Here is a 60,948-nt window from a genome sequence, read left to right on the forward strand (position 1 = left end):
GTCACTACACACGGCGGACCGTAAGTACCCTCTCGTATCCGAGACCAGGGTGTAACAAGCATCCTTCAGAGGTGAAACCCACGATGATATTCTCGAGTAGCAGAAGAGAAGCCCCTCAGAATGCTGCTTTACACATTTTTAACTTTTGGGGGGACTTTATTTATTTTGATTGTGATAAAATAAACAAGGAATTTACCATTTTAGTCATTTTTAAGCGTACTTTAAAAAAATTATACAAAGTCACACACGAGTTTTAAATCAGATTCTGGGGAATGGCACAGGAGATGGAAGAGACGTGCTGCGAGCTGAACCGCCACCACGATCTCCATTTTGTCGGGACGAGGCGGTCCCCGCAGCCTCCGGGGAGATCGGCCGTCCCAGGGGCGCAGCCAGGGCCTCCCACCAGGGTCCGGTCGCCCCGCTCCGGCCGAGCCTCCGAGGGGAGGACCCAGTCCCGGCGCCGGGTCTCGGCCCAGGGTTCCGAAGGCCGAGGCTTCAACCCTCCGGACAACTGGAAACTGCAGCGGAGGGGACGGCCGCGGCCCCGGGCTCCTGCGCCACTTGCATTGTTGTGTCTTCCCGAGGCGCGCGCAGTCGCCGGCTCCTCCAGGACGCGCGCCCCCGCGTGGCCGCGCCGCGCGCCCCCGCGGCAGCTCGTCCGAGGCCGAGACGGACAGAGGCCGCCCCGCGGCGCGCGCCCGCCGCCCCCACCTCCTCCCGCGGGCCCGCGCAGGCGCGCTCCGCCGCGGCCTCCCCTCCCCCAGGCCGCCCGGCGCGGGGGGCGGAGCCGGCGCGGGCTCGGCGGGCCCGGCCCCGGGATTAGTTGCTTTCGGAGCGGAGGAGGGAGCCCGGCCGCCGCGAGCGCCGAGGAGACAAAGCCGCGTCGGGGGCCCGGCCGGGGAGGGCCCGGGCTCGGTGGCGCCCCAGCCGCGGGGAGGGCTCTGCGCACCGGCGCGCCGCCGCCGCCCCGCAACAGGTCCGCCGCGCCCCCCGGGGCGCCTGCGCTCGGCTCCGGGCCGCGGCCGGCCACCCGCGTCGATGCGCTTCGGGTCCAAAATGATGCCGGTGAGCGGGCGGCGGGCGGGCGCGCCGGGGCCGGGGCGGGGGCCCGGAAGTGTGCGGGGGCGCGGGCGGGGGGCTGCGGCGCGCCCCGTGCCGTCCCGAGCGGGGCCCGGGGACCTGCGGCCGCGGCGCGAGCCTCGGGGCAGCGGCCGCGGCTCCATCCTCCGGCTCCGCGCCCCGCTCCCGGAGAGGGGGCGCCCGGGGGCGCGGGGAGACCCTCCCCGGGAGGCGCGGTCCCACCCACGGCTCCAGAGTTCGTGGGGCGGCGGGTGGGGCAGCCGCTCAAACTTTTCTGTTCCTCCCGGGCTGGGTCCTGACTTTGTACAGTTCTTGAAGGTCAGGAGCGGGGGAACCGGGACTTGTTATTTGCTTTGTCTTTTTTTTTTTTTTTTTTTTAACTTTTCGTGGTACATATTGCAAAGCGTACTCTTGCTTTGTTTTTATTTGAATTTCCATCTGGATATCTGCGGTAGTGGCCAAGCTGCTCGCTTTCTGGAAACGGGGTTTAGTAAATGCAGCCTCAAGAGTTTTGGATCGCAGGAAAACGTACGTGCCTGGCTCCCCCTCTTTGCCAGAGCTTGGTTAGCAAGACCTTTGAGAAGATTAGTGAGTCCTTTCTGGGCTCCGCGGGCTTTTGACATGGCCACCAGGCCACAGGTGAACAGCAGGTTGGAGACGTGTTTGAACTGCCCCTTTCCTTCCACGTTCGCGGAATCCGGAGGGTTGCAGTGGCTTTTGCAGACTTAGCGTGTTTCCTCGAAGAAGTTGTGCTTGCACCTCTCCCGCAGAAGGGGGATGGTTTTGCAGTCATCCGATGTTTTGTTATGGTTTCATGTGTTCCAACAAAGAAACAACTTTTCTTTTACTTTTATACAAACTGCGGAATGGAGTGACGGCAGATTTTTGTTTCTTTGCAGCCACAGATGCAGAGTGTAATATCCTGTCCCCTGGCCCCCTACTTGTATGTGTGCGGGGGGCTCCTAAACTTACACATACTGGGCAAACGTAATTTACTGGAATTGATCACTAAGTTTAGATGGTTTACAATGTTTTGTCCTGCCAGGATTCAAGGAATTAGAAAGTGTTAATAGCATTATGCATCCCGTTTTAGTTTAATACCTGGTGATGAAGCTTTGTTTGTGATGTGAATGCCCAATATTAAAATACAAACAATGGATAAGGGTGAAGGATTTTGCTGTTAAAGTTTTTATTCCTTGGATTTACATTTCTTTGGCTTGAAATAACTTTTGCAGGTTGTCTGGGAAGTTTTCCTAAAAATAGGAGACAAGACAACAAGTGTTGGTTGTTGCAATATGATTTTTCCCTTAAAGAGAGTTTTATGACAAGGTATCCTTTGGGCTTTCTTAACACTTAACATTTTCCTTCTCCCAACTACGTACCAGATCGTTAGAATTTACAAAAAGTTGTGTAGCTCTGGAGACTATATTTAGTTTAGCAGTGTGGTTCTTCTGATTGCCTTTTGAATGTCAGAGTAGAATCTTAACAGAGAGACAGTGTGGTGTGGTGGCACGTGCACCAGCTTTGTATTTGTTTAGCTACTACCTTTGTGATAATAGGCTTTTTTTCTTTTTAAATGATTTGTCCCTCAGTTTCATCATCTGTGAAATGGGGATGATAATAGTACTTAGCTCTTAGGATGGTTGTGAGGATCAGAGTTTGTGTTTATGAAACAGTTAGTACAGTGCCCAGCTTAGAATAGTGGCTGGGTAAGAGTTTTTCGTCCTGAATTTGCAATATTGGTTAAACTGGAGATTCGTATCCTTGCGACACATAAAAATATGAAGGATTTTATTTGGTAACCTCTTGTTATATGTCTTTATTCTGTAATATTTTGAGTACTTGAAAATAAGACTATTTTCTTAAATATATTGCTCATCTTTAGCTTTTAATATGGGTTTTTATTCCAGCATTGAGTAAGGCTTTGAATTTATTACTTGGAAAAATTCTAACCAATTTATCAGGAAAAGCATTATGCTTAATATGAAAAAATGGACGGTCTCAGAATGTAGACAGTTGCCTTGATGTGCTTTTTTGTTGTGGTGGTAAAATGCACCTAACATAAAAATGACCATTTTAACCATTTTTAAATGGTTAATGCCACAGAACTGTGGCATTAAGAGTACACTTCTTGATTTGCTTTTAAAGGCGTTCTCCCGATAACAGCTTGCTATTTAGACTGCATTATGTTAAAAATGTGCAAATAAATTGTGTTCGTGTGTTTTCTCACCAAGTGGTAGAGAAGCAAGTGATTTTCTTTCATGTGGAACATGAAGTGATAATTGGACCCAAAACCAGAAGGGGAAGATGCATTTTCATAGGCTAACTAAAAATAAGTAGACAAGTGCTGAGGATCGCAGTGGAGTTAATGGTAGGGTTCTGCAGACATGAGTGTAATAATTATACTCGGTTTCAGATACCTGCCGTAGTGAGTAGCTCTGGTTGTATGATATTCCCACAGCTTGTTGAGGAGAAACTGATTAATGTTTCATGTTTGACACATTATTTTTCTTTATTAAAGAAAGGGTCATTTGCAGCTTTGAGAGTATGGCTTTTTAATGAGCCACTCTCGTGTTTGATTATCAGATAAAGGGAAAGAATTATTCAAAGCAAAATTTCTCAGCTATTTAAAATTATATCAGATATCTTTTTCCATTATTTTCATTTTGTGAAGTGTTCTCTTCAAACGAAACTATTTTTATGAAAGAACTTAGCAAACTCTAAAAGCATTCACTGTTCTTTTACATGTAGTTGTTATAAAAATTTCTGTTTGTACCTGCTACTGAAACGGTAAATTAAAAAAACCTGCACACAAGACCACACACGGTATTCCGGAGTGCCACATGGAAGGCGGAGGACTTGAATTTGTCTGTCTCTCAGTCATAGATGGCATTTACGTCCAGCTGCGATGGAGATGTTCTATATCTGTGCTGTCCAGTATGGTAACCCCCAACCGCCTGAAGCTGCTGCACTTAAATGTGGCTAATGGGAGACTAAGAAACTGAATAAAAAAAAAATTTCCTTAATTTTAATTATATCTAGATAGCCACAAGTACCTGGTGGCCCCTGTATTGACGGTGCAGTTTGACAAAGTAGCACAAAGAATAACTTCAATTTGAATCCCGTATTTGCAGCTCTGCGGTTATATTGATACTTTAAATGAGATAGTAATGGCCAATTTATCCCCAGTGGCTTGGAGAATGGGTTTTCCGATTATTTAATTTAGCCTTCTGCTTAAACGAATTTCATCACATGGCCCTAATACAGATAATATTTTCGAGCAAATAATAGCTTATTTTAAAAAGCTCAGTTGAACTAATCATGATTTAAGTTGTGAATTTATGGCATTTTATCTTTCAGCACTGTGGAGGCATCATAATTATTTTCTAATTATACCATGATGCTGTAAAGTAATATCTGATTGTTTGAGCTTCTTGTTTTGCGAGTGTAGGACAAAAAAGTGGGTTCTTGCAGTATCTCCTTTAGAAGTTACCTTCTAAAGGGAACTGTGTGCAGCGTCTGCAGCTCACAGACCAATAGCCTAACTCCTGCTTAAATACTTGTATTATTTTCATGTAAAAGCCTGGTTTTATTTGTACATATTTTCCAAGTTGAATTCGTGTTTTGAAATTCAGAATCCTTCATGTTATAGCTTTGGAACATAGTATTTATATCATTAGACTATGTGCTGAAAGAATTCTTTTTTGTTATGGAGTAGTGATATAGCAAGTTCGTTTAGGTTTTATTCTAGAATAAAGTTTAAGGTAGGTTCTCTATAGAATTCTCAGACTGTTAATCAAATCGTCTATTTTTAAAAATGTGCCAAATATCTCACATTTTATGTGCTGTAGTGAGGTGTGTTGCCTTGTGACTTATGCTGTGTTAATTAAAAGCTGGAAAGCATTGAAAAATTTCTGTATTTTTACCTGTTTCAGAAACAGATTTAGACTTTATAAAGAAACTTAGCACAAGCATACACCTGCTTATATATACATATATGTTGTTATTTTTTTCTTTTTTTGCTGAGGAAGATTCACCCTGAGCTAATATTTGTGCCAGTCTTCCTCCACTTTGTATGTGGGTCGCCGCCACAGCATGGCTGACGAGTGGTGTGGGTCCCAACCCGGACTGCCGAAGCAGAGTCCATGCAACCTGAACCACTCGGCCACAGGGCCGGCCCCGACACCTGCTTCTATTTTAAAAATTAACTTAAAGAGAATTTCTTTTTCTGGAAGGGACACGGAGGGTCATTTATTCCTACACTGCTTCTGGGAAGAACTGTTTTCTCTCCCTCTTTGTGTCCCCTGCTCCCCAAGAGCAGACAGTGAGAACAATAAAACAAAACCTCTCTTTTCTGGGGCTTTCAAGGAATACTGTAGATATTTATCCCTTGGTAATCTACCATAATGTGTGGCATGCCTTAAGAAGTCTTTCTAACGCTGATTTAACACCGAGCCCTTCTTGAAGCTCCTGTGTTGCCCGACTTCCCTTCAGCTCAGGTGGGGTGACTGCACACCGGTACATGTTGGTGTGATTTGCCGTCGTATGTTATAAACCTCTCACCAGCCTTCTCTACCAACAAGTATTGCAAAGAGTAAGAAAAGTGGCATATAAGAATGTAGGAATCCGGAGTGCCCTTTTCAGCTCATGCCACTTACCCAAGTCAAACATTATTTCAACACTTGTTTTTTGATGGTGTGCTAGGTACTGTGCGAAACATTTTTCTTTAATCAGGTGTAATTGAGAAAAGAAAATACAGATGACAGACTGTGTATGAAATGTGTACTTACGTTGGAGTGGTGGGTGAGACGTTAAGACTTTGCATCTTATTGGGGAGAGCCAAGGAGTAGTTTAGTCATCACAAGACCCTTTAGGAGCACCGAGTATTCAGTGGGCAGGGATTCTTAAAACACTTTGCATACTGTCTTATCAAAAGAAAACCATCCATCAAAGAAATGCAAATTCTAAACATAATTAGATCATGTGCTGGAAAACTAGCTTCACAGACTCAGCAACCAACGGTGGTCATTTTTAGCTTTTTTCTACATAAAATTTATCTGAAAACCAATGATTTATTTGGATGATAATAGAACCAGATTTTCATTGAAAATGTTCATTTGGCCAGTGTACTCAATTTCTGCTTTTGAAATGCACACTTCAGTTGTTTTTCCAGAAACAAATTTATAACTTAGTACTACTTTATGTAAATTTCAAACATTTCAACTAAAAGTCCCTAAGGCACAAGTTAAAGAGAGTAGTAGAAATCTGTAATGAGTAACTATTATAGAATACGAGTTTAAACTGCTACTGATAATAATAAAAAATGGTTAAGTCAGTTTACTGATCTTCCACGGTGGAATGAACAATTTTTCTGGAAACCAGTGAAATTGAAAGCCCTGTGCTCTGATTTCCCACGCCAGAAGGTAAAGGAGCTTCTGGTGAGAACCCTTTCTGTGCCTAACACTGTGCCAGTGATTTAAGTTGGTCATCCCATCTAGTCCTGTTATGACCCTGGGAAGTGGGTTTTCCCCTTCTCATTCACAGATCAGGATTTGAAACTCCAAGGGTTTCAGTAATTTACTCCTGGTCACTCAGCAGAAATGAGAAATGAGCCAGATCCGCCTGTAAACGTGCTGTGTTTGAGACAGCAATGCCTAGATTAGAATATTTTTGTATACCTGACGGGACAAACAGTGGTCATGATGTTCTTTTGGCTAATGCTAACTTCAAATATTGCTTTTCAGAGTGTAGCTATAATTATTTGTGAGGGAGAAGAAAGAAAACAGACGACATCTCATACTTAAATCCGGACCGGATGAGAAGATTGGTAAATAGTTCTCTTACCAAGTTTTGAATGATATGGAGGTGACCTGACCCCGTGCAAAGGAAGCATCTCAGTGACTGTTATTTTTCTTCTGCCTCTAATACTTCCCATCGGGATCTCAGCTCTTCCGCATCTGCAGGGAAAGAGAAGGAGTGGTGGTGATTACCTTGTGTATGAGGGATGTTGAATAATCTTTCTTTAGATGGTATCTTTAAATAGGGCTTGACGGTGAGGATGTAGGAAGGAAAGGACCAGAAGTGGAATAGGCTTGTGGGGAGACGTGGAGGACAGGGAATCATACAGCGTTCGCTTTGAGATTGCCATCGTCCTCCTTCAGCCGTTTCCGGTGGCTGGAATGGCGCAGCCGTGACTTGAAGGAACGCCTGCTGCTGGTGGGATGTCGAGACGCGGGCAGAGTGACAGCGTCTCTTCTTGCTTCTTCAGGGTTGGCTGTGTAGTAAGGAATAGTGATTCAGTTTAATCAGATGAATTTATCGGAAATAAACTAGGGACTGATTTTGAATGAAATCACGTTAAATCATTGCTCTTCATTCTTCCTCGTTAACCTGTTGATTGTTTTTTGATGGCCTTTTGGGGACGTCTGTTCAACAGATATTTGGTGAACCTCACAATATTCCAGGCACTGTTCTAAGTGACATGGATATGGGAAGGAATAAGACAGTTCTCAGGGAGCTTCCCTTTCATGGAGTTTAGTGGGGGGTTTGGGTGGGGGAGATGGAAAATATAAAAGAAAAACTTGAGAGTTAAGTAGGATTTTTTTTGTGTGTGAAGAAGATCAGCTCTGAGCTAACATCCCTGCCAATCCTCCTCTTTTTGCCGAGGAAGACTGGCCCTGAGCTAACATCTGTGCCCATCTTCCTCTACTTTATGCGGGACGCCGCCACAGCATGGCCTGACAAGCGGTGCGTGGGTGCGAGCCCAGGATCTGAACCCTGGCCGCCAGCAGTGGAGCGTGTGCACTTAACCACTACGCCACGGGGCTGGCCCCATAAGTAGGATTTAAATAGCATAATGTGACTTCTGTCGCTGCTTTAGATTGGATGGTCAGGGAAGCGACAGTTCAGCAGAGACCTGAATGACCAGGAGGAGCAGGTCTTGTGCAGCTTTGCTAGTGGAGCATTCAAGTAGGCAGAATCCTAGGGACTGGTGCCCAGGCCTGCAGGAAGCAGTGGAGGCAGTGAGGCTGGAGCTTCGGGGCCAGGGGCGGAGTGGCAAGAGCTGAGGTCAAGAGAGTTGCAGCCTGTAGGCTTTCGTGGTCGGGCCGAGTGTGTAGGTGGCCTGGGGAGGGATGTGGTCGCCGTTGGAAGGGTTTTAAGCAGTAAAAGTGACATCATCTGACTGATTGGGACAGATCACTCTTGCTGTGTGGAGAATGGATTGTGGAGTGAAAGAGCTGGGAAGGGTGGGAAGAGGAAAGACTTAGAACACCCACTGTAGGAAGGTCCACAGGAAGCCACCTACAATGAAGAAAAGCGTTACCCTATCACACCCAGGGCCCAGCTGATTGTACAAACTGGTTGTGAACTCAGTCAACACACACTGTCACTCACTCTAGACATTCAGAAGCCCCAGGGATGAGAGAAGAAACAATAATGCCTACCCAGGGTCGGGAATAAGACCAAGACAGGGATGGGGGAAGATTGCTCCCATATCCACAAGCTCCTTCCTGTGGGACTACAAGAGAAACGAGACTTTTTATATCCCGAGAGAGCTCTGAAGAGCTTGCAAGAAAGCCTTCTTGTCGCTGTGGTTCTTTAAAACTGAGTCGGGCAAACAGGTTTCTTAAGGAAGCCATAACCATAAAATGCTTTACGACAGCCTTGCTTTTGACTGCGTAACCATTCCACCTTGGAAGCTTCTGACGTTTTCACTGAAAAGTTCCTTGACCAGTTTTTTTTTTTTTATTGGTGGTATCTTCATTTTATTGACAAGAGGTAGAAAGTAGCTGGCAATCTAGGAAATTCAAGTCAGAGCTGACTTTAATTCTAGAAAGAGTCTCCTTGTGTCGATGTTTTTCTGCACCACCACAAGATCGAGATGATAACTGCAAGTTTGTGATATGTAGGTAATCTTTTAATAATCTGTTGATTTCCTGAAAAGGGGGCTATTTTGGATAATACTTTGATTTTAAAGGTAGATAGGATCTTCCTTGGGTAGGTTTTGCTTGTTGCTTTCAGTACCAGGAGAACTGGGCGTTACCCACAGTCCTCTGTTCTTCCATTTTGTCCCATAATGGTTTCATCACTGTGTGGTGGTCCCTCCTCTCTAGTCCTTGAGTTCCCCTTCTGTATACCCTTCTCTTGCCTGGACTATTGGAATCCTCTCCTTATTTGTCTTCTTACCTTCACAGTCATGCCCTGCATGATGTTTCAGTCAACAATGGACCACATATATGACAGTGGTCCCGTAAGGTTAGGACCATATAGCCTAGGTGTGTAGTAAGCTGCACCATCTCGGTTTGTGTAAGTACACTCTATGATGTTTGCACAACGAAGAAATTGCCAACGATGCATTTCTCAGAACGTGTCCCCGTTGTTAAGCGACGCATGACTGTACTGTTGTCTGTCTCTTTGATCTGTTCAACACACTGCTTCCTTGGTGGTTTTTCTGAAACAGAAATCTGCCTCTTCCCTCTCCACAATGCTTCAAGACTGCCTTCTATTGCTTACAGCATACAATATAAACTCCTTAGCCAGATATGAAGTGTCTTTATTACCTTACCCAGTAGATTTCAGCCTTTTTGCGTCAACAGTACACTTCTGTTCCAGAATGTTTAGCCTCACAGTGGAAGTGATCTGAAGACTCAAGACTGACCAAGGCAGATTTAAAACCCAGCACTGACTGGGAAAGAAGGGTAAGTGCTTTGTACGGGGGCGGAAGAGCATCCATGCGCCCCACTGCTCGCTTGGCCTTCCATTGGGCTTGTGCTGCAATTTGGGAAGATCTGCTTACTGCCTCCTACCAGCGCTCAAGGAAATCTGCATTAGGACTGTCTGTGGGCCTTGAGGTTACGTTTTCCTGCAGCTCACAGCAGGTTGTACCCTGGTGTGGATTGCTGTCCGCGACCCGCTCTGCACCATCTCACTTTCCATAACTGTGTGTGTGTGTGTGTGTGTGTGTGTGTGTGTGTGTGTGTGTGTGTGTGTGTGAGAAACACGTTTCATACCTCGAGAGTTTCTGCAGCGCATCTGTGGCTCCTGGGTCAAGACCTGCCCTGTCCCCTCCTCTTGTCCAGCCTTGCCCCACCCCCACGTGTCAGCAGCTCCGGGATTGTAGTGAGACAGCTTGCCGGATTTTCTCACGCCCTGTGCCTTTACGTGTCATGTTTTTCTGCCTGGATGGTCCTCTTCCTGCTTGTCTTACCCCTCAGTTTTCAGGTCAGTAGTACTCCTTGAATGGAAGTGGTTTTTTCCTGTTCTCACTGGACAGTCTCTGTCCCTCCACGAGGAAGTTCTCACATTGTGTGGGAGCTGTTTCCCGTGCCCTGCATTTTCTGTGTGCTCTCGGAGGGCGTGGACCATGCCTTTTATCTTTGTGTTTCTAGCACTTAACATGGTGTTTAACACACTGTAGGGATTTAATAAATGTCATTTGGGTGAATGAATGTTCTTATTTTTGATTTTCTTTCGTGAGGGTGGTTCTCACCCATTTAAATTTATGTCCCTTGTTGGCTTTTGAGCTTCCTTAAAGATTTTCACAGAGGTGAAATCTTTGAAAATGGAGAGACACTTCCATGGCGAAGTGTGAGGTAGAAAGGGAAGACCTGGAAGCAAGGATTGGTTGTACTCATGGCATCATGGATGGATCTTAAAGATAGAGTGCTTAGTGGATAAAAGTAAAAGAACAAAATATGTAACACTCCCTTTATATAAAATAAGACACATGCCGACAAAGCAGCAGTGCTCAGTTTAGAGGAAAGCATACCCACGTTGAACGTGCAGGATGGTTGGAGTGGGGGTGGGGAATTAACTATATGAATATATTTTTTTACTTCTCTTACTTGTTCATGACAGATATTGAAAGCAGAGTAGCCTAAAGTGGGTTGCTTTGGAGGATGTATTCAAAATTTGAAATCTTATCTAAATCAAGCTGCAGGTATAGTGGAAGAGGAGAGAAAAGATTTCCTACGTTATCCTAAAATAAGCGGAATGCTTTGTTGTCTCCATCTGAGACCTTGTCTGGCTTTGTGAAGGCTCACTTTGAAGTTACACCACGTGTTCATGTATAAACCTTTCTTGAAGCCTGATGATGTGAACATTCTGTGTCATGTTCTAGTCTCCTGTTAACTTTCTGTGGAATTTTGAATCTCTGAACCTGGGATCAGGTTAGTTGAATAAATGTGTGTTGCAGGTTGCTATGTATAAGATGCTGAGATAGCAGTTTTTAGGGAGGAGAAAAACTGGGAGGAAGCATTTAAGGACCAAAATCTCTGTCATAAAGGAATTTATAGACCAGTAAGATAAGACAGAGATACACACAACTACAGTGTGAGCGATTGTTAGATAAGCAAAGAGAACCTTTGCTTCTGGCCGGAGAGGGGTGTATGTGTGTGTGTGTGTGGGGATTGGAGGCCGGTTTATGGTCTTTGAATTATTCTAGAAGGATAGGGATGACTTTGACGCTAAGGGACAGGGTGTAGGGAATAGGCGAGCTACTCTACGGAGGGGAGTGAGGAAAAGTGTGGGTTTTAGGTTGCTCATTTCGTGATTAGAGGCTGTTAACTGTGGAGCAGATAAAGTAAGTTTTGGGTCTTAATATTTCTTTTTTTTTTTTTTTAAGAATTTTATTTATTTATTTTTTCCCCCCAAAGCCCCAGTAGATAGTTGTATGTCGTAGTTGCACATCCTTCTAGTTGCTGTACGTGGGACGCGGCCTCAGCATGGCCGGAGAAGCGGTGCATCGGTGCGCGCCCAGGATCCGAACCCGGACCGCCAGTAGTGGAGCGCGAGCACTTAACCGCTAAGCCACGGGGCCGGCCCTGGGTCTTAATGTTTCTTATAATTGAATGGAAATTCCCTGAAATTCAACATATGTAAAGATAAGTACCAGTGTATCTGAATCTTTGATGTTTTGATATTGTTACTGGGTTAACTATTGGCATTATAATAGTTAATATATAATGGACAGGTTAATGTGCACTGCTATTAACCATTGGTGAAACAGCTAATGCTGTGCACTATTTACAACAAATTGCTTGGAAACCTAGCTTCATGTTATATCCCTGCTTATGACCCTCTAATGCAGTGGTTCACAAACTCTGGTGGGATTTCTGGGCCCCACCCCAGGGGAGTGATTCAGGAGTTTGTGCGAGGGGTTGAGACTTTCTATCTCTGATAAGTTCCCGGATAATGCCGATGCAGCTGGTCTGGGGACCACCCTTTGAGAACCACTCTGGTGACTTTTCCCTTCTTCTGGAGCCTGCACTCCTTATGCTTGACCCCCAAGGCCTTGCCTGAGTGAGCCCCTGTCTGCCTCTCTGCCCTCATTCACACGGGCGTATATTCTTGATACACTGGCCTTCTTTCTGGTCATGGAGCAGACCAATCTCATTCCCATCTCAGGGCCTCTGCATGGAATGTCTTCCCCCAGGTGTTTCAGGTGGCTGGCTCCTTCAGCCGCAGTTTAGGTGCGCCTCCCCAGAGACGCTTTCTCTAACCGCGATTATTAGCCTCCTCGCCTCATCACCTCCATCATTCTCTGTCACATCACTTTATAGATCATGCTCATTTGTTTATCAATCTCTTCTCCCTGCCCAAAGGAATGCAAGCTTTCCATCACTGTATTCCCTGTGCCTAGACTGTGCTTGCCCTGTGGGTGCTCAGTAAATTCTGATGGATGAATGAATGAAAGATGTTGAAGTCAACAAGGGCTTGGGGTTGAGAGGAAGAGAGAACCAGGAGCTTCCTTAGACTGACTGATGTTGGTAGAGTCTCCCTCCTCTGAGTCTCAGGGGAGGTGACTGTTACCTGGTTACATATATGAAGTGACTGTGTAATCAGACATTTAAGAACAGCATGCAATTTTCTGAGAAAACACTATTTTTCGGTATGTAATGAATTTTTCCCTTAATTAAAGTAACCACTTCATGTTTGCTGTATCATTTTTTTCCAGAATAGCAATTATCTCAGAAAATGATTGTGTACTGTCGATGATGCTGAATGAAAGGCTAGGATATTCCATGCAGGATGAACTTTTTTAACAGTACTGTTCAAATTAGTATTGAGACTTCACGTGGTGTTGATTTCTAAATTCTACTCACTTGCTATAGTAGCCAAAGGAGTAATTTATGATGTAAAAAAAAAATGCATTGAATATGATTTTATGATTTTGTTTTAGATAACTCAGATTTGGCTGCTAGAAACTGATGGACTGATTTCAAAATATGCCATGGTAAAAAGCAGCGCACTTAGTTTAGAAGTAGGTTTAAGTATCGTTGACCCTTAATAGAACATTGGTAGACGTAACTCACGGTAATTGATGAGGATTTTACAAAGCACTTGAATGGCCTCAAGAGTAAACTCTAGGCAGGAGAAACAGCTCAGAAGTCATAATAGGGCTCTGTAGGCAGAGATCCTCCGATAATTGTAGTAAGGTTGGACCGATCGTCGGGGAGGCTGGAGAGTGTCTGTCTGAGGGACAGGACTCAAAGTGAAACCTTGCGGGTTGCCCGCTGAGATACTGGAGATGTGGAAGGGTGGTCCAGGCTGGGTGCCTGAGCAGCACGGTTACTGCAGAAGGACGGCGGGCCAGCCCACAGCTAGGGTGGGGCACGTCCGAGTCAGGGAGCTATGCTGACCCGTGTTCTTGGTTTGCAGTCCCTGCCAGCTTAGTGACCACTGGCGTGGACAACCAGGTCTGTGAGGAGCAGGAGGTGGAAAATCCCAGGAGACTGGAATGGTGTGCATCTCATTTCTAAACCCCTTCCAGTGTTGGGAGCCATGGGCTTACGGGGGCTGAATGGCTGTGTGTGTTTGAGAGGTTGAATGAAGCTTTGGTTGATGTTACTATTTCTTAATTAAATTCCCTTTCTATATCGTAGTATTGAGAGAGGTGTTTTTCTTGACTAGGTTATAGGAAGCCTGGTAGCAGTATCATCTTCCAGAAGGTTATCTGGGGCCTTCTTTCATGAGGGGTACAGCACAATATAAAAGTAAGGTCGTAGTTTACGTCTCTCTCCACAGAGGAATTGTGAAACACAAAACCATCCAGACTTGTCTCTGATCTCGCTACGAGCATTATTACCTGGCTGTCCCCATGGTGAGTTTCCTGGGAGTTGTAAGATTTGGGGAGGATATGTCACTCTTTGTATTTACAGGTTGTTCATTTTTCTCTAAAAGATTTGTTTTTTCCCTCATATCCTTTTTTCTCTTGGGTAAACCTAAGGGATTAGAGTTTTTATAAATCAGAACTCCAAAGGTGTTATTGCAAAGCTTAATTTCCTTTCTGTGACAGGGAACATCTTATACTCTTGTTGGTTCCTTTTTCCTTTCTGTGGAACTTCACATGGTTTTTTATCAAAGAAATAAACGTGAGCCTCTGACGCAAAGTAAATTTCTTGTGAATGCCCTAGCCAGTTTTTTTGTATTTCCTCTTGGAAAAGTCTTCCAAATTTTAATCTGAAATAATTCCCCTGAAAATGAATTTTTCTTATGTTAATAGCATAACATTATGGTTACAGTGAATACATGTCCTGTAAAAATGGAACTCTTAAAAATAAATCTATGACCCATTCTTTTTAGATGAAAATGGTCTGTGACTTTGGGTTTTTGGAAGGGCAAGTCTTCATTTGGACATGCCTTGGGTGTGAATTACTGTACAGAGTGTGGGAAGGTTGCCTGGCACAACTTAATATAAATAGTTTTATCTTTCGCTGAGTCTTCTTTCTCATCGCATTGATCACTTTAAGAAGCAGAAAGAAATAATAATCGCATTTACCGTTTTTAAGGAAGTATTTTCACATTCTTTTATCACCGTTTATATTATATGGTGTACTTTTAAACGGTAACTTATTGTAAAAATCTTAACGTTGAGATTGAAAACACTTAAAAGTGCCGTCTATACCTGCTCTCCTCATACCACTAATTTCATTTGTGTATTCCATACAAGTCACTTCATACATACATATATTTTAAATGGTTATAATCTACAACTTAATATTAATTCTGTTTTGTAACTTTTTTTTTTTTGGTGAGGAAGATTGGCCCGAGCTAACATGTGTTGCCGATATTCCTCTTTTTGCTTGAGGAAGATTGTCTCTGAGCTAACATCTGTGCCAGTCTTCCTCTATTTTGTATGTGGGATGCCGCCACAGCATGGCTTGATGAGCAGTGTGTAGGTCCGCACCCGGGATCTGAACCCTCGAACCCTAAGCTGCCGAAGTGGAGCGCTAGAACTTAACCACTATGCCACTGGGCTGGCCCCTGTGTTGTAACTTTATCTTACCATTTTTCTAATACTATACTCATAGTAGTTGGTGGCTGGGTCATAGTCCTTCCAGCAAATGTATTTTAACTTTCTTTTCCACGTTGGTGGACATTTAGTTTTTCCATCTTTCTGTTTATAGATATAACACTGTAGTGAAAATCTTCAGGCATTTAGAGTTTTTCTTCATTTCAGTTATTACTTTGAGATAAATTCCCAGAAGTAGGGTCACGAGGTATACATAATCTTACTGCTTTTGAAACATGACTCATTTCGCTTTCCAGATGGGATTTTTAACAAGTTATAGTACCCCCTTCATGTCTTTGAGTGAATCACTCCCCTACCGTCTCATCTCTGTTGGATCTTATCTTTCAGTTGAAGATGAATGTAATAGTTGTAAGTGGTACCTCAGCTTTTTAGTTTACCTTTATTTCCCCCAGGTTTTACCATTTGTATTGTCGTATGTGATCTCTCTGTTATATCCTCTGCTCTTTAATGCACTTTAGAGTTTATGCTATCGTTTGTTGAAAACTCTAATCTCTTCTTTTGGTGGCTCATACTGTAAAAAACTGAAGTTCCTGGTTTACAAATTGGAAAGAAGTTAACATTTTAATGTCTTTATGCCGCTGAGAAGGGCTGATCAGGTTTTGACATCTTCTACCAGAGGAGGAAAAGCCATCTGCTCTGTTGCTAGACCTGGTGAGCGTTTTCAGATGCCCCCACGGTTCCTTGTCCTCATGGTATACAGGTGCATGTATAAAGGCTGTTGTGTTGTTTTGATCTGATTATCGCTGCACTCTCTGTGATGAAAATAATTACCTCAGAAATTCCCAGGAACACATGAGTCAGTGAGAATAATCAAGTTTCTCACAGTGGCCTCCCAGGGGACTTAAGTCCAGGGAAGCCCATTTTGCTTCCGTATATGGGAAAGAAGCTAATGAAGTCATCTCTATTTTCTTGAGAATATGGTGTTCTAAAAAATACAGAGTGTCAGGAAATGATGGCATTTTGGGAGTAAGGTTACTATAGATTATTTTTTATTATTTTTCTTATGCTTTCCATTAATTTATGCCTCTTTGCCGAAATCTCGGTCTGTCTCGGATCACATTCATTTTTTTATTTCTGAATTTCTGTTTTACCTACAGTCTCATTTATGTAATTTAGTACTAAATTGTTCTCTAGTTTTTCCATGAGTAAATTTTATCTCCCTTAAGAAGTTTTTATCTCTCTCACATAGTAAGCGTGTAGTAGGCTTTTTAAATTGTGATATAATTCACATACCATAAAATTCACCCTGTACAGTGTACATTAAATGGCTTTTAGTATATTCACAAGGTTATATAACTATTACCACTAGTTCCAGAACATTTTCATCACCCCAGAAAGAAACCCCATACTCTTTAGTTACTCCCAGTTCTGGTGCCCCCCCAGCCCATAGCAACTCTTAAATCGACTTCTTGTCTCTGTGGATTTGAATATTCTGGACAGTTCCTTTTGTGTCCGTCATCTGTCACTTAGCATAATGTTTTCAAGGTTCATCCATGTTGTAGCATGCATCAGTACTTCATTCCTTTTTGTGGCTGAATAATATTCCATTCTAATATAGTGGACTTTTAAGATATATTTCTCAATTGCTTGTTTTTAATGGCCCCTGACTAAAGTTGAGGCAGCATAGCAACCCCAGAAAAACACTATCAGACAGGGCTGGCCCCATGGCTTAGCGGTTAAGTGCTCGCGCTCCGCTGCTGGCGGCCTGGGTTCGGATCCTGGGCGCGCACAGACGCACTGCTTCTCCGGCCATGCTGAGGCCATGTCCCACATACAGCAACTAGAAGGATATGCAGCTATGACATACAACTATCTACTGGGGCTTTGGGGGAAAAAATAAATAAATAAAATTATTAAAAAAAAAAAAAGCACTATCAGACAGATATTTGCCTTACATATCTCACAGCAAGGATCCAGGGAAGTGGTAATGTGTGTGAATAAAAATGGTACCTTATTTTTATCTTATTAATTTCATCATTGATTCCTTAAAAAAATCAATTTTGTTATACAAGTGGTACATAATCATTCTAGAAAATTTAAGCATAGATAATCTCCCAGAAATTCACTTCGTAGTCTTACCACCAAGGCATAGCCACTGTTAATTTGGTGACTATAGTTCTAGGCTTTTTTCTATGTATGTATTACATGTGCGTATAGACATATTTTCCATTTGTATAATAGGCTGTGGCGAATACTGTTTTGTAACAAAACAATACACGAGGGACGCGTTCTGAAAGTTTTGTGTGTGCTTTTTCTTCCTAAAATGTTTTGGTATTAGATGCTAGAAACTTCTAAGAGGGAACAGCTTCATTTTTTGTCATTAAAGCTCATGAATTCTAGGCCAGAATTGTTGTTTTCTGAGGGACTTAGTTGGTCAGGCAGGCTAAAATGTCTTTCTGAGGTAAATTTTTCAACACGCTGATCAAACCGCTTCATCTAAACGAAATAAAGCAAAAACAGCTTCATCTTGTTTTCGTTTTATTTTTCAGCGAATTAGGTTACATTTTTGAAGAATTCTTTGATGATTTTGGAGCACAGTAGATTTATGAAACACGGATAAAGAAGGTGTGTGCCTCCTTTTTCTCAGGTTAACGTGATAACTAGTTTAGCTAGTCCTCTCCTGTGACCCTCTTCCCTGGTTTTTTTGTTCCTCTTCCAAGTAAAGTAAGAAGGGATATTTATTGAGAAAATGCCTGTTTCACTTCCTCTGTAAAATTTTAGATTGTTATAAATTATCACACTAAAGCCCATTATTGTGGCCAGATTATAATTTAAAAGGTTTTAAATTATTAGTGATATATAAGTGTAAGTGATACTTAACCTTTATAACTTGGGGACATACTTAATGTCTGTAAATTTAAAGAGTGGATGAAGTGAATTTAAAAAGCTTATTTCAAAATGTGTGATGCCTTTATTTTGTTCTAATCATAATTTTCTAGAAGGGAAAAGTCGCAGTGACAGATACTGTAGCCCATGGTAGCAGTTGGGACCGATGGGTGGCCCTTCTCCACCCACCCCCTTCTGTGGTTTGGGCAGGTCAGACACTCCCTCCCTCAGTCAGACGTGAAGGGTCATACAGTCATAGCCTAAAGCCACCTCTTCTGGCCATGTTGTTGCCACTGTGCTGTGGTGTCCAATTAAGAAATCATCAGACTCAGTCAGTTATCTTTGTAATTTCAGAAGTAAAATAATCACAACAACAAAGAAGTGAGTGAAGATGGGACTGTGACAGTTTGGCCATGCGGAGTGTGAAGCGTTAGTGGGTTCTCCAGATGGCGATCCCCACTGGGCAGTGAACACTGGTCTAGGGAACAGGTGGTGGTGAGAGAGAAAGAGTCAGTATTATCAACACCATTTTCTGTCTACTGGATCATTCTTATCCATTAAAACCTTCTGAAATACTGCCATGTTGAAATAAAAACAAAACACCCCTTTCGCTCTATGTCTTCTTCCATCGGTGGCTCCATTTCCTCTGCGTTGTCTTAAAGCGAAACACCTTGGAAGAGTTTTCTGTACTGTCTCTGTCCATCCCTCAGGTTCTCTAGTCTGTTCCAACCAGGCCTTCATCCTCGTTACTCAGAGCTTGTCGAGGCCACCAACAACCCCCATCGTGCCAGATCTGGGGATCACTTCTCAGCCCTCACTTCCGAGACCTCTAAGCTTCATTTGACTTAGTAGAAACACTTTCTTTACTTGGTTTCTGACACAGCGCTCATCTGGGTTTCTTTCTATTTTTTTATTGGTGGATCTTTCTCAGTCCTTTGCTGGATCCTTGTACTCTCTGGGACCTCTTGATGTGGTTTGACTCGCTTGAGGCACGGTCCTCGGCTTCTTTTCTGTCTCTGGCTGTCCCTGGCTGATCTAGGACATCCAGTCTTATGGCTTTTAGTGCCTGCATTTGCTCTTCTCTTACTTTTATCATCCCAGTCAGACTTGTGTATTAAGTGGCTTCTTCACATCTCCAGTTTAACATGGAGGCCTCTGTCCTGTGGACCCTTCTCCAATCTGTTCCTCCTTCCCCATCTCAGTAAGTTGCACCACTGTTTGCCCAGTTACTTAGACAACAAATCCGGCTTCACTCTTATTTTTTTTCTACTTTCACATCCTGCGTCCTAGCAAGCAAGTCTTGTTGGCTCTACCTTCAAAATATAACCCAAATCCAGCCGTTTTCCACCACTTTTGCTGTTACCTGCAGTCTGTGTTGCCATCATGTCTCATTTTATATGCTATGTGTCCTCTTAATTGGTCTTTCATGACTGTTCCTGTCATGTAGTAGCCAGAGTGATTTTTTAATTTTTTTTTAATTTTTTTTTTTGTGTGTGAGGAAGATCAGCCCTGAGCTAACATCTGATGCCAATCCTCCTCTTTTTTTTGCTGAGGAAGACTGGCCCTGGGCTAACATCCGTGCCCATCTTCCTCTACTTTATATGGGACGCCACCGCAGCATGGCTTGACAAGCGGTGCGTCAGTGCGTGCCCGGGATCCTGTGGAGCGAGCGCACTTAACCACTGCGCCACTGGGATGGCCCCGAGAGTGATTTTTTTAAAATGACATAAATCACTTTGCTACCCTGTTTAGAATCCTCCAATGACCTATTTTCTTTAAAAAAAAAATTGAGCTATGATTCACGTACCACCATTTTGAAATATGCAATTCAGTGGTTTTTAGTAGATCCATCAGGTTGTGCAAACATCACCGCTAATTCTAGAAGATTTTCGTCACCCCAGAAAGAAGCCATGTACCCATTCCATTAGCAGTTACTTCCCCAGCCCCTGGCAACCACTGATCTACTTTCTGTCTCTAATGATTTGCCTCCAGTGGCCTCTTAGATTAAAATCCAAATTCCTTGCTCTGGCCTGAGAACAGTGGTTCTTGGCTTGTGGTTTCCGGACGAGGAGTATCAGCATCATGTGGCAGCATGTTAGAAATGCAAAATCTCAGTCTCCATCCCAGATCTACCGAGTCAGAAATTCTGAGGGTGGGGCCTAACAGTCTGATTAACAACCCTTTGTCCACGCCAGAGTTGGAGGACCAGTGGCTCTAAAGTCCTGAGGCATGATCTGGCCTCTTCGAATTAATCTGTAATCCTTTCCCCTTGCTCCCTCTACAGTGACCTTCCTCTTCCATGAATGTGCCACACTTGATCCCTGCTCAAGGCCTTCACATTTGCTGTTCCCTCTGCTTGGCATATGCTTCTCCTAGACCCTGCTGGCCTTGTGCTCTCATTCTGTGTAGATTCTTGCTTAAGAGCCCTGTCTAACCACGGAGATGCTGAAGTCGTTGAGTTTGGGTGTGGAGAGGAGGCCTGATGTCCTGAGCATCGTTTGCTTGTCCCTCCAGATTCACTCTCCACCTTTCTCCACCCTGCCTTGTGGCCCAGGAGGTTGACTTCTCTCAACTGCGTCAGCGGCTTCCCTTGCCGGCTGACTTCCAGTTTGTCCAATGGGGAGTGAGGGGACGACAGGGGAGGGAGGAGCCGGGTCGGGGTGTTGATTCCTGGGGCTCCCTCCCTGAGGGCTGGCTGTGTCCCTCTCTGCACGGCACTCTCTCTCTCTCTCTCTCTCTCTCTGAATTTTGTACTGTGGCTGTATTAGCTGTTTAGTGAAGATTGTTTCTACGGTAGAACCTATACCGTAAAGCAGATGGCCTGTAAATACTGGACGAATGAGAAGGACGTTGAAACAGAAGTAGGGTGACTGTGGCGTGATAGAGGCTGAGGAAGTGAGGAGACACACTCTGATTTCTCTCAGAGCATGTAGCTATGCCACATGCGATATGCTGTACCACTTGCCAATACCTGAGAGAAAACTTACTGTGAAAATAAGTCGGATGTAAATCTGTAACATGCAATAACAGCTGCAGGATTTATTCATTCATAAACAAGTACTACTTCCGTGCTTGTTACAGGCCAGGTACAGGTCAAGGTGCTGAGGGTACCGTATTGCACAGACAAAACCCTGGACTGTGTGGTGCTTACGTTCTAGTAGGGAAGACAGAGAATAAAAACAAGTTAAATAAATGTAATTTACGGTACGTTAGTGACTGTGCCAAGGAGAGAAATAAAGCCGGGAAGAGTGTGTGTGTGTGCGTGTGTGTCAGGGTGGTGGTGGAATTTTAGGAAGGATGGCCAGGGAGGGCCTCACTGAGGAGGCAGCATTTGGGTAAAGACTTGAAGGGAGGGAGGGAGGAAACCATGCAGGCACCCAGGGAAGGACATTGCAAACAGAGGGACAGATGCACAGGCTCCGGGGGATCGTGCCCAGCGCATGTGGGGAACAGCAGGGAGGACCCTGGTGGTGCAGAGAGAGTGGAGGGAGTTAGAAGGAGTTGGGGGGTGGAGAGGTCATGGGGGACAGATGTTGGTGTGGGCAGATCAGAGTCAGCCAGTCCAAACAAGACTCCGTCTCCCCACGTGAGTCTACCACAGTCACAGCACAGAGCAGCCCTGCTTTTCCTCCTGGATCTCCTCTCGCCATCCACTGAATTGCTCAGTTCAAACGTGCCCCTGCACCCCCGCCCTCATTTAGTCACCAGACCCTGTCTCTCCCAGTGAGTCTATCCTTTTTTCTCTGTCGTCCTCACCACTGCCCTCATTCCGGTCCTCACTTCGTGCCTGAATTGCTAACTCCCAACTTGTAGGCTGTCGTCAAGATGTTGGCTTTTACTCTGGCGCCCAATCAACCCCTAAAATAAATGGTAGCTCTTGGGAAACTTAAAGACTCTTATTTGACGAGGAGGAGGCTGAGATTCAGAGAGGTGATGTTACTTCCCTAAGCTAGACTATTTATTAACAGATATTCCCAGATCTCCTGCCCGGGAATCAGCAGCAGTGTCACGTTGCTGGCCCAGCATCGGGGACTTCTGTACACTCACTAAAATCACCACAGGGCTCATCTTCGTACGTGAAAGGCATAAACGGGGTCAACTCATGCACTTGGCATTCGTGCTAGTGTTAATCCTGTGGTTTTTTTGGGGAAAAGTAATCTTAAACAGAACACGTCTTTCATCATTCTTGTTTGTAATTATACTTTTAAATAAACGAAGCTCTTTTTTTCCAGAAAGTAAATTAAACTTTGGGTTACTGTGGCTAAACAGAGCATTTCTTGATCTTTTTCTGCTATAAGGAGCAGCTTAAAGAGTAGAGGAGGGATCAGAAGAACAGAATTGTACCCTGACCCTCACTTCTCTGAGTCTTTTTCTTCAGTTATAAAGAGAAAGTAATGCCTGCTCTGCTGATCTGCGAGTTGATGTCGGTTCCTGAGATACTGTGTGTGAGAGCACTCTGAAGAGTGAAGTGTACAAAGTAGGGTTCTCTTATCTTATGTAAAACCCTTTTATTTGTTGATACAGTGTGTGTTTAGTGTATATACTGTATATTAAATATTTCTGTAATTTAATAAGTACCCGAGGTCTCATATTTACAATGAACACAGCTACTGTTTTTTGAAGTGTTAAACTTCAAAGAAAGTTTTTTGGTGTGGGTGGGGAGTATAGACGAGAAGTGCTATTTAACACTCAAGTATCAATTCTTTGTCTCTGTCATTAAATATGCTGTATATTTTGCCAGAGCAGCAGCAGGGTGGAATTCTGTGAGCTTAGTTAATCTTTGGTGTTTTTTCCAAGTGTTATGATTTTTGTATCACGGTTTTCAAGTGCTGCCTTGTTGGCTAAGTTGACGCCCAGAACTATGTGTCTTGATGTAGTTCAGTTTATCAGAATATGGAAAACCTGATTTAATTAGCTTGAAAGCTTCTGAGCTAATACTGGGAACCTACAGCTTTTTTTCATATGTTGTATTTATTGTTTCAACAGCATCCACTGTTTCAATTTGTCTCAGTTACCTTCCGGGTGTAATGGGTTACCGTTTATGTTATACGTGTTTATGTGAGTGAAGAGTTTGGTTGCAAGAAGTGGAGACTTGGATTACCTTAAGAAAACATGGTTTTAATAGGAGGAGGAGCTAGACAGCCCCAGGGGCTGGGACTGCTGACCCCATCCCTTGTGCACATCTTCTCCTCGAGACCAAATCCTCGAGGCACAGGTCTGACGTCTCAGCCAGTTTCCATCATCGTCCCTCATCAGGCACCGCCTTTGTTACAAAGAGGAGCCTAGAGCAGCCTTCTCAGTTCTGGGGTCAGGGGCAGAGACATGGAAGCCAGAAGGGGAGATTGTGTGACCTTCAGCAGGTACTGTGACTGTTGTGTGATGTTCTTGTGTCATTGTGACCTCGGTGCAAATCCTACGCATTCTGCTTTTTTTTTTTTTTGTGAGAAAGATTGACCCTTAGCTAACATCTGTGCCAGTCTTCCTCTGTTTTGTATGTGGGTCGCGGCCACAGCATGGCTTGATAAGCAGTGTGTAGGTCTGCGCCTGGGATCTGAACCCATGAACCCCGGACCGCTGAAGCAGACGGAGCATGTGGACTTAACCACTATGCCACTGGGCCGGTCCTGCATTCTGCTTTTTTACAGCCATAAAACCCAAACTTTTGTCAGTGTTTAGCGTGTCTCATTAATTATTTTTACAGACTGCATACTGGTCCATGAAGTTTATGTGCCATAGCCTTGGCATTCTCTCTTTGATTAGAATTATTTTCATGGGATAAATTCTCACAGTGGGATTATTCTTTTTGTCCTGATACATAGTGATGTCCTCGGAGTGGGTGCTCATTGAGTGGAATAGACATAGGGGTTTACTGACTTGCATTGCCATCCACAGTTTGTTTGCTGCTTCACTCTGTTCCTTCAGCACTGGGAATTAACTGTTTTTTTGTAATTTAATAGATATGAAAATTTGAATTCTTTAGTAGCAGTATTTTTAAGATATAGTATCTATTTTTACTGAGAGAACGATTGTTAATGAGTTTTAGTTTTAAATCTTTGGCTGGCCTGAAGTTTATAGACAGAGTCAGATAAGTTCTAGCATAACAGCCAATCATTTCTGCTTACACTTTGTTGATAAAGACTTATGCTTTAATGTAAGTATTTAATTTGATTAAACATTTTAGATTTAAAAATATAATTTTTTGAATAGGTAATATGTGTACATGGTATAAATATTAAATTTCCTTCAAAGTTCTAGCTCCTATTTCCCATCCCTCCCCTTCAGAAGCAACACGTTATGTTCCTATATATCCTTTCAAAAAGAGGCTGTGCATAAATAAGTATACATGTGTGGTCTCCCCTGCTCCCCCTTACAGGACTGTTAGGAAGGTCTGTTTGTAGTATGGGTCTGGTACTTACTAAGAACTGTGTAAGTATTTGGTAAACAAGTAAGATGAATAAAATGTCAGAGAAAGATTTAATTGGCCCTTTTGTGTGAACTGGTTTGACTGTCCTCCAAGGGTCCCCAGGGGCTCTGCAGGCCCCACAGGAGCGGGGCAGGGAGTCCAGGGCAGAGCTCTGGGTCCGTCCCTGCACCTCAGCCAGGGGACAGCCATACTGTTCGGTTGTACGTTTGCACTTTGCCTGAGACCGTTTGGGGAAAGGAATCGAAGGTGACTAGGAGGTGCAAACCAGCAGTGTGGACAGCCCTGGTAACTGTTGTGTTTCTCCTTTGTTTTCAGATGTTTCTTACGGTGTACCTCAGTAACAGCGAGCAGCACTTCACAGAAGTTCCAGTTACTCCAGAAACAATATGCAGAGATGTGGTGGATCTGTGCAAAGAGCCTGGCGAAAGCGATTGCCATTTGGCCGAAGTGTGGTGTGGCTCCGGTACGAGACCCGGGCAGCCCTGTGCTCAGTGGGGCCGTCTTGTGTTATTATTGGTTTATAGACGTGGCGCTGTGTGACACTCATGTTTATCCATGAGCAAGTGTGACTAGTGTGTCCATCAGGAGATAATGTTCTCCACCCAGCTTCGTCGTGACATGTCAGGTGTTTTTGCTGTTTTCATTTTCTGCTGTACGATGAAGACACCATGGTGTCAAACATCAAAAGACAGGCAGCTGCTACACCAGGTGGAAGCTTCTGGGGTGTGATGGTCAAATGCCTGGTGCTCAAAAGTATTTTTTGTATACTTAGGCTTTACTTAATTAGAAAGTTGGGGCATCCGGATTGTTTTGCCCTCTCGATGTTTTTGTAGGTTTTTAGGGAAAGCTGTTGGGTGTTGAGTTACTGTGGTGGCAGAAGGCAGTGCCCCACAGGACTTTGTAGGTGTGGGGGTAATTTTTCATAATTTCTGCCTTGTTCCTACACAGCCTGGGTGAACTCGCACGGTTTTCTTTTTCTCCTCTGGGCGTGCCATGTCCCAGTGCAAGTCGCACACCGTGTTAATTGAGTTCACACCATTCATGACATCTGACTTCAGCTGAGTGCTCACCTTTTACCAGGAAGACCTCTTACTCATCTTGAGTTGAGTGTTCTAGAAGGTCTTCTATACTCTCCCTGAATGGCTTACTACTTTTTCGCTTCAAATAGGAGCTAGATTGGACCATTCGCATAAAGAAACCCAAGTGATCCTTTTTAAATGAAGATTTGAGAGTTTGACTTTCCTGTTTAAACTCTTCGGTGGCTTTCTCTTCTACTTAGAAGAGGATCCAAACTCTTGGTCTTGGTACCGTTTTCCTCCTTGCCACCTTCTTGCAGCTTTTTCATATCTCTGAATAAACTGAACTAAGCTCTTCTCACCTTAGAACCATTGGCACTCGCTGTTCCCAAGCCTCCATTGCTCTCCCTCCAGATTTGTCATTGCTGGTTCCTTCCGGTCGCTTGATTTCAGCTGTCATGTTACCTCGTGGGAGAGGCTTTCCCTGAGCATCCTGCTAGAGCAGCCATGAAGTTCTCTCTTCTCTCATTCTGATTGAATCCTCTGCATAAGACATGTCGCTCTGGGTTTGTGTGTCTCTGTTAGTTTTTTGCCTCTTTAATCCTGTAGCCCCAAACACAGCACTAGAATGCAAACTCCCTAAGCGCAGAGATGCTTGAAGTGTATCTCAGCTAGTGCAGGCCTAAGACTGATCTTTTGTCAACATAGGCCATTAGGACCTTAGAATTAGACCTTATAAGAAGGCCCTTTTGGGAAGGTCCAACCCAGCATGGACTGGAAGTTACTTCACTTCTTTTGAGTTCTCTCTTTGCTCTGGATCCTGGGGATTTCACTTCATTTCTTTGGAAGTAAAGTGTGTGTGTGTGTGTCTGTGTGTGTGTGTGTGTGTATGTATTTTTTTTGGTGAGGAGGTGGAGGGTCTACTCAGAATTTCTTTTTGGGGTGGTGTCTACTCAGGAGTGTTTTTCTGGGGGGAGCAAGACCTTGCTTGTCTTGTTCATTGCTGTGCCCCAGCTTAGGGAGAGTGCCTGGTATGCAGTAGGTGCTCAGTAAATGTTTACTGAATATTGAATAAATGAGCTTCTTGTTTTCATTAAAAGAACCCTTAGAAAATGAACTACAACTTAGAATTTCTGTGGTTTATAGAAGGAGGGGTATCTCTGTCAGCTCAGTCCGTTGTGTTACTATAAACAGCCAGAACTGCACTTTGTTGCGACCAGGCAGATTAAGTTCAGGGTCAGTCCACAGATTTGGCTACTGAACGCTTGGCCGCTCCGTTCTCTGCTCTTATTGTTTATTTAAGGTGCTTAGATAGTGTCTTTGATTACTGAGAACAGCATTGAGTTTTCTTAGGCTATTTCCACATTTTTGTATTAAAAATTATTTTGACATTACTGGAGTTTATTTGATTTTAAGCAGTTGCATCCTTAAACAGTATGTTTGGTTTTTATATCCAGATCCCTTGAGGTTGGAAGATTTTTTGAGCTTAAGATATTGTTTCTCCTGAAGTTCCCAGTTATTAGGGTCTTTAGCTGGGCCTTCTTTTTGTCTCCAGAAAAGTTTTGACACCTGGCAGTCTCATTGGAAGAGGGGCCAAGTAGATATATTTTCAGTGCACTAAATAGTATTGGGTTTGGAAATGGATATGTCTGATTTTTTTTAACACAGTCTGTAAAATTATAACTTAAATTTAGTCTAATAGATAATAAGACTAGGCTGTTTAGAAAGTTGTTTTTTAATTTTTTGTTTGTATATTTAGCAAATCCTAGAACCATTAGAGTTAGAGGGGACCTCAGAGACCATCCTATGTAGTAGGTGACAGAAACTTTGGAAGCCCATGGAGGTTAAATGACCTGCCTCTGGCTAGTAAAGAGCCCACTGAATTAGACTCTTGAGCTCCTGACAACTGGCCCAGATCCATTGCACTTTCCAGTCCTCCGTCCAGGCTTCACACTGATTATATGTGTGGAAAATATGTGATACTTCATGTTCTAAGGGTTCTTTTAATGAAAAAAAATTATCTAGGATGCTAAGTACGTCCTGCATTCATAATGCATAATTAGCAGGAAGGATAGATAATAAATGATACGTCTTTCTTTTACCTGCAGATAATGTGATTTCTATCTGTTTCTTTTAGAACGTCCAGTTGCTGATAACGAGCGAATGTTTGATGTTCTGCAGCGATTTGGAAGTCAGAGGAGCGAAGTTCGTTTCTTCCTCCGACATGAACGCCCCCCTGGCAGGGACATTGGTAGGTAGCACTCTATGAATCATAACAAAGATCTGAGTTTTTATTTCACGTATTGGAGTAGCTGGAGGAGAGGTGGCATGTGATCAGTGGAAGCAGTGAGACACTCTTCCAAGACCTGGCTGTTGGAGGGCAAAAAGGGTGTGGGTTTGTTTGGTTTGAAGATGGGAGAAGTTTGATGGTAGTTTTCAGTGCGGGTGGGAAGGAATCAGTAGAGGAGGTTGAAATACAAGAAGGAGGGAGCGCTTGATGGCAGGTGCCTGAGAAGGTGCTCCCTCAGCCCTGGTGGAGAGACTCGGAGGCGCGGAGGGAGCCCTCTTACGTTGTAACAGGACGGAAGGAAAACTGTTAGGGCTACAGGTGAGTGTGTGTGCTTTGTGGGAGCAAGTTGAGGGACTTCCCGTCTGAGAACATTGGTTTTCTCTGAGGTGGGAGGCAGAGGCACCTGAAAGTGGTGATTGGGGGGGTGATCAGCAGTTTGAGCTGTTGTGGAGAACAGGAGAGCGCCTGCTAGGGAAGCCAGATGGCTGGGGACTGTGGAGGCCAGCCGGGGTTAGACACTGGAGACCACAGGAGATTTTCTCCAGCCGTGAGTGCCCTGCACCCCAGGCGGTTGTAAGAGGAGAAGATAGTTGGATTGACCCAAGGTGGGCGTTTTGCTGGACTAATTCAATGGGAGGCCAGTGGGACAGGGGAGAAGAGGAGATTGGCAAGATGGCATCCAAGCTGGGTGGGAAAGAAGTGAAGATAGGAGGGGCTGCAGGGGAAGAGTCCAGGGTGGAGAGACCACAAGTCTCAGATGAACGAACCGTGGAGTGAGAGGAGACTGTGGTCAAAAGGAGAATGTTTGAGGGGCGGGCCCCGTGGCGTTAGCGGTTAAGTGTGTGCACTCTGCTGCTGGCGGCCCGGGTTCGGATCCCGGGCGCGACTGACGCACCGCTTGTCAGGCCATGCTGTGGCGGCGTCCCATATAAAGTAGAGGAAGATCGGCACGGATGTTAGCTCAGGGCCAGTCTTCCTCAGCAAAAAAAAAAAGGAGGACTGGCAGATGTTAGCTCAGGGCTGATCTTCCTCACGGCAAAAAAAAAAAAAGAAAAAGTAGAATGTTTGAATGTAAGATTTCAGAGGGAGAGTGCTTATAGGTGATGTGGTTCTGGGTTGGGCCATGAAATGAGCCTGAATGAGAGCGGACACGAGGACGCCGCAGAGCTGAGATGGTAAAATCATCCAGAATGAAGGCAGGACTTGGAGAGAAAAAGGGGGTCCTGTGGTGACCGAGGGTGTAGATGTGACCAGACTTGATAAGGACAGAGGAGAGGGTAGAAGGGAATGTGTGAAAGTGGAGAAATAGTGGCCTGAAAGCAGCAGTAGACACTGAGGACGCAGCTATCCCCGTGACCCCAGAGGCCTCATAGGGTGTGGGGGAATACGCAGTTTAAAATCTGGGATCTGTGGAGAGGCTCTGTTCTCGGTGGGAAGCCCTGGTTGAAGCAGGATTATTAGGTATTTCTGAAAATCTTGAAACTTTTAAAATGGAAAGTTGAGGGTTTGTGACTTCAGTATATAATTCTTGGGAGTGAGAATGTAGGCAACAGATGTTAACTGTTGGGTGTTATAAAATCTCAGTTTTATTGCTTTAATACAAGTGTCCATATCGTACCCAGCAATGAGAAATTTTAAAGTTAGAGTGGAGGGGACCCAGAATTGACTTAGTCTGGTGTCTTCTGCTCTACAGATGAGAAATGCTGATCCTTAGGGGTTAAGTGACTTGTCAGAGGCTACACACCCAGGGCAGAGCCGGGAGTGGGACTTGAATCACCTCCACCAGGCTGGCTCACGTGACTTTCAGTATCGTTGCTGTCTGTAACTTTATTTTAAAGAAGCATGTATTTTTTTCCCCTAAACTTTCTTTTTTGTAGTTTTAAATGGGCGTCTTGTTTTTATTTTGTTCTTTATTTACATTACTATGTACGTTCTTTTCTAATAAATGAGTTGAATCTTACCTGTTCATCTGCCAGTTCAGATATCGTCCTGTATAGTCCTGGGTGAATTATTAACTAGTCCCTCAGTAGTGCAATATGCAGTTTCAGTGTGTCTGTCATGTGAGAAATACAATCTGAAGAGGAAGGAGCCGTTTTCACATGGTTGCAGAACACCAGTGCCACGTAGTGTTTAAATTGGGATAAAACAGGATTGCTATCTGTCTGTTATAACCTTTTTAAGGTGGACTTCTAGATTATGGACTAGGAGACTGTCACCCTATTCCTGTTTGAGTTTAAGTAGGACCTGTGCCCCCGAATGTGTATGAAATTATTGTTAAAGCTCTTGCTTTTTGCTCTAATTGTGTAACTGAACACGCTAAGGAGAAACTGGGGGAGTGCTCTCTTTTTGAGGCAGCAAGAAAGCAATTATTCTTAAATGATAGACTTTTCTTTTTCTTGCAGAAATGTTGTGACAGATTACTTGAGCTATTGTGTCAGAGAATTGAACAGTATTTTAAAAATAAGGCTAATACTTTAGAGGTAGGTGTAGTATGACACCTGGCTTAGGGGATAGACATATTTATTGGCATGGGAATTTGTGCTCAGCTTCAAAGCAGGTATAAATGACATTTGATTCAAAAGAAATTTTAATCTAAAATTTCTTGGGTTATAATAGTTTTTCTAATTTCTGGGAAGTATAGGTATAAACTTAATTTCATTTATTTATTTATGTATGTATGTATGTATAGAGGTTAATATATATATATATTTTTTCTTTGTGGGGAAGATGAGCCCTGAGCTAACATCCGTGCTAATCCTCTTCTTTTTGCTGAGGAAGACCGGCTCTGAGCTAACATCTATTGCCAATCCTCCTCCTTTTTTTTTCCCCAAAGCCCCAGTAAATAGCTGTACGTCATAGCTGCACATCCTTCTAGTTGCTGTGTGTGGGACGCGGCCTCCGCATGGCTGGAGAAGCGGTGCGTCGGTGCGCACCGGGGATCCGAACTCGGGCCACCAGTAGCGGAGCACGCGCACTTAACCACCAAGCCACGGGGCCGGCCCAATTTCATTTATTTAAAAAATTCTCTTTGTTGATACTATTTGTTTTGTATAATGTATCAATTTATTTATTTATTTGTTTATTTTTTATGAAGAAGATCAGTCCTGAGCTAACATCCATGCCAATCCTCCTCTTTTTGCTGAGGAATACCGGCCCTGAGCTGACATCTATTGCCAATCCTCCTCCTTTTTTTTCCCTTTTTCTCCCCAAAGCCCCAGTAGATAGTTGTATGACATAGTTGCACATCCTTCTAGTTGCTGTGTGTGGGAGGCCACCTCAGCATGGCCGGACAAGCGATGCATCGGTGCACGCCCGGGATCCGAACCCGGGCAGCCAATAGCGGAGCGCGCGTGCTTAAAGCTAAGCCATAGAGCCGGCCCCTAATGTATCAATTTAAATTAAAAGTATTTTCCCTTTATGATGCATTAAGTGATAATGAGAGGTTGATATATTTTGACTTGAAAAATTCTTTTTAGCCAGAAAAGCAGAGTACACAGGGTTTTCCAGTTAGTACTTTCCCAAACTAATAAAATGGAGGTTTTTTACTTAAATGGGGAAGTACTTCATAGTACTTAGGAATTACCACAAACGTCCTCAATAAATCAAATGTTCAAAATACCACTTGTTGTATTTTCAATTGCTTCCTTCCCATATAAATTACACTGTTAATGAGTGCAAGGATGGATTAATTTAATTTTCACTTATTTCTCTCAATGAAACTATTCCTGATTTCATTAGTGAGTACTAAATAGAGAACTTGGGGGAGCAGCTATAAGCAAGTGCTGTGAATTACCCAGAGTCAGAAGTATATTTTATTTTGTTAATTTTTCTTCCTTTGGTATCTGAATCATCCAGCTTCCTAGGGAATGGTTATCATGTGATATTTCCAAGTGCTAATTATTCACTGTTCCAAGTAAGGTTCTTCAAAGCAGACTGAATTATGAGACCTTAACTGCATTGCTATTAGAAAATATTTTGTTTTAAGGATACTTTCAACTTAAAATATCAAAGAGCAATAATAACAGAACTCAGGGTCTGGCCTGGTGGAGCAAGTGGTTAAGTGCGTGCGCTCCGCTGCGGCGGCCCGGGTTTCACTGGTTCGGATCCCGGGCGTGCACCCATGCACCGCTTGTCAAGCCATGCTGTGGCGGCGTCCCATATAAAGTGGAGGAAGATGGGCACGGATGTTAGCCCAGGGCTGATCTTCTTCACACACACACACACAAAAATAATAATAACGGAACTCAGATATGAATTGGTACTTAGAGTATCTGTCAACTCTAGAGTTAATGCATGGTTTTTCAATTTTGTGCTTAGTGAGTGGACCAAGGTCTCAGGATCCAAGTTTAAAAAGAAATGGCGTAAAAGTTCCTGGTGAACATCGAAGAAAGGAGAATGGCGTAAGTGATCGTTTTCACCTGTATCTATATATGATAGTGATATTGCTCTTTTAACCTTTAAATCTCGTTCATAGTTACTTTACTGTTCCATGGGTTGTTAAGGATGGCCCTTTTTTAAAAGGTTATTTTAAATTTATTTTGTAGAAATGATTAATCGTAATGATCTCTGTGTGGCTGGCTGACTATTGAAAGAAGTTAGGTGGTGAATATACCACAAATTCGGAACAAAACAAATGTTGAGCAAGTTCGAGGAAGTATTTGTTTTTTGGTGATTTCATTTGTTGCTGTAACTGCTTTTAGAAAAGTGGAAAATTATATATTAATACTCTTGCTATTGCATATGAATTTTAGCAAGTATCTTTGGGGTACCTTGTAGACATTTTCTTTTCAGAGCTCAGAATTTTTAATACTGTTAGGGATTAGCTAAGTTACCTTTCTCCAATCTACCGTGAATTTATGTTAGAACCCAGGTTATCTAAAGTACCCTTTGCTCCTACTCGACCTTTCCCTCAGTTCTTCCTGTGTCTCTTCTTTGCTCCTAGAGTTATCTTAGCGTGGTGAAAGGCTGAGATAACAGCGACAAAAATGGTCTTAGCCATTAATAGGACTCCAGTGCGTCTTGACGCGATGTGTCGTTCCCCCTCGCTGGGTTTTTTTTTAAGCTTTATTGAAGTATAAATGACATATAATAAACTGCACATATTTCAAGTGCACATTTGAGAAGTTTTGACATATGTATATACTTAGGAAACCATCACCGCAGTCACAATAACGAAAATATCCGTCACCCCCAAAAGTTTCCTCACATCCCTCTGTAATCCTTCCCTACTTGCCTCCCTCCCCATCCTCAAGGAACCACTAGCGGGTCCACTTTCTGTCTCTACAAGTTAGTTGTATTTTCTAGAATCTTATATAAATGGAGTCATCCAGTATGTACTCTTTTTGCCTGAATTTACTCATCATGATTTTGAGATTCACCCATGTTGTATGTATATCAATAGTTGATTTCCTTTTTATCGCTGGGAGGTATTTCATTGTCTGGATATACCACAGTTTGTTTATCCATTCACCTGTTGATGGACCTTTGGGTTGTTTCCAATTTTTGGTTGTTCCATATCAAGTTGCAAGGAGTATTTGGGTACAAGTCTTTGTATGGACATATGCTTTTATTTCTCTTGAGTAAATACTTAGGAGTGGAATGGTTGGTCATGTGGTAGGTATATGTTAACTTTCTAAGAAGCTGCCAAACTGTTTTCCAAAGTGATTGTTTTATTTTACATCACCATCAGAGAGTTCCAGTTTTTCCACATCCTTGCCAATATTTGATATGGTCAGTCCTTTTACTTTTGACTATCTAACAGGTGTCTAGTGGTATTCCACTGTGGTTATAATTTGTATTTCTCTAATGGCTAATGACGTTGGGCATCTTTTCATGAGCTTATTTACCATTTGTATGTCTTGTTTGGTGATGTATTTATTTGTTCTACTCTTTTGCCCATTTTTTCCTTTATTGAGTTGTTTGCTTTCTGATTATTGAGTTTGAGAGTTCTTATATTTTGGATCCGAGTCTTTTATTAGATATATAATTTACAAATATTATTCCCAATTTGTGACTTGTTCTTAATTTTAATAAAGTATAATCGATCAATTCAGAAGCTTTGTAATTTTAGATTTTACATTTAAGTTTCTAATCCATTTTGAGTTAACATTTGCATTTGGTGTGAGAATTAAAGTTTATTTTGGTTCTTGTATATGGATATCCGGTTATATCCGGTATTTGTTGAGAAGACTGTCTTTCTCTACTCAGTTGCCCTTGCACCTTTGTCTAAAGTCAATTGCCGCATATGTATGTGGGTCTGGTTTTGTGCTCTCTATTCTGTTCTATTGATCTATTTATCTGTCTTGACGTCCATACCATGCTATATTGGTTACCAAAATATGGTAAGTCTTGAAGTCAGGTAGTGTTAAGTTTTCCGACTTTATTCTTTTCAGAGTTGTTTTGGCTATTCTAGATCCTTTGCACTTCCATACGGAATTTTAGAATTTGGTTGTCATTTTATACAAAAAAGCCTGCCGGATTTTGGTTGGGATTCTGTTGATTGTATAGATCGGTTTGGGAAGAATTGCCGTCTTGACAATAGTGAGCTTTTTCAATTCATGAACACCGTGGTGTATCTCTCTGTTTGTTTAGGTCTTCTTTCTCTCAGCAGTGTTTTGAAGTGTTCAGTATACAGGTCTTGCACATCTTCTGTTAAATTTATTCCTAAATTCTTCATGTTTTTTATGCTATTGTATATGATATTTAAGAAATTTTTTTCAGTTTCTGGTTGTTGCTAATATATATAAATACAACTGATTTTTGCATATTGATCTTTTATCCTGCAATCTTGCTAAATAACTTATCAATTCTGGTAGCTTTTTTGTAGATTCCGTAGGATTTTCTTCATAGATGATTATGTCATCTATGAGTAAAGACAGTGTAACTTCCTTTCTAACCTGGATATAGTTTCTTTCTTTTCCTTGTTCTGTTGCACTGGCTGGAACCTCAGGACCATATTGAATAGATGTTTTGAGAGTGGATGGACATCTTGCTTTGTTCCTGATGACCCAATGTATCTTGAATTTTTTTAAGGCTGGTGTCATATTTTTAAAGGGTATTCTGATAACTGTATTCTAGATTGGTTGCCAGTGCCCTAGTATCATGTTTAACATGATCAAACTCTGTTTCCTTATAGAAATTAACTGTAGAACAAAGTAATTCTAAATAGTTCCATTTATATCACTGACTATTGAAACTACTTAATTTTTTTTTTGTTTTAATTGGTTTATAACATTGTAAAAATTTCAGGTGTACATCATTGTACTTCTATTTCTGCATGGACTACATCATGTTCACCACCAAAATACTAATTACAACCCATCACCACACACATGTACCGAATTATCCCTTTCACCCTCCTCCCTCCCCCCTTCCCCTCTGGTAACCACCAATCCAATCTCTGTCCCTATGTGTTTGTTTATTGTTGTTATTATCTACTACTTAATGAAGGAAATCATACGGTATTTGACCTTCTCCCTCTGACTTATTTCACTTTGCATTATACCCTCAATGTCCATCCATGTTGTCACAAATGCCTGGATTTCATCGTTTCTTATGGCTGAGTAGTATTCCATTGTGTATATATACCACAGCTTCTTTATCCATTCGTCCCTTGATGGGCACTTAGGTTGCTTCCAAGTCTTGGCTATTGTGAATAACGCTGCAATGAACACAGGGGTGCATGTACCTTTGCAAATTGGTGTTTTCAAGTTCTTTGGATAAATACCCAACAGTGGAATAGCTGGATCATACGGTAGTTCTATCCTTGATTTTTTGAGGAATCTCCATACTGTTTTCCATAGTGGCTGCACCAGTTTGCACTCCCACCAGCAGTATATGAGAGTTCCCCCTTTTCTCCACATCCTCTCCAACACATGTTGTTTCCTGTCTTGTTAATTATAGCCATTCTGACGGGCGTGAGGTGATATCTCATTGTAGTTTTGATTTGCATTTCCCTGATAGTTAGTGATTTTGAACATCTTTTCGTGTGTCTGTTGGCCATCTGTATATCTTCTTTGGAGAAATCTCTGTTCAGGTCTTTTGCCCATTTTTTAATTGGGTTGGTAGTTTTTTTGTTGTTGAGATGCATGAGTTCTTTATATATTTTGGAGATTAAGCCCTTATCAGATGTATGGTTTGCAAATATCTTCTCCCAATTGTTAGGTTGTCTTTTCCTTTTGTTGATGGTTTCCTTTGCTGTGCAGAAGCTTTTTAGTTTGATGTAGTCCCATTTGTTTATTTTTTCTATTGTTTCTCTTGCCCGGTCAGATGTGGTGTTTGAAAAGATGTTGCTAAGACCGATGTGGAAGAGCGTACTGCCTATGTTTTCTTCTAGAAGTTTCATAGTTTCAGGTCTTACATTCAAGTCTTTAATCCATTTGGAGTTAATTTTTGTGCATGGTGTAAGGTAAGGGTCTACTTTCATTTTTTTTCATGTGGCTGTCCAGTTTTCCCAACACCATTTGTCGAAGAGACTTTCTTTTCCCCATTGCCTGTTCTTGGCTCCTTTGTCAGAGATTAGCTGTCCATAGATGTGGGGGTTTATTTCTGGGCTTTCGATTCTATTCCATGGATCTGTGTGTCTGTTTTTGTGCCAGTACCATGCTGTTTTGGTGACTACAGCTTTGTAGTATGTTTTGAAATCAGGGCATGTGATACCTCCAGCTTTGTTCTTTTCTCTCAGGATTCCTTTAGCTATTTGGGGTCTTTTGTTGTTCCAGAAACTACTTAATTTTAAAATAGAAATGTCGATCTGTATATTAGTATGTTTTACATCGTAACTTAGTCAGTCAGTGTGGGGGTATTAATATAAAAATTAATGGTCTCTTTCATATTGTGGAAGGAAAGTGGCTGAGTAGTTTTGTTATGATTGGTCCGGGTGAAGCGTGTGACTAGGCCTTTGAGGGAGGAGTCTCTGCGATTTTATAGTAAGTGGAGTGTTTGTGTTTTTATTTGTAGGTTAATAGTCCTAGGATGGATCTGACGCTTGCTGAACTTCAGGAAATGGCGTCTCGTCAGCAGCAACAGATTGAGGCCCAGCAACACATGCTAGCCACTAAGGTAATGTCCTGTTTTAAAAACCTAACAGGCCACTCCTGTTAGCGTAGGTGTAAAGCTCTTCACATTCTACCCTCATTATAAGCCAGTTACCCCACAGGTGTGAGCTGATAGTATCAACCCAAAAGTTGCTTGCCGTGTGGGGCTTTCTCCTCTTTTCTACAGCATTTTGTAGAAATCCTGAAATCATCCCAGTTGTTCAAGATCCTCCTGACTCCTGACTCTGACTGAAGTTAACCCTGCTGTGTTGGGACCAGTAACAGGAGAGGCATAAAGAACCCCTCAGCTTTGCTGGTGGGCACAACTCTGGGCTCTCCTTGTCCTGAGTCGCTACTGCAGCAAGAGGAACCTAACAGTCTACCCATGCTAACGCTGTCCCCTTCTGCTGCTTGGCACCCATAACAGGCTGCTTGCCTTGATTTGGGGACATTCTCCACCCACAAAGTAATCCTAGTTCTGGCCTTGAATGAGGAAAATATAAGAAGTTTCTTTGTTACTATCAAACCTGTCTCCCTGCTGCTTCTCCTGCCAGCCATGGGCCTCTGGTCCAAACCAGGTGTCATCAGAATTTCTCTGTGTGTGTATATATAGTAAATATTTTAAGGTTTGCAGACTGTGCTCTCTCAACTCTGCAGTTGCAGCAACAAAAGCAGCCGTCGACAGTAGCTGAACGAAGGGGTGTGGCTGTGTTTAGTAAGACTGCACTTAGAAAAACAGATAGCAGGCTGGATTTCACCTGCAGGCTGTAGTTTGCCAACCCCCGGTCTAAACACTCAGTGTCGGCACCTGACTGGTCTTGTAGTGATTATAGGTTCACTGAAGCTGGTGTGGACAATTGATGCTTTGACATAGCGAGTCACCCAGCAGGGCTTTGAAGCCGTGGCCAGGGCTTCTCTAGGGCAGTTCTCAACAGGCACTGGGTCCTGTCTCCTTCCATGTGATACTTCCTAGGGTGCCTGTGCCTCTGTTTCTGTTTGTAATGCCAGACACCAGCTTTTTCAAAATCGTGTGTTATCATTGCTTCTCAGACTTTAATACGCATACGAATCACCTAGACATCTGGTTAAAAATGCATTTTCTGGCCCAAGTAGGTATGGGTTGGGCTCTGAGATTCTGCATTTCCAACAAGCTCCCAGGTGGTGCTCATGTACTATTCCTTGAGTAGCAAGGTCAGAAATTCAAATAAGAAAGGTGATTGTTCACAGAGTAAATCTCTAACCTCAGGGTCTTATTTTGAAACTATTTCTAAGTTATTTATGTGTTTTAGGCATATTTATCCAAGAAGTTTATCTTTGTCTATAAATTGTGGCTCTATTACTCAGTTAAAATTTTTAGTGTAATATAAATAAAATTTTAAGTTGCATAATTGCAGTTTTCTAAAGGCATTAAGTAGTTTATTTAGCGTGTAATTGTGTGTTTATTGAATGTATACTATGGAAGGGCCGGTTCACAGAGATTTACATTTCACATCTCATTACTCCTCACTATAGCCCTGTGAGGTAGTTATTATTGATCATCCCAACTTTATAGATGAGGAAACAGACTTGTGTACTTGGTGAAGTTATGTAATTTGCCCAAAGTTTCATAAGTGGCAAAGTTTGGGTTTGAATCCATGTTTGACTCCAAAGCTTATCGTTTAACAACTTTCTTACACTGTTTCCCATCTCTAAATGAGCTCCTCCTTAAAATTATAGCTGCAGTTCATAAAAACTAGTTCAAGGATCACTGCTTGCTGCGTAAGAACCACTTGGATAAAAAAATACTGATTCCTGGGGGCCACCTGCTGGCGTAGTGGTTAAGTTCGTGCGCTCTGCTTTGGCGGTCCGGGGTTCGCAGGTTCGAATCCTGGGCATGGACCTACGCACCACCCATCAAGTCATGCTGTGGTGGCGTCCCATATAAAGTGGAGGAAGATGGGCATGGATGTTAGCCCAGGGCCAGTCTTCCTCAGCAAAAAGAGGAGGATTGGTAACAGATGTTAGCTCAGGGCTGATCTTCCTCACACACACACACACACAAAATACTGATTCCTGGATCTTACCCCCAAGAGATTCTGGGGTTGGGCCCAGGAGCGTCTGTTTTTAACAGACTTCAGAGTGGTTCCGACGGCCTTGTACAGGACAGGTGGTGAGACCAGAACGGTGCTACCGGTGCTGCATCTCAGTCTCGGCATCTCGGGGTTGTGGTTGGATTCTTTCTGGGTTAGTGGTTTGCCTGCTTAAAATGATATGCCTGGTGGTGGCTTCTCTCTTCAGGAACAGCGCTTAAAGTTTTTGAAACAGCAAGACCAGCGTCAACAGCAGCAAGCTGCTGAGCAGGAGAAACTTAAGAGGCTAAAAGAAATAGCTGAGAGTCAGGAAGCCAAGCTAAAAAAAGTGAGAGCACTTAAAGGCCATGTGGAACAGAAGAGGCTCAGCAACGGGAAACTTGGTGAGTTGCTCCTAGTGGGTTTACCTCAGTGAACCTACACGTTAGGCTATGTGTCAGACTGTTTGGGTGTAAGAACACACATTGGGGGCTGGCCCTGTGGCATGGTGGTAAAGTTCATGCACTCCACTTCGGCAGCCCGGGTTCAAGAGTTCGGATCCTGGGCTCGGACCTACACCACTTCTCAACCATGCTGTGGTGGCGACCCACATACAAAATAGAGGAAGACTGGCACAGACGTTAGCTCAGGGCCAATCTTCCTCACCAATAAAACCAAAAAAACCCCACATCAGTGTAGGAAGTTGATATAAATTTATAGTAAGTGACAAGAAGAGGGTGAGACTCTGTATGTACATAACTTTAAAAGAATTTTTTTTCAAAGAGTATAGTTCACTGTGGTTTTGATGCTTCTGGTTCCCCTGAATTGAACTCTGCTGTTGAATGTTTTAGGCAAGGTTTCTAAGTTACCTTTGGAAAATGTACTAGTAGTTTGTTTTTTTCTCTCTAAATATTTTTTGCCTGAAAATTAGGTGAAGGCAAGGATTTTTGTTCATATAATAGTTCCAGTTAGGGCCGGCCCTGTGACTTAGCGGTTAGGTGCGTGCGCTCTGCTACTGGCGGCCTGGGTTCGGATCCCGGGTGTGCACTGACGCACCGCTTCTCCGGCCACGCTGAGGCCACGTCCCACATACAGCAACTACAGGGATGTGCAGCTATGACATACAGCTATCTATTGAGGCTTTGGGGGAAAAAATTTAAAAAAATAATAATAGTTCCATCTATTACAATACCCTTTATTTATTTATTTATTTTTTCAAATTACATTGCTTTATAATTTTATTTATTTATTTATTTTTTCCCCCAAAGCCCCAGTAGATAGTTGTATGTCATAGCTGCATATCCCTCTAGTTGCTGTATGTGGGACGCGGCCTCAGCATGGCTGGAGAAGTGGTGCCTCGGTGCGCGCCCGGGATCCGAACCCGGGCCGCCAGCGGCGGAGTGCGCGCACTTAACCGCTAAGCCACGGGGCTGGCCCTACAATACCCTTTAAATTAAAGTTTTACTGATTGAACAGCTCCATCTACCACTATAAAATTGAGATTAAAATTTTTAAGGAAATCTCATTGTTTCTAAAATTTGGAGTTTAAGGTTTAATTATAGTCACAAAAAGAACTTTGCTAAAGATACGTTCGGAAAGAGGCACATTTAAAGATATCTGTGTTGATTTCGGTTGCCTGTAAAAGAAATAGGTTGGTTCCAGGACATTTCTGAAAGATTGCTGTCTTCTCTGTCAGAAAGTTTGTGTAAAGCCAGGTTGCCTGGGCAGTGTTCCATTCCTATTTTTCCTTTCCACTCTTGTTGCTTTTTCCCTTCTCGTTCTAGTGGAGGAAATTGAGCAGATGAATAGTTTGTTCCAGCAAAAGCAGAGGGAGCTGGTTCTGGCTGTGTCGAAGGTAGAGGAACTTACCAGACAGCTCGAGATGCTCAAGAATGGCCGGGTTGACGGTCACCATGACAGCCAGTCTGCGGTGGCCGAGCTGGATCGGCTCTACAAGGAGCTGCAGGTGAACCCTCTGCTGTGAGAGACAGTGGGACCTCCTCTCTAGAAACAGAGTTGTCCAGAGAAGCGGAGGAAGTGCTGTTGGATTTCAGTTTCTTTTCCCTAAAGGAGAAGGGGTGGGGATGAGACCTAAACCCCAAAGAGTCCAGAATAAACTTTATAGTACCTCAAGCAGGAGATCAGAGGCAGCGCTTGTGACCACAGCCGGTGGTCTAACACTTGCTTTTAAACCGTGAGCTGAGAAGTGTGGAGGGGTGGAGGGACCCTACGTTTTTAGGAATTACGTAGTCGTCAGCCGTGTGATTATCTGTTTGTGAAATTCTTCTTCCTACTTGGCTACCTTTTTCTTCCCCCCCATTTTATTCAGTTAAGAAACAAATTGAATCAAGAGCAGAATGCCAAGCTGCAGCAACAGAGGGAGTGTTTGAATAAGCGCAATTCAGAAGTAGCGGTCATGGATAAGCGTGTTAATGAGCTGAGGGACCGGCTGTGGAAGAAGAAGGCAGCGCTACAGCAAAAGGAAAATCTTCCAGTAAGTGGGCCGTTTTGTCACAGGCCGGGGAGGAGAGAAGAGATGACGGGCCCAGTGAGGTCATTCATCACAGCAGCTTCTCAGAGCCGTTACTCAGTGTCACGCAGACAAGAGAGACAGTGCTTCTGGCTCCTCCAAAGACAATGTGTTGTTCTTGCACTTTTTAATGTTATTACTTATGTAGCTTTACTTTTCTCTCTAATACTTGCAATAAAGTATGGGTGAGAATTCATTGTGGAGAGTTTTTGTTTGGGGACATTTCTTGCCGGTCCTATGGCTAGATCCTGAAAGTGCTGATGTTTAAAAATTATGAAAATTTCACAGCCTTTTCTAGTTTGATCCCATGTGACTTGTAATACTGAAGGACTGTGCTTTTTCTTAAGGTTTCAGCCGATGGAAGCCTGCCCCAGCAGGGGGTGTCTGCACCGAGTCGCGTGGCTGCGGTCGGTCCCTATATCCAGTCGTCTACGATGCCACGGCTTCCCTCGAGGCCTGAGCTTGTGGTGAAGCCAGCGCTGCCGGATGGTCCCTTGTCCATGCAGGCTTCAGAGGGGCCCATGAAGGTACAGACGCTGCCCAATATGAGATCTGGGGCCGCTTCACAAACTAAAGGTAAAAACATTTCCAGGTCCTTCCACAGCTCACTTCTTCCCCATCCTCGCAATTATTTTTCCCAAGTTTGAGTTTTAAAAAAAATTTGTCTTTCTATCCCTGGTTCATGATTAAATTCTAAGAATTTCTGCGTATTTTTTGCTAGAGCAATGAGTTTTTTAACCCTAAATAATAACGGTTCTGTTCGGGAACTGAAATAAAATGTAGTATTTTTGTAAACCGGAAAATTGTTTTGAATTCCTTCTTGTTAATAAGGAACTTTTGATCTCATGTTAATAACTTCAGAACTTTTCCTTTTGTGTAAAAACACCATGTATGTGAGTCTTAGCGGCGGTGTCTACAGTTGAGGTGGTGAACTCATTCTGTTGATGAATGGTGTTTCATGTGAACTTATGCACGAGAATTTTCCTGCTGGTAATTTTTAAACTAAGACCAGCATATTGGGAGATAGAAGTGAAAATAACACAGGCTCCCGTGATCCTTGCACCCTGTGTAGTCCTCACATCCGTGGGGAGGTGCAAGTCAGAGTTTTGTGATAGGAGGAGGAAATGAAAGGAGAGTTTTAGGAAAAGCAGGGTGAAAACATGCTTTAAAGACCTTATCATTCAGACCCCCTGGAAGAAAAAAATAATAGCCAGTGTTGTCTCTCTTCTCTGACCACCGTCATGAGCTAACTTTAAAATGATTCAGTATTTTGCTGTATTTATCACCGTGAGGCAGTAGTGCCACGTAGTCTGGGTTTTGTTGTAGGAAGAGTTACTTTGGTTTCTATAAGGAATAATAAAAGCTGCAGTTTTGAAACTTAAATATCAATGTAGAAAAAAAGCTGAAATCACTGATTTGTGAAAGATGGTGGTCGAAGTCGTGGGTTAAAAGTCCACAGTTTTGCCTTTCTGTTGTGCATACATCACCCGGGGTGTCTTTAAGTAAGATACACCTTAGAGCCCTGGGTCTGCTGAACTGGACATCTTCTGGGTGTGATGGTGACCTTTTTTTACCCAATGAGGAGCAATGTCCTTGCTGGTTCGAGCCGACTTTCTGTTTACCGTGATTTATTTTAAATTGTTTGAGTAAGGGGGAAAAATCTGAAATTAGAAATATAAAATCTAATGTTTTCTAAATAAGTTTCCTGGGATTGTTGTGAGTCTGAAATTTAAAGCTGTTTTTTTTAAAAAAGAAATTAAACTTCCTAGCAAAATGAACCATTAAAAATCTCTTTAGAATGCCGGGTTATTTGCAGTGGCTTTTCTGCATTCTAGGCTCTAAAATCCATCAGCTGGGTCCTGAGTGGAGTCCTCTGAATGCAGACCTTTTCCCACCCCAGGCCTCTGCTTCTCTGCCCAAAAGCTCTGGGAATGCTTCAGACCAAGGTGAGGTTTATTTGTGCTGCTCTTCAATATTCTGTTTTGGCCATCTAAACGGTGCTGTGTATTCTTTTTTAGGTAGTTTATTTTCTAGTGTGTTAAAACTAGAGGCAGTATTTATTGCCAGCATGCTTTCATTTAGCTGGGGAGTTAAGGTACTAGCCTTGTAGTATTTGGCTTATCCTTTAATCAACTTAATTTAAAAATGGGAAAGCATTTAATGGGTACAGAGTTTCAGAGAAACTGAGGAGAGGTAAACCTAAGCTTGAATAAGAAATTTTACTACAGACAGTTTGAATATCCGTGTGATTTTTTTTCCCTTCATTATCAGCTGATGATGGGGAGGTGCCACTGAGGGAGAAGGAGAAGAAAGTGCGTCCCTTTTCCATGTTTGACACGGTGGACCAGTCTGCTGCCCCGCCCTCCTTTGGTCCTCTGAGGAAGAACCAGAGCAGCGAAGACATCCTGCGGGATGCTCAGGTACTTAAGGGTATCCCAAGTTAAAATGTAATGGTAATTCTGGATGCAATTTTTAGAAGAGAGAAACTGTTATGTGAAGGAGAGCAGGAAAAACCAAAATATATCTGGAAGATTAGAAAATACACCAGCATTCTGTTAACTTAAATTCTGTTGCCTGACTACATTTGGGGTCTCACCATATTGGAGAATGATTGACATACTTGCTTTTGGGTCATATGTCATAAGATTCTCTAAAAAACATGAGTGCATTGAAGAAATCGTATTTGTGCTGCTCACTTACCTTGTTTCTTCAAAATGTGGAGCTGAGTCAAAATTTGGAGTCAAACAATTTGATGGCAAATCTTCTGTAACTATTAGAATCCCAGCCTTTGACAACCCGGTTATGGCTGCGTGCTCCAAATCTAGGCGTGTGTTACCGCAGTGGCCTAGGTTGCATGACGTTGCAATGAACAAGGATGGTTTTCAGTGATTTCTGCCATCTGTGACTATGTAAAATGGCAGTTAAAAGTTTTCAAGTGGGCACTTGAAGTTGCTCACATAGGGATTGGCGACAAGGAGGGAGTGGTTCAGGGCAGGAATCGTATTGCGTTACTGAAGTCTCTTATTAAATGTGGTTAAATTCAGAGATTTAAAACTTTTTAATGATTTAAAAATGTGGAGCTAGTATTTTTAGTGTATACTTACATTTGTGACATTAGGTTATCTAGAACATTCTGTGTATCCAGTTACACAGTATTTTAACTGGCTTTTTCTATGTTACAGGCTGCAAATAAAAATGTGGCTAAAGTACCACCTCCTGTTCCATCAAAACCAAAACAGATTAATTTGCCTTATTTTGGACAAACTAGTCAGTCACCGTCAGACGTTAAGCCAGATGGAAATCCTCAACAGTTGTCTACGGCTGTTGCATCCATGGGAAATAAGCCAAAACCCGCAGGGCCACAGCCGAGGGTCCTGCTGTCCCCCGGGGTCTCTGCAGTTGGCCAAGACCAGCCCCTTTCTCCAGGTTCTAAGCAAGAGAGTCCGCCCGCTGCCGCTGTCCGGCCCTTCACTCCCCAGCCTTCCAAAGACACCCTGCTTCCACCCTTCAGAAAACCCCAGACCGTGGCAGCCAGCTCAATATATTCCATGTACACACAGCATCAGGCTCCCGGGAAAAACTTCCAGCAGGCCGTGCAGAGTGCGTTGACCAAGACACATTCCAGAGGGCCACCCTTCTCCAGCGGTGAGATTCTCGGTCTTCTTTTCACCCGCGTGCGTGGTGTGTTGAAGTCCTCCACCAGAGCTACCGCCTGGCATTAAACAGCAGAGTGGCCTATGCCTGTGTTGACTGATGCTTTTGTCTAAGAGTTTTGCTTAATTGTGGCTTCTGTTCTTAACTGAGGGTTCAAAAGAGTTTCTGCGAAATGTCAGCTACTGCAGTAGGCACTGAAGATAGTAGATGAATAAAATGAAATAATATGAAAATAATAGTTGAATAAGCTGAATAAATGAGTAAAACCTGATGAGTAAAACCTGTAGTCAGCACATAGCCTTCTGCATTGTAATTACTCGTGTGCATTTGTTTCTTACTGTCTGATGAGCTCCTTCAGAACTGGGAACTCAGGAGCTCGTCCGTGAGTGGGAAAAAATGCACACAAATGTAATTACAGTGCCAGATGCAATGTCTTCACTGTAGGTTTGACCAGATATTCTTGGTGCTTAGAGGATTGGACAACTGCTTCTGTGAATGTGTTTTTTAAAAAACACTCTACTAAATTTTAAGATCTAATGAGGACACAGCCACTAGTTAAATATAAAAACAAAAAGATTACTTTGTGTTAAATGTACATAATCTGGTCATTTGTCAGTTTTTTCTGAGTCATTAGTTAGTTTATAGGACTAGAATAAAATTCACCATGTTTTAATTGAAAGAAACTGACTTTCTCATCATGAAATAAGCATGTAATTGTGGCCTAAAATGTCATGAACGTAATTAGACAGCAAAGAATTAATACATATGCCACATCTTACTCTTTTCATGGATCTTGGGTGAAAACTGCTAATGTGATAATTTGGGAATTAGGTAATTTTGATATAATCAGAATGTTAAGGGAAATAGTTTTGGTAAATATAAGTGGTTCTTAATAGTTTTGTAAGCCAAATATGATTGCTCACACTGATTTACTTTCGAAAATTATAAAAGATAGGATAGTGTGTGTTTTAATCTGGATGCATGAAAAGATTACCAATTTTCATTGATTCTAAAATTCTTCTCACATTTTGACATTTTAAATTTGGATGCTATAGTCAGTGATTTCTTACAATTATGATTGGCAGTGTTTTCTTTCTTATTGATACATAAAATAATGGTGCGTGTTACCATCAGTGAGGATTTTGATTCTGTAAGAAGTTTATCACGCAAAGATGGAGGCCATGCTTTGTCATTTGTTATTTTTAAAAGTTAGTTGTACTGAAGGGTATTCTGTAGTAACTGTGAAATTAAAAGAAGCTTTGATTATTGTTAGCTCTGTCTGTTACTTGCCATTTTGTTTAACACTAATCAGGGCCTTTTTTCCATTTCCAATTAGTATATGGCAAGCCTGTGATTGCTACGGCCCAGAATCAGCAGCAGCACCCAGAAAACGTTTATTCCAATAACCAGGGCAAACCCGGCAGTCCGGAGCCGGAAACAGAGGCCATTTCTTCAGGTCAGGAGAACCATGAAAACGAAAGAATTCCTCGGCCGCTCAGCCCCACCAAGTTACTGCCCTTCTTATCCAATCCTTACCGCAACCAGAGTGATGCCGACTTAGAAGCCCTCCGAAAGAAACTGTCTAATGCACCACGGCCACTAAAAAAACGCAGCTCCATTACAGAGCCAGAGGGTCCTAATGGGCCGAATATTCAGAAACTCTTGTATCAGAGGACCACCATAGCTGCCATGGAGACCATCTCTGTCCCGTCATACCCACCCAAGTCAACTTCAGTGACCTCCGGCTCAGAAAGCCCGGTAGAAATCCAGAATCCCTATTTACACGAGGAGCCAGAGAAGGAGGTGGTCGCTCTGGTTCCTGAACCAGTGTCCCCAGAGGACGTAGGGAGTGGCAGTACAGAGGACAATGACATGCCAGCTCCTTCTCCGGGCCTTGATTGTGTGCCCGAAGGAGTCCCAGACAGCAGCCCAAATTTCCAGAACAGCGTGGAAGAACCGAATGCAGAAGCTCCCCATCTGCTTGAAGTGTACCTGGAGGAGTACCCCCCCCTACCCACCCCCGCCGTACCCGTCTGGGGAACCCGAGGGGCCAGGAGAAGACTCTGTGAGCATGCGTCCGCCTGAGATCACTGGGCAGGTGTCTCTGCCTCCTGTGAGTAATGTGCTCTCGTGATCATTTCAGGAGCCTTCTACCTTGTCACAGTCTTAGTGAAACGCCAGCGGGTACTTAACGGCCATTTGCAAAAGATGGTTGTGTTTCAATTGCCTGTCCTAGCAAATGTGTTCTACAGTTTGCCTTTTATTTTGCAATTCCCTTGGCACAGAGTGGATCTCATTAATCAAAATTCAGTATATTCAGTGTAAAGAACATTTTTGTTCTTTTGAAAGAACCCTTTTCTTTGTGAAGGAAAAAGAGTGTTTTTCTTATACCTATAAATAGCACCTTTGCTGTTTCTTCTCTAGCTGATGTCCCCCAGCAGGGAAGCCACACTCGACTGGGAATGGGGAGACCCAGATTTGAAACTTGGTCACTAGCTTAGCTCTGTGAAATCAGGGGGATGGGTCCATTTCTCTCACTGGTGATACCACGCTTTCAAACTTCTCTTTTTCTAGCAGTGAAATTTATTTTATTTATTTATTTTTGTTTTATTATTATTTTTTTGTGTGTGAGGAAGATCAGCCCTAAGCTAACATCCATGCCAATCCTCCCCCTTTTTTTTTGCTGGGGAAGACTGGCCCTGAGCTAACATCCATGCCCATCTTCCTCCACTTTATGTGGGACGCCACCACACCATGGCCTGACAAGCGGTGCGTCGGTGCGCGCCCGGGATCCAAACCCCGGCCGCCAGCTGCGGACCGCGCACACTTAACTGCTACGCCACAGGGCTGGCCCCTACATGTGATAATATTCAAAGATCACGATTATCCAGAATTGTTTTAACTACTGGTTGCAGTAAACGGTTGTTTAAAAGTTTTATATAGTAAACACTGGATTCTAGGAAAAAAAAGTTTTAAAGTAGAGGTTCACACTTTATTTAAAGAACTCTGCCTTCTATCCACATCCCGAGGCTCCGTTCTCTTCATTTGAGTCTTAAACACGCGAAAAGGAAAGCAGCTTTAACCTCTCCTTTTATTTCCCCTCCCTTTTTGTCGTTGTGTCAAAAAAAATTCATACTCTCAAAGAGGAAGAAGGAGACCAGAATTCATAAAAGTATCATACTTTCCTTGTAAGATTCTGTTATTCTTTTCCTAGGAAAATGATTTACTTTTTCCTTCTTAGTTCCAGTAAATAGAAGCCACTGTCTTACAGTGTGTGTGAAAGTGGGTGTGGCAGGTCTCCTTACACTGTGCTCCTGTGAGTTGTATTGTCACAGTCATGCCGTGTTTACACGCCTTCTCTTTTTTCAAGGGACAACATTTTAACTGTTGCATATTTGTGAAATATATTGATTGCCACTTAATGTTTTTAAAAATTCAGTGGTTTTCCACATCTGAGATAAAATAAAGAGAAGCATGTATAGCATATCACACCTTAGGAAACGTTTCCACTTTGTTGGATGTGTGTGTGGTTTTTTTTTTTATTGAATTATAATTGACATACAGTACTATGTTAGTTTCAGGTGTACAACATAGTGACTCAATATTTTTATACTGTTGAATGTGTTTAAGAAAACTCTTTTATAGGATGTTAGAGCTAATCTTTAAAATTTTGCCTTATTTTTTAAAGCCTGACTTATTAAAATGTAGAAAGACTTGATTATCTATTCGTGGGTCTTGGAGTATAGTTAAATTTTTAGTATAAAATAATGATAGCATTTTAACACTGGTAGGATTCCTTCTTGGTATATCCTAGACAGACTAATAACCTTTATTATTTACCGTAATTATACGCTTTCTCCCCGAGGGGGCATTATGTTGTGAAGTGGTTAAGAGGAAGGAGGGGCTATGAAGAAGCCAGATTACTTGGATTTGAATTCAGCTCTGATGTTTACTGACTGTGTGCCTTAATTTCCTTATCTGTAAAGTGGCATCATAGGGTTTTTGTGAGGGGTAAATGAGTGATCATGCAGTAAACGTTAACTGTGGTAATTCTGAGCTGTGCTCTTGCCTGGTTTAATTGAGTGGAGTTTGTTATACGGTTAGTTAGGCAATCTGAAGGCCAGTCTTGGCTAATTTTGGTACTTGACAGAAAGCCAGCTGACTGACCATTGCAGGTTATATATACTCTTAGCTTAGTTCATGCTATAATGTATTACCAAATGTAATTCCACCAGGTTTTATAAAGTTCAGTTCTTCTCACTGTGTTACCTGGGTGTATTCATTGAACTATATATTGTAATTAATACACTTTTCTGAATAATGTTATATTTCAGTAAAATGTGCTAACTGTATATATTTAAAGTTCCTTACTAATTCAGCTGAGATGGTAATCCTCCCTTTTGTTGGTGTGGTCTCTTTGATTTAGACCAGGCTTCTTAATTTTCCATGCATTTCTTCTGCAGGGCAAGAGGACAAACTTGCGTAAAACCGGGTCAGAGCGGATTGCACATGGAATGAGGGTGAAATTCAACCCCCTTGCTTTACTTCTAGATTCATCTTTGGAGGGAGAATTCGACCTTGTACAGAGAATTATTTATGAGGTATGATCTAATTAGTAAGTTTCTTAAATATGACCTTGTATTGTGTTGTAAATCTCTAATCAGAAAGCTACTGTAGAGAAATCATAGTTTTAAATTGTTTTCTTTTTTGGGAGGTGGGTTGTGGAGAGGAACTCGTGGGCATGCTCCAAGATAGGCTTTGCTGTTTTCAAGGTGTGACTAAAATTTTCGGTAATGCAGAAGTTCAGTTTTCACTAGGGTCCTCTAGAGTACTTTTCCTTCTTGGGGAGATCATTACCCTTTTTAAAAAATTGCTCATGTATGGATTTGTACTAGATAGTGTTCAGTTACAGACGTGGTCTCTACTTTTCAGAAGCCTACTATTTAAAATATTTTTAGTTGACCTTTTTTCCTTTCTGTGGCACATGTAACTTCTACTTAGACACTAATTTGTGGTAGGAAGTTGAAGGATAAACAAACAGAAGTGCCTATAAGGATATAGTTGCTGGACCTTCTCTCCTTCAATTTTTAAAAAACCTTTTTATAGCAAGTGCCTGCTTAATGTGGTTATTCCATCTGTCTTCTTTCTGGAATTGTTCTTGGTATAGTTTTCTTGGCTCCTGTAGGTTTTAATTATGATTTTAAAACAATACTGCAAGAGTATTTCTGTTCCCTTGATCCTAAAGAGCCAGTTAATAGTGACAGTTTGGGTGACGAGAAATGAGAGTGACGGTCACCGTCTCGCTGATGTTGCAGGTCGATGACCCGAGCCTGCCGAATGATGAAGGCATCACGGCCCTCCACAATGCGGTGTGCGCGGGTCACACGGAAATCGTTAAATTCCTGGTGCAGTTTGGTGTCAACGTGAATGCAGCTGATAGTGATGGATGGTAAGATCTTCTCTCAAACACCACCCAGGCTTCAGTTGTCTCTGCTGTGTGGGCAGTGAATGGGCAGGGTGGTGCTGTCGGAAGGCAAAGAAGTGTGTCAGTGTATATATGTCCTCACGCTGCCGTAATCCAGAAGGAGAAGCATGGTGGACGTGTTTGAGGGATTAGCATGACCTCAGGGCACGGTCATCTCTCTCCCCTTCCGGAAGCAGATGGAGTTTTAAAAGTTTAGTAGTTAAATAATAAAAATAAGAAATGTCCCAAAATGTGCACAGTTAATTAGCATGCTTCAGCAAATTTGAGAATTGCTGGGCCGGCCCTGTGGCGTAGCGGTTAAGTGCCCGCGCTCTGCTGCTGGTGGCCTGGGTTCGGATCCTGGGCGTGCGCTGACACACCACTTGTCAGGCCATGCAGTGGTAGGGTCCCACATAAAGTGGAGGAAAAAGGACACGGATGTTAGCCCAGAGCCAGTCTTCCTCAGCAAAAAGAAGAGAATTGGCATGGATGTTAGCTCAGGGCTGATCTTCCTCACAAAAAAAAAAGAATTGCTGATTTAAACAGAGTCCCCCCGACCCTCGAAACTTCTCAGAGTCTTGAATATACTAATGTCCATGGTGTGTCTGCAAGAGGGAGTTACAGTTTGTAACCTGTCCCTAGTGTATTTGACCATGGAATCCATTTTTCATGCAGTGTTTTGTGGAACTGTTGTGTGCATAGAACACAGGAGATATTATTATAAATAATGAATAATATTGTTCAGAGGATAATGGATTATTATTAAATAATAATAATAAAGGTCCTAATAAGTTACTGTCACCCCTGATAACTGTAAAAGAATGGGTAGTGAGTTTTGTAGGTTATTTTTTTTTTGGAAAAAAGAAAGCTTATAATTAAAATTATAATATGCCCTTTTTTAGAAAAATACAAAAAATTTTACTTTTCTCTATGTAGGATTTCTTTCAAAAAGGTGTAATCACACTATATTTACTGAAGTATTTTAATTTTATAGCCTGTTTTTCTCTTACTATGGAAAACAGTTATGCTATAATATCAAATTTACATGTATGCACATACAAGTTGCGTACACACATATACATTAAAGTAGCCTCATAGTCTGCCACGTGTCTGTGCACTCGTTTATTGTGACCGTCTCCCTCTTGTTAAACATTTAGATTGTTTTCCAAATTTCGTTCGTTATAAATAATGCTTGGAGAAGCATTTTGGTTGTGATTTTTAAAAACTATATTTATAAAAGTAATGTGTGCCCACTGTGGAATATGTACAAAACAGAGAATAAGAAGAGGAAACAAGCCATCTGTCCCCCATTACCCCACAATCTAGAGGTAAACACCATTAATAAATATTTTAATATATTTCCTTCAAGCATATATATATTTATCTATTTATATATACGTATGTTTTTCAGCCTGATTTTTTGGTTTAACTTTATAGCATAAGCAAAACAAATTCTTAATGTCATAATATCTTTGTTCCCCTAATATCGGTAGTTTAGATTATATATAATTTTTCACTGTTAAAAACCATGCAGTTAGAAAATTTGTAGTAATATTCACCAAACTATTAATGATAGTGTTCTGGGATAGGGAGTAAAATTTTTTAATTTAAATTTAATTTGTTACAAGGGGAATAAAATGAAGAGGGGAGGGAAGAGATGGGTAAAGAAATGAAATCTCACAGACTTCAGGGCCTGATTAACATTCTCAAGGCTGTCTTCTGAGTGTGGGCAGTGGTACTCACACCTTTACTATTTTTTTTTTTAAATTTTATTTATTTATTTCTCCAAAGCCCCAGTAGATAGTTGCATGTCATAGTTGCACATTCTTCTAGTTGCTGTATGTGGGACGCGGCCTCAGCATGGCCGGAGAAGTTGTGCGTCGGTGCGCGCCCGGGATCTGAACCTGGGCCGCCAGCAGCGGAGCGCGAGCACTTAACCGCTAAGCCACAGGGCCGGCCTACACCTTTACTATTAACCTGGGGTCATTTATAATACATTATAAAACATTTGAGACGCTGGAGAAGATTCTCTGTAATGTATTTATAAGTTCCCGCTAACTAGTTGCCTAAAATAGATTAAAATGTGTATTATTTTATACTCACTCTTCTGGTCTGAATTGAATTGACAAATTTTCTTTTTCAATATAATTTGGATTTTAAAAAGTGTTGAAAAAGGTAGTTTCATATGTGTAACTGTAATTCGTTTAAAATTGGTGGTGATAGATATTTAAAGGCACATGTTTTGACTGAAGGCCTATAATTCAGAGACTGTTATGTCCTCTACTCAGGCAGAAATAATGAGGCTGGGTGCTCCAGAACATCAGCTAAGCACATTTTATCCTGTTTTAGTTATTTATACAAATTTCATGTCCTTTCTGTCATTTCCTTGGTTCCTCTCACCCTCCCTGCCACCCTTGCCCCGAGTAGCCCAGTACTCTGGCGTCTTCTTCTGTGGCTATAATTCTCTAATGGGCTCAAGTATCTCTGTTTAACTGATTTTAAAAAAACTGTAACGTGGATGAAGAGAACAGATTGGTGGTTACCAGAGGGGAAGGGGGTAAAGGGGCACATGTGTATGGTGATGGATCGAAACTAGACTATTGGCAGTGAGCACGATGCAGTCTACACGGAAACTGATACATAATAATGTACACCTGAAATCACACAATGTTATAAACCAGTACGACCTCAATAAAATAATTGGGGAAAAACCCCCAAAACTGTGTAAGAGGTTTTCAGAAGAAAGGGCTTGGTAGATGATAGGCTCAAGAACTTTCTTTACAGATATCTTATCACGGCGGGTGTCATTCAATTTGGAAAAACGTTTCAGCCCTCGCTGTGTCTTCCTCCACAGGACCCCGCTGCATTGTGCGGCCTCCTGTAACAACGTCCAGGTGTGTAAGTTCCTGGTGGAGTCGGGAGCCGCTGTGTTCGCCATGACCTACAGTGACATGCAGACAGCTGCGGATAAGTGTGAGGAGATGGAGGAAGGCTACACCCAGTGCTCCCAGTTTCTTTATGGTATGTAGCAATCAGAATTAAGGGATTGATTCCTGCCTTAATTTATCCTATATCTCTAGGGAATAATTCCAGAGATATTTTTATTATTTAGAAAAACATTTTTGTGTTGGACATAGTTCTAGGCATTGAAAATAGGGCAGCCTCAATCACCAACGTTAATGTAGCTTTTGTGTGTATGCCTAGAAACAGCTATTGTCAGGCACATCAGCTACGAAAGACAGTGATGCAGTGTCTGACCTCGTGGTCACAATGGCTTTTCACCATCAAAGGATCCTCTACTGAGACTTGTACTTAGCAAGTGATGGTGTATGTTTGCAAATAAGTAAACAGAACTCCCTCCTTCCAAGATGATCCAAGAGAAAGTCAGTGTCGGTATAAGAAGCCAATTGATCCAAGTGTTCCTGCTAAATCAAACTGGTCATAAAGTAAAATGAAGGCAACACGTATTTTAGAGCTAATTTTTGACTCTCTTATTTTCTTGATTTTGAGTTTGTGGTTCTGACTGATAATGTCAGCTCTGTCCATAGAAAAATGGACTTGAAGTTTTCGATGGAAATAATGTTGGTTGACGTTTTTATTTACAGGAAAAGTTTTTTTACTTTACAAGACTTAGAAGTTGAGGTTCATTTTTCTTTTTAGTTTGGCTTGAGAGGAATTGGGAATGGGAAAGACAGAGACAAATGAGGAGGTCCCAGGACTCCATACCACTCGACTCTCAGAAGCTCCTTTGCCAGTTGATTAAAAGACCCCTGGGGTTAAAGACATCCGCCTCTGTCTTCCCCATTCAACCATTCCCCTGTTCACTTGGCTTGTTTCCGGCTCCAGGCAAGAAGGGAGAGGGTCAGAGGGAGAAGCACAAACAAGTTCTCTTTTTCATCTCTCTTACTGTTAGTTTTTATTGTTGATATTTATGGTTACTTTTTTGTTCTGAACTCTGGATCAAAGAATAACTTGGATATATTAACATATTATTTTAAAATTAATATGATATGTTAATATATATTTTGTTATGTTAAATGTATTGGCTATCTTGAGCTATATTTAAGTATAGAGTATGATTTTTAAAAACATTTAGGGACGTCTGATCAGAGATTTTTTAAATTTATGAAATATGGATACCAAGAGTGTTTCTGGCGTAGATGTGGAGTTTAAATAATAACGATAATAGATTGACCACAAAGAGCATCCGTGTATCCGGATAGCTTAGGAAACAGAACATTACAGTCTCTCTGATATGGCCTGGGTGCCCTGCCCGATGATTCCCCTCACATCTGTGGTGTCTGCCACCTTGAGTTTTGTATTTCTCATGTTTATCATTCCTTGCTTTTTGAAAATAGTTATATCACCTGTGTGTGAATCCTATAACTAATATTGTTTAGTTTTGCCTGTTTTAGACCTTCATATAAAAAAATCATGCTGGTGACTTTGTGGCTTGCTTTTTTCATTCACCATTGTTTCTGAGGTTCATCTGCTTTGTTGCGTGTAGCTCCAGTCTCTTTCCACTGTGCTGTCCTGTTTCGATTTATGGCTTTACCCAAATTACCAGTGACATTGAGCGTGTTTTTAGGTCCTCAAAAAAATTTTGTAACAGTAACTTGTAACTCTTAGTTTGGAAAATAGCAAAGTAATAAATTTTCTTCAGTTCCTAGTGATTTCTTGGAAATGCGACTCGAGTTGTTATTTTGAGTATACCCAAGTATCCAGAATTTCTCAGCTACCCCTGTCCCATTCCCATCCCAAACAGATGAGACTGGCTGGCTTTAAAGCTTTGTGGAATTATGGTTATATCCAGTCTTATTGTCCTTGTGATCTAGCTGTCATGCTTTGCATGTCTTATTTAAACAGGAAAGTTGGCAATTTACTTGTCCCCATTAGTAAAAATCTGACCCTTTAGATTGGCAGAGGCTTCTTTTGGAAAAAAACAATTTTCATTTCTGCCCAGAGTGAGAGAGAGAGAGGTACTGCATGCTACGTCACATTAATTGATGTAGGAATAATAAGTTCATAATTAATAATTCCGTGTTCATGTAAGTTGAAAAACCTGACTATTCAAAAGCAGGCAGATATTTCCGTGGCTTTTCTAAAAACATAAAGGTGAACATAATAACGAACTCTGAATTGCTCAGGACCTTATTGCTGAATTCCTTTCATTTTCTTCCACTTTCCTCCTGTTGCCTGCCCATTGATGACAGCTATTCCTTGTTAGCAGTGCCCTCTAGGATGGGAAGGCATAATGGAGCATCGTGACACTTAAAGTAGTAGTTAATATGCAAATATTTTACCAAATAAACTCTGGCGAAATATGGACATTCGAGGATTTTTCCTGCCCCAGTTTGTGGATTTCAATATCTTTTAGAATTCTAATTCTCATTATTTTATATTTGACTTCATGTAGATTTTATGTCATGTCTAAAATATTTAGCCATATTTCTGCATTCTAACAATTTTTTTCTTTTATCTTTCCCCATTTGGAAATCAATAGAGACCACTTAATAGACACAATACTTCTGACTTTTTTTCCTGTCTGCTCTAAGTTTTAGGTAAAGAATGAAAATGTTTCCAGAGTTCCTTGGACATTGTACTTAGGAGTCGGCTAAAATTCGGCCGCCATCTCATTCACTTTTTTAGTATCCTAGACTCAAACAGTTCTTTTTTAATTCCTGGGCTTGCAAAAGTTTTTGTATTCTGAGTGAGACTAGTTTCGAGAGCTGCTTATGAGGGATTTGTTAGTTTGTAGAGCTATTTAGAGATGATAGCACGTGTTAACTTGTCTTTTATATGTTGCCTCTATGCTGTGGGCCTTCCACTCCTCCCCCGACCCTGGGAAATTTATGTATTCAATGTTTAATGTAGTAGTTTTAACATTCCAGCACTATCCATTTCTTCCCATTTGGTTTTATATATACGGCTAAAAGTTCTTAACAGGGGTATACTCTGAGTGATATATTCTGTGCTCTATCTTACTGTCATGATTTTAGGAGTTCAGGAGAAAATGGGCATAATGAATAAAGGAGTCATTTATGCACTTTGGGATTATGAACCTCAGAACGATGACGAGCTGCCCATGAAGGAAGGCGACTGCATGACAATCATCCGCAGGGAAGACGAGGATGAAATTGAATGGTGGTGGGCACGCCTGAACGAGAAGGAGGGATACGTGCCGCGCAATTTGCTGGGAGTAAGTTATTCCAACATTAGGATGTTCTTATGTGTGTCAGAGAGAGGCTTTGTGAAAACTGCTGTGTGTTACGGATACAGTGCAGCCTACTGCCCCTTGTTAATGAGACGTGGAATTTTACATTTTTGATAGTCTGAGATGTAGACTTAAGGCCACATTTTCATTGATTCCTGTCATGATCAATAGAGGACTGGGGTCCTGTCTACGTTTATAGAGTAAAGATAACTGGATAATGTGATGGGAATTGAACTAATGACATTTGAAATAAATTTTAAATTTGTTTAAATCAGGATTTGGAGATCTGGTAGAGAGCTTGAATAGGGCACTAAACACAAAATTCTTTGTTTTTTCTCTACTATTTGATTTTAAGTTTCATAAAAGCCAAGAAAATAATAAAATCATATAAGTATGTGTAAGCCAATAACACATCTATATTAGTACAAGGGGACTGCTCTCATCAGGTAGATTCTCAGGAGTATTTTCAGGGAAAAGGCTGCTTATGGTCTAGAGGAAAGAAAGTGAAATAACATCTTTCAAGACTTTGCATTAGGCTCTTGTATAGGTTCCGTTATTCCCTTATATGGTTGTATGTACCTAGAGGGCCTGCTGGATGTGTGAAAGAGAGGGAGAGAAGTGATGCAGATAATTGAGAGACTGAGATAAAAGTTTAAAGGTACAAGTGCTTGTAAAATTTGCCGTTGGGGGGGAAGTAAGGAGAGTGAGAGAGGGAAGGGCCAATGTAACATACAACATATGCTACAGGTCAGGAGCACTGGCTTCCACATCACTTCAGATCCCCCTGCATACGTGGTACCTGAGTGACCAGGGCGTGGGAGGAAGGTCGGGAGGGCTGGAGAAGGCTGCCTCCTAGGATGGGTGTGAGGATAAAGCAGGAGTCTAATATATCGCAGATGGGAGATATTTTTATTGGTATTGTCATCAACAGTCGGACAGACATAGCTGTGCCCACACAGAGATTCTGCTCGGGCGTTGAGGCCGTGAACCAGGGTTCTGCTGGAAATGTTCCACTGCCGGGCTCTGCTTTCTGTGGGGGTCGTTAAAATGACACCAGTGTTGCGACCTGGCTGTCCGGATCCTGCCCAGCATCTCCTCCTTCTCCATTGTTGTTTGTCTGCTGTGCAGTATAAATGACTTGATCGCATCCTGACTGCTGCCTTCCTCATAGCAACATTTATTATTAAATAAGCGTTTGGGGTGTAGACAGTGTTCACGTGATCATAACGTAAATTATAAAGAATAATGAAAGTGAAAAAACATTAGGCCGTGGAGGCTTTAAAAAAGCTTTCACGTGACCAGATGCCAGTAGAAATGTGAAGGTTGTTCTCTCTCCAGCACCCGTGTTTGCTTCTACGAAGTCTCTGGCACCAGAGGAGTGTCACCTCCCGTATCGGCCACTTGCCTTCTCTGATAAACATAAATGGCAAACAGGCCCTTTCACTTTTTATGGTTCCTTGTCTGGGAAAAGCTCGACCGCTTAGAGCTGGCTGGTTGCTTATTTGAGTCTTTGTTTTTAACTTTCTGACAAAGAGCTCCTGCGGTGAATGAATCATGGAGAGACTCGTTCCTTCCCAAGTATGGAAGCAGGTGGTCACAGACTGCGTTCTGCCCCGTGCGTTTGGCTCTCAGAAGGTTCCGAAATCAACAGACTGGACTGCAGATTTCCATTTTAATCCGACACTTCAATATTTAGTCTTTTCTAGGCAGAAATGGCTTCTAAACCACGTTTTTTGCTTTCTTTTGAGGTTTAAAACAAAGGAAATTGTATAAATATTGAATCTTTAGTAAGAGGCTCAGATAATGAGTCTAGAAAATTGTATTGGCTCAATATCTTTTCTCAGAGAGAAAAATAATCCTTTGTGTAGCATCAATCCACCAGTTAGTTTTCCAGTTTTGTCTGAAGTGTGCCTACTTCCTTTCAGTCAACCTTTCTTTCCCTTTGTCTACGGGAGGAGGAGGCAGAGGAGGGGTGTTGTTTAGTTTGCCAGTTGAATTACTAGTTTGACTCGCTCTTGGCTTCCAGACTGGAGATCTTTTGACCTTCACGAACACGCTTCTCTCCAGCTCATTTGGAAAACACAAAGCCACAAAATCCTAAAACAAAAACCTCACTTACTGTTTCCTTAAATCTGGAGACTTTTGTTTAATCCGTGGCATTTCGTTCCCTGACAGTCTCAAGTCCTGTGACACCGTGTTTTGTCCGTTGTGAATAAAGTTGAAACAGACTTGAATCTCTCAGTTTTGCCCTTGGAATGGAAGCCCCAGACGCTGGAGCATACAGCACATTGCAAGTCACCTTTAGAAGTTGTCTTTCTCTTTAGACCTGATTTATAGTTCAACAAGCTGTGCAAATTGTGATAATGCTTAGATCCGTCATGGATTTTTATATCACTGCACCATGGTATTGTCACCACTGAGGGACCCCTGTGACTCTTGACTGTCCTTTGCAGAATAGCTGATTAGAAGAGTTGTTAAATGTGAGTCTTTGTGTAGTCAGGCGGCTCTGGGCGCTTCATGTAGCAGAAAGTCGTTTCCCAAGTTTAATTTCTTTACTGTGATATCAACCCCCCCACCTCCCAGTATTTCTTGAAATTTTGTTGTACTCCCACATGTCTGTAACAGTCTGTAAATATTTTTTAAACTCTCTTACAGCTATACCCAAGAATTAAACCAAGACAAAGGAGCTTGGCCTGAAACTTTACAGAATTTGAGTTAATGAAGAATTAATCTCTGTTACCACTCAGAAGAAGTACATATGATTGTTTTTGGCAGAAAATTCACAAGACTTATTTTAATGACAATGCACCTTGAAAGCAATGAAGAATGTACTCTGGAAGAAAATGAAGGATCGAAGAATTCACTATTCTTGGAGGACATTCAGCCAATGAAATGGAGCTTAGGAGTAAGCCGACCGTACATTGGGGTAAAGGTGTTGTTCCATGTAGCGCTCAGAAAGATGTAGTGACAATCTTGTTTTCCGCAAGAAATAGGACCATTTATTGGGCTACTGGGAAATCAGCTTCGTGTCCAGCTTAGTTGGCATTTTCAGCACCTGCCCCTGTGCCTGTCCTCCCACGAGAAAGGACCATTGTCATCGTGGCGCCGTCTCTGATTGTCCCCCAGCACCAGCAGGCCCTCGGGACTCACGTGAAGGCTCGAGGCTGCCACACACTTGTGTATTGTCAGTGAAGAACTGTTGGTTGTCAGTGAGCAATAACTTTATTATATGAATTCTTGTAGCATCTTAAGAATTATACATACATTTGAAATATTGAAACTAAGCTACACTACAAGTAATTAGATTTAGAATCTTGTTTTTAGGCTGAATTTGAATCTATATTTATTGTCTTTTGTATCTTGGAAATTAGACTTGCCATAGACTCACCCATATTTGTCAAGATCATAGCTGACTTTAAAAACAGTTGTAATAAAATTAAGCTTTTTGACTCTAAGCTTTTTACTGGTTTTAGTTTTTGATGTCATTTAACAGCCTTGTTTAAAGTTCACAAGCCACTGTGGTGTCTTACCCAGATGAAAAGAATATTTCTTTACCAGCCATGTGATTAAATGTAAGAAGTATTTCTTTGCTTACAGAAAAGTGTGTTTTGCAATTCATGAGTTTTGTGGTGGTCTTTGATATAGAATTAGTTTTTTTAAAAAAGATCTTAGAGATCATGGTGACAGAGACCATGGTGACAGAAACTTGTACTTTTATCTAAAGCCTCTAATAGACTGTTCCAGTGTCCTCATTTTATTTCAAATTCTTCATAGAGTTATATACATTGGTTTATGGGATGAAAACTTTAATATAGACGCAGTCTCCACATTGTTTGATTAATTTGTTACCAAGTTTGTGAATTCTTTAAGAACCCGTTTTGCTTAGTGGAACTACTTTTTTTTTTTTTTGAGGAAGATCAGCCCTGAGCTAACATCCATGCTAATCCTCCTCTTTTTGCTGAGGAAGACTGGCTCTGAGCTAACATCTATTGCCAATCCTCCTCCTTTTTTTTCCCCAAAGCCCCAGTAGATAGTTGTATGTCATAGTTGCAC

At 42.2% G+C, this 60,948-nt stretch overlaps 1 protein-coding gene across 1 annotated transcript; it reads left to right on the top strand.

The window, feature by feature from the left end:
* Positions 1-853: 853 nt before the first annotated feature.
* On the top strand, positions 854-60,545 carry TP53BP2 (tumor protein p53 binding protein 2). The gene is given in 19 exon segments (XM_058533641.1): positions 854-1,065; positions 24,960-25,107; positions 27,798-27,911; positions 32,268-32,350; positions 36,909-37,010; positions 39,263-39,437; positions 40,818-40,999; positions 41,363-41,527; positions 41,911-42,139; positions 43,399-43,509; positions 43,835-43,983; positions 44,746-45,208; positions 46,554-47,221; positions 47,223-47,330; positions 49,681-49,818; positions 50,533-50,666; positions 53,536-53,702; positions 56,681-56,880; positions 59,551-60,545. Coding segments are annotated over 19 exon segments (3,405 nt in total). The 5' UTR covers positions 854-1,038; the 3' UTR covers positions 59,593-60,545.
* The last annotated feature ends 403 nt before the right edge of the window (positions 60,546-60,948 follow it).

The sequence above is a fragment of the Diceros bicornis genome, chromosome 38 (genome assembly GCF_020826845.1).
Source record: "Diceros bicornis minor isolate mBicDic1 chromosome 38, mDicBic1.mat.cur, whole genome shotgun sequence".
NCBI classification, from domain to species: domain Eukaryota; kingdom Metazoa; phylum Chordata; class Mammalia; order Perissodactyla; family Rhinocerotidae; genus Diceros; species Diceros bicornis.